The sequence below is a fragment of the Psammomys obesus genome, unplaced genomic scaffold (assembly GCF_907164565.1).
Source record: "Psammomys obesus unplaced genomic scaffold, mPsaObe1.curated_primary_1811, whole genome shotgun sequence".
NCBI classification, from domain to species: Eukaryota; Metazoa; Chordata; class Mammalia; order Rodentia; family Muridae; genus Psammomys; species Psammomys obesus.
The window spans coordinates 505,879-566,826 of NW_026592368.1; the positions used below are offsets into that span (position 1 = coordinate 505,879).

General features: G+C 41.1%; 3 protein-coding genes across 4 annotated transcripts in view; 2 read left to right on the forward strand and 1 right to left on the reverse strand.

Annotated features, from left to right (window-relative positions):
• LOC129681256 (zinc finger protein 444-like) overlaps positions 1-10,818 on the forward strand; it is an 11,796-nt gene extending 978 nt beyond the window's left edge. Inside the window, 5 exon segments of the mRNA XM_055613166.1 lie at positions 134-260; positions 546-955; positions 3,170-3,358; positions 5,462-5,509; positions 8,533-10,818. Of these exon segments, the coding sequence (XP_055469141.1) occupies positions 134-260; positions 546-955; positions 3,170-3,358; positions 5,462-5,509; positions 8,533-8,561 (803 nt within the window). The 3' untranslated portion in view covers positions 8,562-10,818.
• A 12,301-nt stretch (positions 10,819-23,119) lies between these two features.
• Positions 23,120-39,604, reverse strand: LOC129681264 (zinc finger protein 431-like). The gene is given in 5 exon segments (XM_055613175.1): positions 23,120-28,275; positions 29,957-30,030; positions 30,223-30,349; positions 38,232-38,395; positions 39,454-39,604. Coding segments are annotated over 4 exon segments (1,932 nt in total). The 5' UTR covers positions 38,301-38,395; positions 39,454-39,604; the 3' UTR covers positions 23,120-26,613.
• Positions 39,605-39,990: 386 nt separating this feature from the next.
• LOC129681259 (zinc finger protein 394-like) lies at positions 39,991-53,152 on the forward strand. Of its 2 annotated transcripts, XR_008720823.1 has the most exons (4): positions 39,991-40,504; positions 40,919-41,043; positions 41,327-42,505; positions 45,018-53,152. XR_008720823.1 is itself a non-coding variant. In XM_055613170.1 (3 exons), exons 1-3 carry the CDS (start codon positions 40,172-40,174, stop codon positions 41,355-41,357), a joined length of 489 nt encoding a protein of 162 aa, XP_055469145.1. In that variant the 5' UTR covers positions 39,991-40,171; the 3' UTR covers positions 41,358-44,984. The 2 variants fall into 2 exon arrangements, 1 of the variants encoding a protein (XP_055469145.1); XM_055613170.1 differs by lacking the exon at positions 45,018-53,152 and having other exon boundaries at positions 41,327-44,984.
• The last annotated feature ends 7,796 nt before the right edge of the window (positions 53,153-60,948 follow it).

Below are 60,948 nucleotides of genomic sequence, written 5' to 3' on the forward strand. Positions count from 1 at the left end.
GAAGCCGCGTTTCAGGGGACCCTGAGTCCAGTCGAGGTGACATGGAATGCTTTGTTATCCTGTTAGTCGGCTTACTAGCTCCTTGCTCTCAGCAGGGACAGTGAGCACTAACTGAGGTCTTGCGCCCCTCCAGGGCACCCTGACTTTCAAGGCCGAGGCTGGATCTCCAACCCGGGGAGAATGGCAGCAGCTGGCCCTGTCCCTTCAGAACGGCTCGTGCTGAGAGAGCGAGGAGAACAACGGGAGCATGGCCGTGCCAGGTGAGTGATGCGCCTCTCTGATGCCTTGTGGTCCACGTGGCCAGGGTCTCCTCCCGGGTGCTGTGGGAAAGCATCCTTCCCAGAATACCCCAGTTCCTGTCCTCCTGCCTCTTGAATCCCTCTTCTTCCCTGAATGCCCCAGTTCCCATCCCCCCCCCACCTCCCTCTCCCCGGGAACAATTTATAAATCGACCCCTCCATCCCATCGAGACCTCAGGTCCTGACACTGACATTGGAGTCTGGGTTTGGGCCTGTTCTCTCTCTGCTCATGTTCTCCTGTTTCAGGCCTGGAGACCCGAGCTGCCTGAAACCCCGACATTATCCCAAAGCAGGAGGAGGACTGCAAGGAGGAGGCCGAGCCTGCACAGGCCTGGTGCAAGACAGGCCCCTGGGTACAGACCCTGAAAGGAAAGAGAAATCAACTAAAGATGCTGTCCTGCCACCACCACAGCCCCAGGGTTCTCCAGGAGAGCACGGCCACCTCACACGTCCCTTGGGCGCCCAACAAGGAAGGACTTTGGAGAAGTGGAGAGCTGGGGCACACGGCCACCTTGCACACCCTCTGCGGGACCAAGGAGGAAGAGATTTGGAGAAGTGGAGAGCCAGGGCACACGGCCACCTCACACATCCTCTGCTGGGCCAACGTGGAAGGGCTTTGGAGAAGTGGAGAGCTAGGGTGCACAACCACCCTGCAGGTCCCCTGCAGGGCCAAGGAGGAGGGGGTTTGGAGAAGTGACGACTTTGGGGAGGTTGCCACTGCCCCTGCCCTTGCTGGGGACAGCAGAACCTGGTGATGGCTTTGGGGAGGTTGCCACCGCCCCTGCCCTCGCTCAGGATCAACTGTGCCGCTTTTGTTCTCCCACTGGAGAACAAGTTTGCTCTGGGGAGTAGAGCCCGGCTCCTCTTCATCTGCTACTTTTGAGTCTGAAAACGACTGGTGAGCCATGCTAATCTACTTTCCCTTCCTTCCTTCTTCATCTCTTCCTCTCCATCATTCCCTTTCCAGTCCCCGATTCTTCTTAATTCATGTAGGAAGCATTTCCTCCTGACTGCTTTGGAGCAGTTGACTGTGTGTGTTCGCTGAAAGGTCATAGGTGGACTGGACCTTACTGTGGTTGCAGATGTAGTCCCTGAACGTGAGCCATCTTTTCGGTTCAGTTCTCTAGGTTTTGATGTGACGAGTTGGAAGCATGAAGTCCAGGTTGGTCTGGAGCTCACCATCCTCCCTCAGCTTCTTGTCCTGGAATTGCAAGTCTGCACCTTCATGCCCAGCAGCCTCTTTCTTGGACTGTTTCAGGTCCTCATTTTGTGTCCCAGGGCAAAGAATGCAGAGAACAGTGAACCTGACTTTAGCCACCTGTCCCTGAAGGTGTACAGACAGAACATTCCCACTGTCTTTAGCCCGAGGCTGGAGGAGACTCCCCACCCTGCTAGAGCTTTAAGAATCATGCCACGGGTTGCTTTTTAAAACCTGTCCTTCAACAGGGCCCTTTCCCCTTTAGCAAAAGGAAAAGCAAAGAATTTATCACTGTTTTGTGTTGACTCTTTGGGGCAGAGTCAACCTACCTTCAGTACCTACGTCAGGGTTTCCCAGCCTGAGGAGTGTGACCCATCCGTGGGTAAAATGACCCTTTTACAAGGGCCACCCAAGACCATCAGAACACACTTAGGTTACACTTTACATCAGCAGCAAACTTGCAGTTACAAAGCAACAATGGCAATATTTTCTGGGGCAGGGCACCACAGCTCGAGGAAGGTTGGGACCTCCCGGCCCATGTGAAAATTTTTCAGACAACCAGCCCTGTCATTTATATTCAGGCCTAATAAGAAAAAACAAAAAAAAGCACAATGGGCAGTGTTGCTCAGTTGCTCAGTGGTGGAGCATCTGCCGAGTCTGTAGCAAAGTGCCAGGTTCAGTGCTCAGCTCCGTGAACAAAAAACTAAAAAGAAAAATCTGGGTGGTGAGGGTGGAGCTTAGATAGTGTCAGGCTCTGTGCTCAGCAGTTTGTGGTCCATTAGTTATCCAGGATCCCCCGTCTCTCCCAGCAAATAAGAGAGGATGGGACTGTCTGGACACGTCCATAATTGCCTGTGACCCCCAGGCAGGAGAAGCCGACGCCTCTAACCCTGCAGACCCTTAGCTGCTGCTGTCATTTGGAAGTTGGGCTTAGGGAGCTAGAAGTTTGCTTTGGTTTGGTTTTGAAAACAGGGTTTATCTGAGTCACTCTGTAGCACACGATGGCCTCGAACTCACAGAGATCCCCCTGCCTCTGCCTCCCCGAGTGCTGGGATTAAAGGCGTGCAGCCCATTGTTGTTTGAAGAGTGTTGAGGTTCAGGCTCCCCTCCCTCTTCCTTTCTCCTTCTCTTCCTCCTCGACTCCTCCTCCTTTTCCTCCCCTTTTTCCTCCTCCTACTTCTCAAATCTTCCTTGCCTCCTCCTCACCGTCTTCTCCTCAACTCTTCCTCCTCCTCCTCCTCTTCTTTCTCCTCCTTGACTCCTCGACTCCTGGTCTTGCTGCCTTGGCTTCCAGGAGCCACACCCACGTTTAGATGCTTCCCAGAGAGTCAGAAGAGGCCAGAGGAGGCAGAGCCCTTCCCCATCCCTCAACCTCCTAAGGCCTCAGGGGTGACAGTGGAGCCAAGGTGGGGGGGGCAGGCCGCCCTCTCTCAGCCCTTTGTTGGGTATCTTCACCTCTAGCTTTATTTGCGTGTGTGTGTGCGCCCAGGACATCCACCTGGCTACATGCCTGGGTTCCAGGAACAGGCTGCCATCTCTGGCTCCCTGTGGGTGATGTGGATCCGAACTTGGGTCCCTGTGCAGGTCCAGCAAGCACATCCCTGGCTGTCCTTTCCTGCATCCACCCATCCTAACCCGCCTCCTGCCTCCTCCCCCACTCTTTCCACAACAGGGTGTTCTCGGCCTACATCAATGAGGTGGATGAGAACCGGCCAACACCCCGTGGGGCAGCAAGATGCCCTTCGGCCAGCTGATGGCAGAGTTTGGCAGCAGCAATGGCTGGGTATATGGCAGCAGCTTCTCGGCCAGCACGAGTCGGCTGGCCTGGGTCAGCCACGACATCGGCCTCCAAGAGCGTGCAGTGAGTCCTCGCCTGGCTGGTGGGGGGCATAGGGGAATACAGTTAGCGATCTGTACATGCTGGCTCTCCATGGCAGATAGAGGGAGTGTATACAGCTAGGGGGAGTATATACAGCTGGCCATCTGGACACGCTGGCTCTCCTTGGCAGCTAGGGGAAGTGTATACAGCTGGCCACACACACTCTGGACACTAGTCTAGAGCACTGCAGCTAGGAGGAGTGTATACAGCTGGCCGAGAGGCCCAGGATAGAGCAGCCGGGTCCCACTGAGGGTCAGTAATCCACCCCCACCCGTCAGGCAGCACCTGTAGCACCCTGATGAAGATGATGGCTGGGAGGTGGCACTGCTGATGTCTGTGTTCTCATGTCTGTGGTCCCCACCAGCCCCCAGAGAGATGTGACGGAGCGTGGTGGCCCAGGAGCCGGAAGCAGGAGGCTCAAGAATTCAAGGTCAGCCAGGTCTCTGTCCCAGAAAACCAGAGCTGAAGCTGCTGCCCCCATCCAGCACACACACACACACGAACACGCACATGCAACAAGTGTGATAATACAAAAGGTAGTATAGGGCCTGGAGTGATGGCTCAGCAGTTAAGAGCTCTCACCTAGGCCTCAGGATTTGGTTCCCGACACCCCTTTGGCAGCTCACGACCAGGTCCATGGAATCTGATGCTCTTCCACCTTCCACAGACACCAGGCACACATGTGGTGTGTGCAAAACTACATACATACATACATGTGTACGTGCATACATAAATTAGCTGGGTGGTGTAGCATGCCCATGACCCCAGTACTCAGGGAGGTGGAGGAAGGGGCATCTCTGTGAGTTCAAGGCCAGCCTGGTCTACAGAGCAAGTCCAGAACAGCCACGGCTGCGTAGAGACCCTGTCTCAAAAAAACAAAACAACAAAATGACATAAATCCTGAGATAAAGGTCTAGATTTAGGGACACATGTCTTTAATTCCAGGAGTCAGATGAGGATTGGTCTCTGTGGAGTTGGGGGCAGCCTGGTATACAGAGTTCCAGGGCAGCCAGGACCAGGCAGTGAGGGGAAGAAGAAGTGGGAGGGAGGGAGGGAAGGAAGGAAGGAAAGAGTAAGGAATGGAAGGAGGGAGGGAGGGGAGATGGAAGGAAGGAAGAAGGCTGTGCAGACTGAGGTGATTTGAGCTCTTGGGGAAGGAGATTCCATGCCCTGAGGCCAGGGAGTACAGCAGTGTGGCAGAGAACCAAGGTCTCCAGGGATGACAGCTCTACTTATCTCCAGACACTGGAGTCATCCATCTAGGGCCTCCACAGCATGTGAGGAGGAGCCACCCACACTAGGAACAGGGCTCCTTAAACAAAGTAACATGTCTTGGACATAGTAATAAAATATATACTTAATAAAATATATACTTTAAATATTCAAACTGTATGAGCAGAGACAGCAGAGAAACCAGAAAAATAGCAGCTGTTTCATTATTACAGTGAGTAATTTTGTTATGGATGAGAGAGGAAAAATGTTCAGAGGCACCTGGAAGAGTTCAGATCAGAGAGAAAAAGAAGCAGACTTGATATGACCAAGACTGTCTTGAAGAAAATAGAGAATATTAGGAGATAAGTAGAGGTAGCTTAGACAGAGACAAAGTATGCTTTCATCAGTGCACAGACTGGACCTAGGTCCCCCTTCACTTACATAGCGGATGTGCAGCTTAGTCAACATGTGGGTCCCCTAACAATTGGACTGAGAGCTTTCACTGACTCTGTTGCTTGCCCTTAGTTCCCTTTCCCCTAGCCAGGCTACCTTGCCTGTCCTTATTGAGAGAAAATGCTCTTAGTCCTGCCTCATGTGATATGTCAGGGTGGGTTGTTACACATAGTGAGCCTCTCGGAAAAGAAAGAGGGAATGGGGGAGGGGAGAATGAAGGTGGGACTGGGAGGAGAGAAGGGATAGGGCCTGGGATGAAGATATGAAATCTATAAATAATTAGTGTAAAAAAAGTCAGGGTATTTCTAGACTATTCAGGAAATTAGGATAGTGCAGAAAGAGATGAGGCTGTTTGGGAAGGCACAGGAATCTAGATGGGTGTTTTGAGGTGTATAACAAGTACGTTTACTCCCCCTTCAGGCAACCTGGAAACCACCATGAGTGTTAATATCCTGATAGGAGCCACAGGTCAGTAGAGAGCAGTATGTTCCTTTTGTCAGACAAGAAAAATGGTTTTTTTGCTGGACAAGGACTATTTCACTAATTTTGGATGAATGCTGTTTTTGGTATGTGTGTTTATTTGTTTGTTTGTTGTTTGTTTCTAATCACCAGAATTCCTTTGATACTTCGTGTTGAGCAGGTCCAGGACTGACATTTTTGGATAATTGAACTTCCTGGGACCTAACAAGTTTAAACTATTAGGAAAGCCTGATTACACTAGTCACACCTATTATGTCCTTTTAAAAAGTAATGGGTTGAGTTATCACATGCCACTGTAGAGATTTCCTTCTGATGTGTTTTTATTTCCCATACTCAAATGTGTCATATTATTAAAATCGTAATTATTCAGAATATCTTACTACTCTTGTAGAGTTTTGCTATCTTAATTAGAACTGTGTAATTACACTTATTAATGAAATTACACACTGTGCACAAGGCAAAAATTATTACTATCACCAAAATACAATCATTTTAAAGACAGGCATTCTAATTTTGAATGATTTGTCCATAACTATTATATGTCCAATGTATACTACATTTCTTTATTATGAAAATATTATGTTTCAAATCAGGGATAAGACAAGGCTGCCCACTCTCTCCCTACCTCTTCAACATAGTACTTGAAGTCCTAGCCAGAGCAGTAAGACAACTAAAGGAGATCAAGGGGATACAGATCGGAAAGGAAGAGTTCAAAGTGTCACTATTCGCAGATGATATGATAGTATATATGAGCGACCCCAAGAATTCAACCAGAGAACTCCTCCAGTTGATAAACACCTTCAGCAAAGTGGCAGGATACAAAATCAACTCAAAAAAATCAGAAGCCCTCCTGTATACCAAAGACAAAATGGCCGAGAAAGAAATTAGGGAAACAACACCCTTCACAATAGCCACTAACCACATAAAGTACCTTGGGGTGACACTAACCAAGCAAGTGAAAGACCTGTTTGAGAAAAACTTCAAGTCTCTGAAGAAAGAAATTGAAGAAGATCTCAGAAGATGGAAAGATCTCCCGTGCTCATGGATTGGTAGGATTAACATTGTGAAAATGGCCATCCTGCCAAAAGCAATCTACAGATTCAATGCAATTCCCATCAAAATACCAACTCAATTCTTTACAGACCTTGAAAAAAAGATTCTCAGCTTCATATGGAGAAACAAAAAATCCAGAATCTCCAAAACAATCCTGTACAACAACAGATCATCTGGAGGTATCTCCATCCCTGATCTCAAGTTGTACTACAGAGCAATAGTAATAAAAACTGCATGGTATTGGCATAAAAACAGAAAGGAGGATCAATGGAACCGAATCGAAGACCCAGAAATAAATCCACACACCTATGAATACTCGATTTTTGACAAAGAAGCCAAAACCATTCAATGGAAAAAAGACAGCATCTTCAACAAATGGTGCTGGTCCAACTGGATGTCCACATGCAGAAAAATGAAAATAGATCTATATTTATCACCCTGCACAAAACTAAAGTCCAAGTGGATCAAAGACCTCAACATAAAACCAGATACTCTAAATCTGTTAGAAGAAAAAGTGGGGAACAGCCTAGAACTCATTGGCACAGGAGACAACTTCCTGAACAGAACACCAACAGCACAGGATCAAAGAGCAACAATCAATAAATGGGACCTCATGAAACTGAACAGCTTCTGTAAAGCAAAGGACACTGTCATCAAAACAAAACGCCTGCCTACAGATTGGGAAAGAATCTTCACTAACCCTTTATCTGACAGAGGACTAATATCGAGTATATACAAAGAACTAAAGAAGCTGAAAAGCAGCAAACCAAGTAATCCAATTAAAAAATGGGGAACAGAGCTAAACAGAGAATTCTCGAAAGAGGAACATCGAATGGCAGAAAAACACTTAAAGAAATGCTCATCCTCATTAGCCATCAGGGAAATGCACATCAAAATGACCCTGAGATATCACCTTACACCCATCAGAATGGCCAAAATGAAAAAACTCAAGGGACAACACATGCTGGAGAGGTTGTGGAGAAAGGGGAACCCTCCTCCACTGCTGGTGGGAATGTAAACTGCTTCAACCACTCTGGAAATCTATCTGGCGCTTTCTCAGACAAATAGGAATAGTGCTTCCTCAAGACCCAGCTATACCACTGCTAGGTATATACCCAAAGTTTGCTCAAGTACACAAAAGAGATATTTGCTCAACCAGGTTTATAGCATCTTTATTTGTAATAGCCAGAACCTGGAAACAACCCAGATGTCCATCAACGGAGGAATGGGTACAGAAATTGTGGTATTTTTACACAATGGAATACTACTCAGCAATCAAAAAGGAGGAAATCATGAAATTTGCAGGCAAATGGTGGGACCTAGAAAAGATCATCCTGAGTGAAATATCCCAGAAGGAGAAAGACAAACACGGTATATACTCACTTATATAGACCTATAAGATATGATAAACATAATGAAATCTATACACCTAAAAAAGATAATCAGGAGAGCGGACATGGGGTAAGATTATCAATCCTCGTTTTGAAAGACAGATGGGATGCACATTAAACATTGACAGGAGTCTACTGAGCGCATTTGAAAAACTCTTAACTAGCAGTGTTTTCAAAGCAAAGACTCATGACCAAACCTTTGGCAGAGTACAGGGAATCATAAGAAAGAAGGGAAGTTAGTCTGATGAGGAAAGGATAGGAGCTCCACAAGGACCAAATATATCTGGGCACAGGGTCTTTTCTGAGACTGACATGCAATCAAGAACCATGTATGAATGTAACCTAGAACCTCTACTCAGGACTGACATTTTTGGATAATTACACTTCTGGGAACAATATTAAGACGGGAAAGTGGAGATAGCTCAGACAAGTAAAAAAACTGCTTTTATAAAGAGATAGTTTGCTAGAATATTTTGGGAGTTAGCAGAGTGTAGGCTTGTTTGGGAAGTGACAGGAAACAGGTGTGGGTTCTGAGATGTATAACATGTACTTTTACTTCCCCTTCAGTTGACCTGGAGGCCAGCATTGGTGGCTGATATCCTGATATCACAGGTCGATGGAGTGCCATATGTCCCTTTTGCCAGAGACAAGGAAAATGATTTCTCTTGCTGTGTAAAAAATGTATCACAAATTCTTGATGAATGTTGTTTTGTTTTTTTGGTGTGTCTGTTTTGTTTGTTTGTTTGTAACCCCATTAATCCTCCTATACTCCATCTTGAGATGGACAAAGGAGGCCACTTTTGGACATATGTGCTCCCCACTGAGTAGTTTAAACCATTATAAAAATCTGATTATTCTCTTCACATCTATTTATGTCCACTTAAAAAGTAATGGACTTCTTTAGTTATGGTGTTGCAATGCCAATGCATAGATGTATATCAGTATTTTTTACTGGATTCCAATGTTTCAGCCATTTAAAGAAGAAGTATTGAGTAGAAAATCTTTATTAAGTACTTTACAATTTGCTAGAGTTTTGCTATCTCATTTAATACTGTAAAATTATACATATTAAACTACACAGTTTACAGAAGGTACATTTTACTAGCAACAAAATTCAATCATTTAAAGAAATAGGCATTCCAATTTTACATGATCTGTTCGTGATTATCATGTGTCTAAGGTATACTACATATTTAATCATGAGATTTACTGAGTATCTTCCACGTTGTTTCAGTTACAATTCTAAATGTCTTTAGCCTTTACTATATACTAATAAGCAAGTATCCTCCTCTGTAGACATCAATGCTGTCTCACTTTTTTGTGCATGAAGCTTTCTGACTATCTCAGTAAAGCACATTCTCTTTGAAAACCTATGATTTTTACCTCTGTTAGGCTCTAAGGTTCACAGGGTTAATGACAGGGTAATGCCTTTTTCAGGTGGAACTTTGATAGGTTAAAACATTAGGAATTAATAAATGGGGATAAATATACATTTCACCATGTTTGGCACCAAGTATTTCACCTCCTATTGCATACATATTACATCATGGTGAACAGTGGCATCCATGTTGCTACTTCAGTGGCCAATTTTTAGGGGTTGCCTATTTGGCCTTCATTTAATGTTTGGCATCAATCTGTCTTTTTTGTGAATCACTCTAGTATTTGAGTATTTCTTTTTCTTTTCCAATATGATGCTTTGCAATGTGCTTCCTGCTTTTATTTTTAAATCATGAATAATATTGGCAAACCTCATTAATAATGGATAGTCTTTATTACTCAAAATAAAAAAAATGATTTTAGTTGAAATTCAATCACTTCATTCACCCCCTTCCTCACTCTGGGTAAGTGGTTCTCAACTTGTTGGTCCTGAACCTGTTAGAGATGTCATATTTGATATCCTCCTAACAGAGTCTTACAATAGAATTCATAACAGTAACAAAATTACAGTTATAAAGTATCAATGAAATAATTTTATAATAATAAACTGTAATAACCATAAAATATTATGGTTGTATCCTATGACATGAGTAACTGTATTAAAGTTTTAACCATTGATCCTACCAGCTACACTTTTTCCAATCTGAGTCTTCTCATTGCTCTCAAGTTGATCACTTCTGAGGAAAATAAAGCCTATTTCTCCAATCTAGTCCTCCATGTTCTCTCTGCACGAGCCGTTCTGGGTGACCGCAGCCAGCTGCTGCCATTCTCCCTGGGTCAGAGATCCAGCCTCGGCCTTGAAAGTCAGGGTGCCCTGGAGGGACGCAAGACCTCAGTTAGTGCTTGCTGTCCTTGCTGAGACCAAGGAGCTGGTGAGCCAAATGACGGGGTAAAAAAACGTTCCATGTCACCTCGACTGGACTCAGGGACCCCTGAAACGCAGCTTTGGGGCTGACCTGAGCTAGCCAGCATCTCCCAGCAGCTTTGAATGGGCTGAATGGGCAGAAGGGAGACAAGGGCAGCGCTAGCTTGACCTCTTCCTTTCTATTACATTTTAAGTACGTTTATAGCTCAACAGAATCCTGCTTTGGGAATTGAGGCTGTGTTTTAAAACTATGCACCTTTTGAAATTTAGTATGGATATCAGTCTTGTCCCAGTCTCCTGTCCCAGGAGAATCCATATTTACCCACATGGAAGCCTGTGAGGAGTTCAGCACTGATGGAATATACCAAACCTTGCTATTCCAAGGCCCCATAAAACGCAGAAGAGATAGAACAAGAAAAAACATCTCTCCTTGTTCAGTGATGTTTTGGATGGGTATAATATCCTGTGAGTATGTCCCTCATGCCTGCCATACTATTACAGGGTACACTTTGATTACACTTTACTGTATAAAAATAAAAGTTTTTGATTTATGTTTTGCTTTATAATTATGTCATTATTTCCCATTTTATTTATTACACATCCTGCCATGTTCCCTTACTTGGTCTCTTTTAAAATCATAGCTTCTTTTTTAATTAATTTTTGTTACACAAATATATATATATTAAGGTACATATATGTGTGGATATATATATATGCTCTTCCTATGGGAGGGGTATTTCTCTTACTCTCAAAATTTCACATTGGCACAGACTTTTTGAAGTAGGGTTGAAGCTTAGTGGGCTTTCTTCTGTACACATTTTCACTGTTATCAAAGTGAATTATTTAAAGTGGGATTCTGCTATTTGAATTGAGGAAAGAATATCAACAGTCATGAAAAGGAGAAAGGTGTGGTAGCAGATGTCAGCAACTATAGTTATTTTGAAGCTGACTTATGAGTATTGGAAGTTTGTGGACTTTGTGGACTACACTGTAAAATTTTTCTCAAAAACGATTTAAAATATGAAAGGTAAAATCACATTATATTAGTGGCTCAAAGTGGACTATATATGTAAGCCTTTGAACTCATAACTTCCAAATTAGTATGAAGAGATGAGAAGCAGACACTATCCCTACACTCATCAGGGGAACTGCTGGTACCAAGTAGTTTCTGCTTGGTGATCCTGCAGATACTAAGGACTGCTGTGATTGAAGCCATATATGTATGTATGTATGTATGTATGTATTTCATTGTTACATGTGAGCACGAGGTATTTTCTGGTTCACATATAATCTCCAGAGGCCATGATCATAGCCTTCATATTATTTTGAAAGGTATAAAATTGGTCCTGACCGCATCAAGTACATATTTTAAGGGGTATTCTCATAAGTATGTAAATGGATTTTAGGACAAACATCAATGAATGTCTACTCAGTTTTGGGGGGTAAATTTTCTGGACTTCATTTCTGAAGATCTATTTAATAAATTGTGAGAAAAATGAAAGGTGCAGTAGAGAGTTCTATACATTATGGGGACAACCAAACTTAGTGTCTGACCAATGCAGGCCTAAAATAAGTGAATGGCCCAGCTGTCTGTCCAATCTGTCCATCTTTCTTGTCATTTCTATTCAGTTCCCCTTTACTCCACAGTTTGAAATCCTCATTTTATTTTAAAAGATAGTAATCAACTCATTTGAAATTAAAAAAATATATACTGATCATTTTTCACCAATTTGTGAAACAAGTAAATTTCACTTTGACTTTTGAGGATAATGGAAACTAAAATGGGTGGTTTTCTAAAAGAAAATCTATTTGTCCCCCTTTGGTTGAATTGCAAAAGCAATTAAAACTTCTGAAATTATCATATTGTGAAAAGAGAATTTTCAAGGTTATAAGGGATGATTGTCATTTTGTCCATTTTCAATGCAGATTATTTCTAATCATAATTATTACAATTGGAAGTTACAGGTTTTATTAAGTATTACTTCGGGGGGGGATCCAAGATGGCAGCAACCAGCATGCAACATATCTGAGGGGCACAGGATCTGAAACAATGAAATTGGTGAGTGGAGGTGCTGCTGAACCCAGAACAACGACATTGAGGCTTCCAGGGAGAAAGGATAAATTGTGAACTGGGATAATTTAGATTCAGGTCACCCACGAACTTCTTGTGGGACTTCACCAGAAACTTCTCTGTGGACTTCTGGCAACTCAATCCCTAGGCGCTTCCCCTTATCCACCTCCCTACTCTCTCCTTGGCAGAGGCAGAGGAGGTAGCCTACAGTGCCCACCACAGAGCACAGTGTCAGGCCCACAGTGCTGGCTGCTCCTAGCAAAGAAACCTGGCTCAGGATGTGGGATAGAGAATACTCATTCACCACCACCACCACCAGGCACTCCCCTAGGACCGGCTGCCATTATCCTTCCCTCGCAGAGGTGGAGATATAGAGGCAGCTTCCAGCATTTGCCACGGAGCAAAGTGGCAAGCCCCTAGTGCCCGTGGCTCCTAGCACAGCACACAGTGCTGGCAGGCACCAAGTTCTGTGGCTACAGCACCACTCAGCTGACTGTTAGCCTACACCCAAATTGGCCCCAGCAGGATCAAATCTGAGAGTAGAGAATAAGGGGAACTGCTGTGCTTTCAGATTGGTCCTGCTAGACAATGAGTGTGACTTCAAGTGAGTGCTTGCAGAGCCCCAAATCCAGGGACCCTCTACACAAGCAGCCAGACATCAGATCCCTACCACCCACACCCCTGTTGTGGGCAACACAGGATTCTTGGGCAGCGTTCTCAACATTGAAGCCTCTGCTCTGTGAGTCTACCAGTGAATTCCAGGCACACAATTCCTGGAGCCCGATACAACTGTATACTAGTAGCCTGTAGGCAACTGAGGTAGTCAGGGAATCTGTGCCTACACACCTCACCCACTAATAGCACCTGTGAATAGCGCCAGCCAGCATTACATTCCTCCCTTAGGTACAGCAGAAATACCAATGCACACTCTCAAACCAGTGGACCTCTCTCCTTTTCCTTAAAAATACTCCAGACACCAGAAAAATATTGACCCAGTCTGAAGTACAGACTCTAGGAATAAACAGTGAGGGTTACAAATAAACAGATGGTCAGAGGCTGGCGTAAGAACACACACAACAAAATAACAACATGGCTTCAATAGCAACCCCCAAAATCAGTGGACATTTCAGTTTATCAGAAACACAAGAAAATGACTTTATTTTTTTAACTATGTTTATCCAGTTAATAGAGGAACATAAAGAAATAAATCTCTCAGAGAAATAAACACACAAATAGAGGCACATAGGAAGAAAACAGACAAAGCTCTCAAACAGCCAAAAGAGTAGAGGCACAATTAGTAACAGACAAAGAGGAAACAAACAAACAAAAAATAGAAACCGTTATAGAAAGGTGGGAATCCACATTCAAACTGATGAAGGAAATGGTATAAGACATGAAAATAGAATTAGAGTCAATAAAGAAAACACAAAGGAAATCCTGGAGCTAGAGAACTTAGTAAAAAGATCAGGAACCACAAAGGTAAGCATCACCAATAGAATACAAGAGATGGGAGAGAGAATCTCAGGTGTTAAAGATACACTTACAGAAATTGATGTCTCTCAAAGAAAAAGAAAATCAGAAAAGTTCCAAACACAAAAAATCGAAGAAATCAAGGACACCATGGAAAGACAAAATCTAAGAATAATAGGAATAGGTGAAAAAGGTCCAAGGCTCCAAGGTCCAGAAAATATTTTCAAGAAAATCATAGAAGAAAAATTTCCCAACTTAAAGAAAGAGATGTCCATAAATATACAAGAGGGCTACAGAAAACCAAATAGATTAGAGAAGAAAAGAAACTCCTTGTGTCACATCATAGTCAAAACACTAAACCTACAGAACAAAGAAAAATAATAAAAGCAACAAGGGAAAAGAGCCAAGTAACATATAAAGGTAGACCTATCAGAACCACACCATATTTCTCAACAGAAACTATGAAAGCCAGAAGGGCCTGGGCAGATGTCATGCAGACTTTAAGGGACCACAGATGCCAACCCAGTCTACTATACCCAGCAAAGCTTTCAATCAACATAGATGGGGAAAATAAAATATTCCATGACAAAACAAAACAAACAATATCTACACCACAAACCAGACTTACAAAAGATACTAGAAGGAAAACTCCAAACAGAAACATCTACGTCCAACAAAACATAGGATATAGATAAGTACACAACAAAAAATCAAAAGATAGAAGAAATGAAAAACAGTAACACCACCAACCCCACAACAAAAGAAATTAACATTCATTGGTCACTATTAACTATCAACATCAATGTACTCAACTCTCCAATAAAAAGACACAGACTAACAGAATGGTTGCAGAAACAGGATGGAACATTCTGCTGCACCCGAGAAACATACCTCTGCAACAAACACAAACACTATGTCAGAGTAAAAGGGCTGGAAAAAATGTTTTTCCAAACAAATGAACGCAGAAACAAGCTTGAGTAGCTATCCTAATATCAGATAAAATAGCCTCTCAACAAAAATTAATCAAAAAAGATAAGGAGGGGCAGTACATTCTCATCAAAGAAAAAATCCACCAAGACTACATCATAATTCTGAACATCTATGCCCCAAATACAAGAGAACCTACATTTGTAAATGAAATATTATTAAAGCTTAAATCACACATTGATCTCAACACCTTAATAGTCAGAGACTTAAACATTCCATTGTTACCAAGGGACAGATCATCTAGCGAGAAGGCAAATAGGGAAATAAAGGCACTTACAGAGGTCCTAAATCAAATGGACCTAATAGATGTCTACAGAACTTTTCACCCAAATTCAAAAGAGTATACCTTCTTTTCAGCACCTCATAGAACCTTCTCCAAAATAGACCGTATAGTTGGTCACAAAGCAATCCTCAACAGATACAAGAAGATTGAAATAATTCCTTGTATTCTATCTGACCACTATGGACTAAAGCTGGACCTCAACGACAATGAAAATAGCAAAAAGCCTACACACTCATGGAAACTGAACAATTCGATGACAGCTGTGTTAAGAAAAAAAAAAGAAATAAATTAAAGACTTCCTAGAATTCAATAAAAATGAAAGTACAACATACCCAAACTTATGGGGCACAATGAAAGCAGTGCTAAGAGGAAAATTCATAGCACTAAGTGCCTTCAAGAAGAAATTTTAAACATCTTGTACAAGCAACTTAATGGCCAAACTGAAAGCCCTAGAAAAAAAGAAGCAGATATACCCGAAAGGAGCAGATGGCTGGAAATAATCAAACTCAGGGCCGAAATCAATAAAATAGAATCAAATAAAACTTCAAAGAATCAATGAAACCAAGAGCTGGTTCGTTGAGAAAAATCAACAAGATAGACAAACCATTAGCCAAACTCACTAAAAGGTAGAGAGAAACAAGCTAAATCAGCCAAATCAGAAATGAAAAGGGGGACATAACTACAGAGAGTGTGGAAATTCAAACAATCATTAGATCTTACTATGAAAGCCTATATCACACAAAATTTGAAAATCTAAAAGGAAATGGGCATTTGTTTTTTTCATAGATTCCATTTACCAAAATTAATTCAAGATCTGGTATAAAGATTGAATACTCTTATATCCCACGAGGGAATTGAAGCAGTCATCAACAGTCTCCTTTCCAAAAATGGCCCTGGGCCAGATGATTTCAGCGTAGAATTCTACCAGACCTTCAAAGAAGTGCTAATTCCAATTCTCGTCAAACTATTCCATGAAACAGAAACTGCTACACTAACTCCAGAAAGTCTGTATAGCATAAACATGTGTTATGCAAGCATAAAATTATGCAAACAGACAAGAGACACATTTCCTAAGGGAATCAGCTTCCTGGAAGTCCCTAGCAAGAACCCTAACATGGCCATCTAAGCTAAAAGACGAATTTTAAGTCCTAAGCTTACTTGGTTGCAAGACTGGAATTGATGAGTTCCTTTTTTGCTGTTTCTCTATGATTCTTGAAACAGTACAATTAACTATTCAAGGAAACATTTCTAATAGATCACTAAAAGCTTTAGCAAATAAGAGTAGAAGGAAAATAAAATTTTAGAAGAGGTAATAAATCAGATTCAGCATCAGGAATTGCTTGTGGAAAAACCAAACATTATAGGTAGTAAAAGGACAAGAATTTTAGGGCTTTCTAAAAAAAATGTTTAATCAGGATCTGTTAGGATAAATGCTCTGGATATTCCCACCGCAGTAAAGCTACTACAAAACCATTACTTAACACAGGTATTTATGATGAGGCAGAAAGAAGATGGGCAAACATAGGAGGTAAAAAAGTTTTGTATTATACTATAAGTTTTATGGACAGGCTAGTTCAAGCATCTTATCTAAGGAAAGGTTGTAAATCTTTAGCCAACCTAGTTTGGAGGATTATTAACAACCCCTAATTAACTAACAATAAACTATGTAAACAGACCAGAAGTTTAACAAGCCCCTAGCCCTCTACTCGCTAAATTGGCAAACCAGTCACTAGCTCTATGTTTGCTCTCCTTAAGAGGCTGTTAGGCCAAGATTTTTTTGTAGACACTGCTTCTGCCAGGTTGCTCTTTCAGTTAAAATATAAACTTTGTAAATATTCCGGGGAATATGTCAACTTTAAGGTGCTTTGTAAGATTACTATAAAAGTGTTGGCTTGACTTCAGTAAAGCGCAGAAGATCCAAAACAATACCACCTGGTGTGGGTCTGTCATTTCGCCTATCTGTGCCTTCCTGATATCCGAATTTCCTTATTCTCCCATGGATGCAGAACACCCGAAGGGGCCGGTCCTCAGCAAGAAACAGAAGGAAGATGACCAAACTCATTCTGTGAAGCCACAGTCAACTCCACAGTCAACTTGATGCCTAAACCAAAGACCCAACAAAAAAGAGAACTTCAGACCTATCTCTCTTATGAACATTAATGCAAAAATACTCAATAAAATACTTGCAAACAGCATCCAAGAACACATAAATGATAAACATAAATCAACCAACATGAACAAGTAGGCTTCAACCCAGGAATGCAGGGATGGCTCAATATACAGAAATACATCAATGTAATCTGTCATGTAAAGAAAATGAAAGAAAAAAACCCACATGGTCATCTCCTTAAATGCCAAAAAAGCATTTGACAAAATCCAATACCCATTCATGTTTAAAGTCTTGGAGAGATCAGGGAATGCAAGGCACATACCTAAACATACTAAAGACAATACACAGCAAGCCTTTAGCCAACATCAAACTAAACAGAGAGAAACTTAAATGAATCCCACTGAAATCAGGGACAAGGCAAGACTGTCCACTTTCTCCATATCTTTTCAACATAGTACTTGAAGTTCTACCTAGAGCGCTAAGACAACTAAAGGAGATCAAGGGGATACAAATCGGAAAGGAAGAATTCAAAGTATCACTAGTTGCAGATGATCAGATAGTATACATGAGCGACCCCAAAAATTCAACCAGAGAACTCCTTCAGCTGATAAACACCTTCAGCAAAGTGGCTGGATACAAAATTAACTCAAAAAAAAAATCAGAAACCCTCCTGTATACCAAAGACAAAAGGGTGAGAAAGAAATTAGGAAAACAACACCCTTCACAACAGCCACTAATAACATAAAGTACCTTGGAGTGACTCTAACCAAGCAAGTGAAAGACCTGTATGAGAAAAATTTCAACTCTCTGAAGAAATTGAAGAAGTTATCAGAAGATGGAAATATCTCCCATGCTCATGGATCAGCGGGATTAGCATAGTGAAAATGGCTATTCTGTCAAAAGAAATCTTCAGATTCAATGAAATTCCCATCCACATACTGATACAATTCTTCATAGACCTTGAGAGAAAAATTATCAACTTCATATGGAGAAACAAAAACACCCAGAATTTCCAAAATGATCCTGTACAACAACAGATTGTCTGGAGGCATCTCCATTCCTGATCTCAAGCTGTACTACAGAGCAATAGTAATAAAAACTGCATGGTATTAGCATAAAAACAGAATAGTGGATCATTGGACCCAAATAGAAGACCCAAAAATAAACCCACACACCTATGGGTACTTGATTTTGGACAAAGAAGCCAAAACCATAGAGTGAAAAAAAAGACAGTATCTTCAACAAGTGGTGCTAGTCCAACTGGATGTCTACATGCAGAAAAATTAAAATAGATCCATACATATCACCCTGCAAAAAAACTAAAGGCCAAGTGGATCAAAGATCTCAATATAAAACCAGATACACTAAATTGGTTAGAAGAAAAAGTGGGTAAGACTTTGGAACTCATTGGCACAGGAGACAACTTCCTGATCAGAACACCAACAGCACAGGCTCTAAGATCAACAATCAATAAATGGGACCTCATGAAACTGAAAAGCTTCTGTAAAGCAAAGGACATAGTCATCAAAACAAAATGACAGCCTACAGTCTGGAAAAAGATCTTCACTAACCCTATATCTGACAGAGGGCTGATATACAGAATATACAAAGAACTAAAGAAGTTAAAAAGCAATAAATCAAGCAATATGATTAAAAAATGGGATACAGAGCTAAACAGAGAATTCTCAGTAGGGGAATACAGAATGGCAGAGAAACACTTAAAGAAATGGTCAAATTCATTAGCTATCAGAGAGATGCAAATTAAAACGACCCTGAGATTTCACCTGTCACCCATAAGAATGACCAAGATCAAAAACTCAAGTGACAGCACATGCTGGAAAGGTTATGGAGAAAGGGGAACTCTCCTCCACTGCTGGTGAGAATGTAAACTTGTACAACCACTTTGGAAATCAATCTGGCACTTTCTCAGACAATTAGTAATAGTGCTTCCTCAAGACCCAGGTATACCACTCCTAGGCATATACCCAAGAGATGCGCAAGTACACAACAAGGACATTTGGTCAACCATGTTTATAGCAGCTTTATTTGTAATAGCCAGAACCTGGAAACAACCCAGGTGTCCCTCAGTTGAGGAATGGATACAGAAATTGTGGTACTTTTGCACAATGGAATACTACTCAGCAATTAAAAACAAGGAAATCATGAAATTTGCAGGCAAATGGTGGGACCTAGAATCGATCATCCTGATTGAGGTATCCCAAAAGCAGAAAGACACACATGGTGTATCCTCACTTATATAGAATTATAAGATAGGATAAACATACTGAAATCTATACACCTAAAAAGATAAATAAGAAAGAGGACCCAGGGTACGATGATCAATCCTCACTTAGAGCGGCAAATGGGATGGACATTGGATGTAGGAGCAAACAATAGGACAGGAGCATACCACAGACGGCCTCTGAAAGACTCTACCTAGTAATGTATCAAAGCAAATATTAAGACTCATAACCAAACCTTCGGCAGAGTGAAAGGAATATAAAAAAAAGGGGGGGAGTTAATACGAGCTGGAGAGGACAGGAGTTCCACAAGGACCAACTATATCTGGGCACAGGGGTCTTTTATGAGACTGTTTCTCCAAACAAGGACCATGTATGGATGTAACCTAGAACCTCTGCTCAGATGTAGCCCATTGGAGCTCAGTATTCAAGTGGGTACCCTAATAAGGGGAACAGGGACTATTTCTGACATGAACAAAGTGGTGGGTACTTTTACCTCCTCCCCCCACCCCAGAGAGAGAAGCAGCCCTGCTAGGCCACATAAGAGGAATTTTCAGCCAGTCCTGAAGATACCTAATAAACTAGTATCAGATGAAAGGGGAGGAGGTTCTCCCCTATCAGTGGACTTGGAAAGGGGCAGGGAGGAGATGAGGGAGGGAGGATGGGATTGGGAGGGAAAGAGGGAGCAGGATACAGAAGGGACACAAAGTTAACAAACTGTAACTATTACTAAAAAAATAAAAAATAATAAAAAACAAAACAAAAATACATTACATCAATTTCCGGTTTCCATGTCCTTTCTTCATCCCTTCCCAAATTCTTCCATTCCAATTGTTTCTTATAAGTATGTGAGCAATTACGTGCAAATTTACGAATTAAACCTGAATCCCTTTCTGTTGGTTCTGTGTATATGGTTTCAGTGCTGAAGACTTTCCATTGGATATGTAATGAGGGAACTCATCCCTGCCTGAGGCTGATTTCCCCACTTGCAGGAGAGTTCCATTCATTAATGACTAACAGGAGTCTGACCCTGAAGTGACCTAAGCTGCCTTGAAAATGAAACATTAGAAAAGAGAAAGCAGTAAATACCTCAGCAAACATTTGCTAGTGCCATGGCTCTGAATTTTGCACCTGCAGGGAAGACTACAGACTTTGGCCTGGGCTACTAACTGTCTCTCTTTGTTCTGAAGGTCTCCCACTATAACACTGATCATTCATTCCTTGGGTGACCTTGAAATTCCTGCCTCTTTTTAAGCACCTTGATTACAGACCTGTGTCACCATACCTGGCTGAGGTGGCTTCAACATCATTTAGTGATGTAATAGAATGATGTGATGAGTAAGATGAGCAGTTACACTTACCTATATTATGAAACCACTTATCTCTGTGAGTCTTGGTTTCACTCTGCCCTAGTCTTAGAAGAGTTATACACTTGATGAAAAAGTAAAGCAATGTTGCTCATAGATGGTAGACAGTGCACTTTAACCAGGAGGGCTACATTAGATGGAAGCCTTCTTCTGTTACTGGAGTTAGGGCCACAGCCCTTGTACTAACTACCATAACCATTCAGGCTCAGCCATTCATCCTCAATAAGCCAATTTAAAAAAACTGAATTACCAAGCCGTGACATGTCTCCTATAATGCCAGCACTCTAGAGGGAAGGTGGATATATCTAGGATATATACTGAGTTCCAAGACAACCAGAGATACATACTGGGATTATTTTTAAAATAAAAAAGAGAGAAAACAATGACAAACAAAAATTATTAATGAAAACTGAAAACATATTAACATATTTATTCAGTTGTTTTGATCAGTGATGAAGTTATAAGGTAACTAATACATCCTGGAGGTCTTAATGAGAGACCAAAAGATTAAAAATCAGGGACTATTATTAAAGCTTAAGGCCTAATCTAAGGCTAGCTGGCTGGAGACTTGTCCAGTAATGCCCTGAAGGGAAGAACTCATCTTACTGCATTATTTCCCTACCCTCTAATTATACAGTTGCTAGGCTAGGCACTTGGTCTCACTGTGGGAGGTGGAAATGAGGTTTTCACCATGTGTTAAAGTTAGCTTTTTTAAATGAAGCTTTCACTTCATTAATACCTCTCACCATCAATGATATCAAGTCCCTAAAGAAAAGGCACAGGTTAACAGAATGGACAGGAAAAAAGGATCCATATTTCTGCTGCATACAAGAAACACGCCATAGCACTAAAGATATGTTCCTAGGGCAGAATAGATGGCTCAGCACCTAAGAGTGCTGGCTGCACAACCACATTGCTTATGCAAGAGATACTTCACAACTGTCTGTAACTAAAATCATGGGGGAACAGACATTCTCTTTGGCCTCCACTGATACTAAGCATGAATATGGTATACACACTGGCATAACTTATGCACCTAAATTAAATCACTTTTAATTTTTAAACAAAAAAATAAGATATATGTGAAGAAAATGTTTTACACCAGAGAATCACATGTTCATGTGTCTTTTTCTCCATTTTAATTTTTCTTGTCTTCTGGGAGGACAGAAGACTACATTTGATATCCTCTACTTAGAAACACAGGTAGTTATGAGCCATTTGATGTGAGTGCTAGAAATTAAACTGGGTTTACAAAGGAGCAGTAACACTAACCCTCTAGTTCCCAGTGGTGCCATTAAAATACAGAGGATGAAGATGCTGCATTACTCCACTTGTTTCCTAGCATTTGAAGGTGATGATGTCCCTGATAAATGTCTGGAGAAGGAATCAATCGGTTTTTACTGCTGTATGACTGGACTTTCCACATTGGTTCTTATTTTCAGTTCTTTTGATGTGAGTAACTGTAACAAATGGATTTGTGGAAACCCGTCAATTATATTGGAAAAGACCTATCATTTGAGATCTAGTCTACCTTTTGGAATCATTTAGAGACAGGATATGTCCATATAGCCATGGCTATTTTTAGAGCTCAATTTGTGGGGCAGGGCATGGTGGCACACACATGTAATGCCAGCACTCAGGGATCAAGAGGCAGGCAGAACTCTGTAAATTTAAGACCAGCCTGGTCTACAAAGTGAGTCCAGGACAGCCAAGGATACACAAGCAAATTCTCGCTCAAAAACAAATAAAATAAAGCAAACAAGCAAAAGAACTCACTCTGTGGACCATGCTGACCTCAACCTCAGAGACAGGGACGTGCCACTGACTCCCAGGTCTAGGATGACAGGGATCACCTTTGAGCCTCAGCTGAAATATGTTTTTAAAATGACCTATCCTTGAATCAAGGAATGAAATGATAATATAAGATGTATAAAGGAACCATTATTCTTTTAATAAAGAAAATAATTCTTAAAATTCTAGTTATTTGAGTTTTCAACATGGAACCCAAAGAGTGTTTTGGTCAGTGACCACAATGGCCCTTTTTTAGGTTGAAAAATTATGTATGTGCTAGTTTGTGTTTGCATATACAGCAACCCAAGTATAGCAATATTACAAAAATCTGTAGGTGTGATATAGGTTACCCAGAGATTGAGCTCAAATCATCAGGGTTAGCAACAACCAACTTTACCCACAGAGACAATTCTCTGACATTCACTTGTAGTTCTGAGAAAGTGTTATGAACAAGTCTTTACTCTTAAGAATAAACTAACACATTCCAAAACACGAAAGCAGTAAATCATTTTCATTTGCAAATAACATTTATTATCCAAATCATATCATTTTCTTCCATCCTCAGACGACAATTTGTTTATAACATGAATAGAAGACAGTATTGTACTGATGGACTGTTTCAACTAAGTTTATTTGAGTATCAAATGAGCTCAGTGGGGGAATGTTTGTGGTATATAAAACTGGTAACATAACCTTGAACATCATATAACAATGATGAAAATAAACCTCAAAAAGCATCACACAATCTTCATATATCTGTCATCACCCAAGATCCATTACACACACACACACACACACACACACACACACACACACACACACAATGTTTTTTAACATAAATCTCATTGCTGTTACATTATCTAACACCTCTAGATAATTCTCTTAGAAGGCAGTTATTCAAGATGATGTGACATAAGATGATGTGGGAACATGAAGAAGCATGGAACTTTAAACAATACATTCATACATATACGCATACTATTGAGCATTTTAACATTAACTAGTTACTGACATTCAAGCAAGGCTGAAAACAATCTTAACTGAATTTGTGAAAACATTTTTAAAAAGCACCACGCTTTCTCAGAGACCCTTCCTTGAAAACTATGATCACACACTGCCTGATATAAATAAGCAATGGATCACATAGATGATGGGGATACCATTCTATACATTGCAGCAGAAAAATACCTATCACCAAGTAGAAATGTATTAGAAGATGAACAGCCATCACAGAAAGAATATCAGAACAATCTAATAAACTTCTGTGAATGAATTTGCTACACATACAGCAAACTTCAATACGTACTCCCATGTTTTGAAATACTGACCACAACCACAGTTGGAGATCTCCTCCATTACATTAAAGTGAATATGGTAAATCATTTACTTCCTACAAGGCTATTGTAAAAACAGATTCGAAAGTTTATTTTCTTGAAATTGAATACATTTATTATGTCCAAAGTCATCAAATCTTATATACAAATATGGTTGATCTCTTCTATGAATTCTGTTCTACTTCTTGACTTCAAGATGATATATAAAGATTTAAGATATTTACAGAACTAGAGATTTGGCTTTGCATTTAAGTCAAGTTCATTTGCAGGACCTAGGTCAGGTTTTTGAAAACTTTCTATAATTCCTCATTCGAGAAGATCAAAGGGTCTGTTCTTCATGGAAACCAGAATGGACAGGAACATAAAGACACACTGAAATCACATAATGGAAATTAAAACAAATTCTTAAACTAATATATGTTTACTCGTGAATGTTTTACTTGTTTCATCATTCATTCCTGTAGCTCAGGTGTTGAGGCATCTACAGGCTTATCTACAGAGTTTTTCTTCATCATGAATTCCTTCATGTAATACTAGAAATCAAACATTTAACTTTGAGGCCAGAGAAATGAATCCTTCTCAGTTGGTGGTATCATTTGTCAATGTTTAGGAAATGCAGCATTCTTGGAGGAAGTATATTACTTGGGGTGGGCTTGATAGTTTTCAACTGCATAGCATCTGTAATTCCCACTCTCTGCTTCATGCTGCAGGTTGGATGTGAGCTCCAAGCTTCCTACTTTAGCCACCATGTATGACACTTGTGATCCCCATTTCATAGAGATCCCATATCCCACTGGAACCATAAGGCAAAACCAACACATTTGGAAGTTGACAGACATTGTGTTTTGTTACAGAAATAGCACTAATACACACACATAAATTTTATAACTGGATGATTTAGTTCATGTAATTGAAGAGAATTGAGAAATCTAAGAAGGTTATCTTACAGTTTAAATTTCTAGGCCTTTGTTCCATATCGACTTTTGGAAACAAAAGAAGGATGGAATGTCATAATGCATGAATACATGTTGACACTTGTTACAATTTTCATCCAAAATAATGTCCTGTAATTGAATGCAAGTTAGTTGGTAAAAGACCTTAACAAATCTTTTATCCTAACAGATTTTCTTGAGAATGAGTTCTTTCAGCTTCTCAAAGACTACTGTGATATGCAAGGGCTTTAAGAAATTGCTCACACACCAAAGCTTTTACTGTTCCATAATGGTACCATGAAGTGCAAAAGTTTACCATACTGACTACATTTATAGGGTTTCTCTGGAGCATGAGTTTTTCTTCTGATTTCAAAGACAACTCCATGAAAATGATTTACCACATTGCTTATCCATAGGGTCTTACTGAAGTATGTGTTCTTCTATGTATGTGGAGATAACTGCATTAAGAAAAGGCTTTATCACACTGATTACATGTGTAAAGTTTCTCTCTGCTATCTGTTCTTTAATAAACTTTGACATGCAAAACATGCAAGATTAATTTGCATGTCGGAACATGATAAAAAAATTAATTCCTATGTATTGCTTTTTAGATACCAGCCTCCACTAAATTTTAGGATAAACCTAAATTTAAGTTCATAGTCCCTAGAAAAGCTGCACACTTCCCAATAGCTGAAAACCTTTCATTTTTGATTCCCAAAATATTACTGTTCCATAACATATCTTTTATTCCCCTAACATAGTGATTGTCCCAAAGTGAAGAGATTCTATTTGGGAAAACATAAAATCTTTTCCTAACCACAAAAGAACAAACAGATATGATTATTTGGACTGTAAAACCTACATTTTATATCCCTCAAGGACATAAACAAATCCTATATCCCTAAATCCTGACTGATGAAAAAAATAGTTGTAAAACAGCACATATGTTATGATTTTCAAGCTCAGAATCTCTGTAACTTTCTGGTTCAGAAAGTTGGGTGTGTATAAGAGTTCAGTTCCCAAGAGTGTTATGTGGCACTAATCACTCAGTAGTGACTAGTGACAATAATTTTTTTTTGTTATTTGCATTAACCTAGTGTTTGAGTTATTTTAGATTAAGCAGACCGAAGAATACAAAGGCCTTATCATATTTCTTATATTCTCAGAATTTCTCTCCAGTATTAACTTTTATGATGATGAAGAATATAGATATGGGCAAAGGCCTCCCATTTTAACACATTTATAACGTTTCTCTTCAGTAGGAATTCTTTCATGATGATGAAGACAACACAAATGTGGAATAGCTTCACCATATTAAATACACTCATAGTCTTTCTGTCCAATATGAATTCTTTCATGAATTTGAAAATGATTGTGAAGAGTAAGTTTTACCACATCAATTACATTCATAAGGCTTCTTTCAGTAGGTGTTCTTTATGTCATAGGAGATTACTATTACGTCGAAAGGCTTTATCGCATTGGTTACATTCAGAAAGTTTCTCTCCAATGTGTACTCTGCTATGTACATGGAGATTATTATGGCATGCAAAGGCTTTGAGACGTTGGTTACATTCACAGGGTTTCACTCCAGTAGGCGTTCTTGTTCAAGATGACTCTTACATGAAAAGCCTTTATGACATTGGTTATATTCATAAGGATTTCCTGCAACATACATTTTTATACTTAGGAGATGGCTGTGTTGTACAAAGGTGATGCCACACTGATTACATTCACAAAGATTTTTTTTTTCTCCAGGGTAAGTCACGTTTTTAGAAATGCATACACTTTATGACATTGGGTACATTCATAAGATTTCTCTCCTGTGTGTGTTCTTTTATGTACTACCAGCAGACTGTTTAGTGCAAAGGCTTTACCATGTTGGGTGCCTTCAAAAGGTTTCTCTCCAGTGTAAATTCTTTTCTGTATTAGGAGAACGTTGTTATATGAAAAGGCTTTACGACATTGGTTGCATTCATAAGGTTTCTCTCCACTGTGTGTTCTTTTATGTAGTAGGAGATGACTGTTACGTGCAAAGGCTTTACTACATTCATTACATTCCTAAGGTTTCTCTCCAGTGTGAGTTCTTTTATGTCTTAGGAGAGCACTATTATATGCAAAGGCTTTACAACATTGATTACATTCATAAGGTTTCTCTCCAGTGTGAGTTCTTACATGTACTAGGAGATTACTATTATCTGCAAAGGCTTTACCACACTGGTTACATTCATAGGGTTTTTCTCCAGTGTGTGTTCTGTTATGTACGAGGAGAGTACACCTTTGTGCAAAGGCTTTACCACATTGGTTACATTCATAAGGTTTTTCTCCAGTATGAGTTCCTTTATGTCTTAGGAAATCACTGTTATCTGCAAAGGCTTTACCACATTGGTTACATTTATAAGGTTTTTCTCCAGTGTGAATTCTTTTATGTCTTAAGAGATTACTGTTACATGCAAAGGCTTTACCACATTGATTACATTCATAACGTTTCTCTCCCGTGTGAGTTCTTTTATGCATTAGGAGATCACTGTTAGATGCAAAGGCTTTACCACATTGGTTACATTCATAAGGTTTTTCTCCAGTGTGAGTTCTTTTATGTCTTAGGAGATGACTGTTCTGTGCAAAGGCTTTACCACATTGCTTACATTCATAACGTTTCTCTCCCGTGTGAGCTCTTTTATGTATTAGGAAAACATGGTTGTATGCAAAGGCTTTACCACACTGGTTACATTTATAGGGTTTCTCTCCAGTGTGAGTTCTTTTATGTAGTAGGAGATTATGGTTATATGAAAAAGCTTTACCACACTGGTTACATTCATAGGGTTTTTCTCCAGTATGAGTTCTGCTATGTACTAGGAGAGTACACCTCTGTGCAAAGGCTTTACCACACTGGCTACATTCATAGGGTTTCTCTCCAGTGTGAGTTCTGTTATGTAATAGGAGAGTACACCTCTGTGCAAAGGCTTTACCACATTGGTAACATTCATAAGGTTTTTCTCCAGTGTGAATTCTTTTATGTATTAGAAGAACATTGTTGTATGCAAAGGCTTTACCACACTGGTTACATTCATAGGGTTTTTCCCCAGTGTGAGTTCTTTTATGTCTTAGGAAATCACGGTTACATGCAAAGGCTTTACCACACTGGTTACAGTCATAAGGTTTTTCTCCATTGTGAGTTCTTCTATGTCTTAGGAGATGACTATTACTTACAAAGGCTTTGCCACATTGGTTACTTTCATAACGTTTCTCTCCAGTGTGAGTTTTTTTATGTATTATAAGAGTACTGTTACACGCAAAGGCTTTACCACATTGGTTACATTCATGAGGTTTCTCTCCTAAATGTGTCCTTTTATGTCTTAGGAGATGACTGTTATGTGCAAAAGCGTTACCATATTGGTTTGATTCATAGCGGTCCTCACAAGTATGCTTACTTTCGTATGTGTGGGGACTCCTGTGATGTGTAAAGACTTCATCATATTGAGTATCTTCAGGGGGTTTGTCTCCACTATGAATGTTTTCATACCTGCAAAGATAATTGGCACATATGAAAGCTTAGCACATTCATTACACTGATGAATCTATTTGTCCATGTCACTTAATCTTACAATTTGGTATAAAGATAGATAGGAATTACATCTTAGGTTTTCATCATTATTTTTACATTCATGGTATTCTTCTCTAGGGGGTGTTTTCCATATTTGAAAATACCTGTGATGGTAAAAATATTTGTCACCTGGCTCACATTTATACTATACTTTCTTACTTTCTTCTATAAGATGTTTTACCACATATTTGTAGAAAATTGCAAGACCTCAGAGTTTTAACCCACTGACTGGGTTAATAAATTTCCCTGTACTGTGCACCATGGTAAATTGGCAAAGATAACTGTGACAAACAGAAGAATTTATATACTCCTAAAACTACATTTTCTGAAGTGTGATTTTGTGAGAATTCCTAATGAACCTGAATAACCAGTTAATTGATGTTGGTGTGTATTGTGTGAATGTGTGTCAGTGTATGTGAATGCTGATTGCTGAGCCAGCAGGGAGCTAAGTGCTAACCAGATTGCAGAATTGCTCTTTTTATGGTTCATCAAATGCCCTGTACTTTGTAAATACTTGTCCTTCCTTACATATCTATTGGAAATAATAAAGAGCTCACAACTGATAGCAGGGAGCAAAATGGAGAGCAGAACTTCTGAGTGAGAGAGGGTTGCTGGGAAGAATAAATGACAGGCAATTCACCAGCAGGACAGAGGGGTTAACAGACAGACATGAACATGAACAAAGAGGTAGTGCTGTCCACGCAGCAGGACACTGTGCTAGGTTTATTTATGTTAGGGAAAAAGAGGGTTCAGAGTCCACCCAGTTAAATTGCCTAAGCTTTAAAATATAAAAATCTCTGTGTCATTATTTGTAATTCTTGCATCTCTGAATAGCCCATATAAAGCATAATAGGTATCACCATTTAAACAACTACTCATAATGGGGACTACTATTTATCTAGTTATTTTGAGTGGTACATTGTTTCTTTCAATATACCTGTGACTTGTATTCATTGTGATATAGGATATCCCTATTAAAAGAAGAATAATAAATGACGTTTTCACGTTGCATTCACACATTTGATTTTTGTTCATCATATGTATGTGCTATAGAGGTTATGGTTTTTCCTCAACAACATTCTTGACTCTAAAAAAACTGTCCTTCTCACAAAGCTTAGCAACATTATTACAAGTGTATGAGTAAACCCAGCTTTACTATGGACTACTTTAGTATGTTTTCTACATACTTTCAACAACTATTTACTGTGAATACCTTTAGCAATATCTGAGTTGTAAGAGACTAAAGAAATTGCAGTTCCACCTCATAGCACTAATGAGGCTACGATTTAAATGTTGATCTTGCATAAGGTATGGTTTCCTTGCATTCTTACAGGAGTGCCTTGCAAAGACACATCAAATACCTAACATGGAGGTAAATGGTTTAGTAACAAGTTAGTAATCATCAATAAATATAGTCAAAGCATTCCATTTACACTGTTCCTTTTCTTTCATATTTCCAAGATATATTAACATTTTCTTAGAATCATATTCATATCAGCTTACACATGAAAGTTACCTTACATGTCTTCTAGAACTCTGACAATGTTTTTCAATATTATGATCTTCCCAATTGTAGCCTAAAATACAATACCAGAAAACGTATGTTTTATTATTGGAAATAAGGCAAAATTTAGGTCATGATCTATGATCAATCAAAGAACCACTCATTTTAGTCTTCCTCATGCTCAAGTAAAATTGTAGAAGTACATCAATAATGAATAAAGAGTTCTTCCCTTATTTTAAAAAGTAAAGATAATTCACTCTCATACCGATAGCAGTGAGATTCCTGTAGGTCTCCAGCATCACATCTTGGTAGAGACTCCTCTGGGAAGGATCCAGCAAAGCCCACTCTTCTCGAGTGAAGTTCACAAGCACATCATTGTAGGTCAATGCATTCTAAAATATTCACACATGTGTACAACAGAAAGCATGAAACAGACAAAGTATACTGGAAATGTATACTTCGTTTACAGTATTTTCATAGAATTCTAGTGTTTCTTCTACTTATTTTCTGACACACAGGTTCTAATGTAATCACGAACTCTTTTTAGGAGGTAACTGAATAGTGAGGTTCACCTCTCTAATTTTTGCATCCTTTCAGGAGGATAGAGCCTTGTAAGAGAAATGCCAATTCAAAGACATAAAGAGAGAGAGTAAACACTAACAGTACTGAGCCCATATCAGATAAACAGTATGAACTAACTATAATAACAATGGGCAAGCTGGGTGTATTTTCTCAAGTCTTTTTTTCCAAAACACTCAGGAGACAGGCCCAGGAGTATTTCATAGAGCTGGATGTCAGCTTGGTCTATGCAATAAGTTCCAGGACAGTCGGGTATGTAATAAAAACCTGAATATTCTGTAAAAATTAACCAACCAAATAAAAAAGATAGAGACACCTCTGTGAACACTACACCAACAGCTCAGAAAATAAGATCAACAATTAACAAAGGGACACATGAAAATGAAAAGCACCTGGAAGGTAAACAACTCTATCAATAGAACAAATGATAGCACATGGACTGGGATAGGACCTTCACCAACCCTATCTCTGACTGAAGAATAATATCTAAAATAAAGAATTGAAGAAATTAGACACTAACAAACCAAATAACCCAATTAAATCATGGCATAAAGAACTAAACAGACAACTCTCAACAGAGGAAGTGCTAATGGCTGAGAACTACTTAAAGATATGTTCGGTGTCCTTAGTCATCAAGGAAATGCAAATCAAAAGGACTCTGCATTTCAAGCTTACATTTGTCAGAATGACTCAGATCATGAACTCAAGGGATAACACACTGTGGTGAGGATGTGGAGTAAGGAAAACACACCTTCAGTGCTGGTGAGAATGAAAACTTGAACAACCACTTTGGAAATCCATCTAGACATTTCTCAAAAACTTTACAACAGTCCAACATCAATACCTATATACCTGAAGAGCTATACTACTCCGGGAAATATACCCAAAAGATGTTCTACCATAACACACGGACACTCGCTCAACTATGTTCATAGCAGATTTATTTGTAATAAACAGAAACTAGAAACAACCTAGACATCTTCTGTTGAAGAATGAATAAATAAAATATGATACAGTTATAGAACAGAATACCAATTAGCTATTAATAACAAAGACTTCATGCAATCAGCCAGAGAATGGATGGAATTAGGAAAGATTTTTCTGAGTGAGATAACCCAGACCCTGAAAGACCCACATGGTACCTACTCACTCATAAGTGGAAATTAACCATAAAGTACAGGATAACCATGGAACAATCCACAGACCCAGAGTGTCAAGGAGAGCAAAGGGAGGATGTAGGAAACTCACTCAGAAGAGAACATAAGATAGGTATCTGAATTAAATGAAGGGAAGGAATAGGGTGGGAGAGGGAGTGAGGAGGATAATGGGGAGGGACATCAGATATGGGGAAAGTAGAGGCAAGGAAGGAATGAAGAGAGAGAATAGAAATTAGGGTAGGTGAATTTGGAGGTCATAGGAGACCCCTGGCAAAATACAGGTGTGGCCCTAGATGAGAAACCATAGCAGCATGGGTTAAGAACCAGGAAGTTACCAAATGAGAAATATAATATGCTCTGTTAAATCTCAAAATTCAACATGTGGATGAAGATCAATTGAAGAACAGATTTGATATGTACAAATACCTACATTTCAGGTTATCAGTCAATAATATAAAAACAAAACAAAATTACAAATATAGCACTCTACATTAAGATTCAGATGAATCTCTACATCTGAGGCTTGCCTGATTTACATACCTACTTACAGGACACACAAGACAACAGAGAGAAATTTTTTCTTCAAACACAAAACCAACAAGATCAGTAATATAAAACAATAGATCAATAGTCCCTTAGAAAATGGAAGCAGTAATTAAAAGTCTGCCAAACACATACACACACACACACACACACACACACACACACACACACACACACACGCACACGCCCTGGGCTAGATGGTTTTAGCATTGAATCCATACCCGATTTTCGAACAAGAGTTCATACCAATACTCATCAAAGGATTCCACAAAATACAAACAGAAGGAACATTGCCAAACTCATTGTGATGGCAGTCACCCTCATACACAAACAGAAGTCTCAACAAAGAAAGAAAATTTCAGATCAATCTCACTCATGAACATAGAAACAAATATACTCAATAAAATACTCAAAAACCAAATCCAAAAATACATCAAAGATATACACGATGAACAAATAGGCCTCATCTCAGGGATACTAGGATGGTTCAAAATCCATCAGTGTAATCCACCATATAAACAAACTGAAAGAACAAAATCATATGATCATCTCATTAGATGAGAATAAGCCTTTCACAAAATCCAACACCCCTTCATGTTAACAGACTTGGAGAAATCAGACATACAAGGAATTGGGCACATATTTAACATAATAAAAGCAGTAAAAGGCAAGCTGAGAGCCAGCATGAAATTATTTGGAGAGATACTTAAATTCCACTCATATGAGGTACAGGACAAGGATGCCTACCCTCTCCATATCTCTTCAATATACAGCTTAAGTCCTAGCCAGAGTAATACCACAACTGAAGGTGATCAAGGAGATACAAATTGGAAAGGAAGAAGTCAAAGTATCACTATTCGCAGATGATATACTAGTGTACATATGTGACCCAAGATATTCTACCAGAGAATTCCTACAATTGATATATACTGGCTGGGAACACAATTAACTAAAAAGTTCATTGGCCCTTCTGTATACAAATGAAAAATGGGCTGAGAATAAAATTTGGGAAACAACACCCTAAACAGTAGCCACAAACAATATGAAATATTTTGTAGTAACTTCAACCAACCAAATGAAAGACCTCTATGACTAGAATTTCAAGTCTTTAAAGAGAGAAACTGAGGAAGATATCAGAAGATGGAATGATCTCCCAAAATCATGGATATGTAGGATTAACATAGTAAAATGGCATTCTTAAGAAATGCAATCTACAGATTCAATCCATTTCCCACCAACATTCCAAAATAATTCTTTACAGACCTTGAAAGAGCAAACTTCATATGGAAAAATAAAACACCCTTCAGAGCAGACCAATCCTGTACAATTGGAATAAGGACACAGAAATAAACCCACACTCCTACTGGAACTTTATTTTCAACAAAAACAAAACCATACAATGGAAAAATGACAACATCTTCAACAAATAGTTGTGGTCTAACTACATGTCTGCCTGTAGAAAAATGCAAAGAGATCCCTTTGTATCACCCTGCAGAAACTCAAGTCCAAGGGGATCAAAGACCTTGACAGAAAACCAGAGTCTCTAAATCATTTAGAAGACAAGGTAGAGAAAAGTCTGGAACTCATTAACATAGGAGACAATAGAACAAATCAGCACAGGTTCTGAGATTGATTAATAAATGGGATCTCAGAAAACTGAAAATCTTCTGTAAGTCAAAAGGACATTATCAAAAGAACAAAATGGCAGCCAACAGATTGGGAAAATACCAACACCAACCATACTTCAGACAGAGCAGTAAAATCTAAAATATACAAAGAACTTAAGAAATTAAACACCAACAAAACAACTAATCCAATTAAAAAATGGGGTTCAGAGCTAAACTGGGAATTCACCACAGAGGAATCTCGAATGGCTGAGAAGCACTAAAGGAAATCATCAAAAGTTCTTAGCCATCAGACAAACAGAAACCAAAATGACTCTAAGATTCCATCTTACACCACTCAAATGGCTAAGATCAAAAACTCAAGTGACAACACATGCTGGTGAGGATGTGGAGAAAAGGGAACATTGCTTCACTGCTGATGGGAGTGCAAACTTGTACAACTTCCCTGAAAATCAATGTGGTGCATTCTCAGAAAATTGGGAATAGTTCTACCTCCAGAACTACACCACTCCAGGGAATATATCCAAAAGATGTTCCACTATAGAACAAGAACATTTGTTCTACTGTGTTCATAGCTATTTTATTCATAACAGCTAGAAACTGGAAACAACCCAGATGTCCCTCAAATCTAGAAGAATGGATAAAGTACTTCTGGTACATTTACACAATGGAATACTAATCAGTTATTAAAAATAAGAAATCATGGAAACTGCAGACAAAGGGATCGAACTAGAAAAAAATCATCCTGAATGAGGTAACATAGACACAGATAGAAAGACATAGTATGTACTCATTTATGAGCTGATATTAGACCTATAGTACAGGATAAACATACTACAATCCACACATGCAAAGGTGCCAAATAACAAGAAGGGTTCACAGGAGGGTGCCAGAATGTCACTCAGAATAGAAAATAGAATAGACAGAAGTGGATGAAGAGAGGGAACTAGGCAGAAGTTGTTTTTGTTTTTTTTCTATCTGTGAAGAATGAGATTATGCTTTTTATTGAATTTGTATTTAATTTGTGAATAGCTTTTAGTTGAATGGTCATTTTCAAAATTTTATTTTATCAATCCAGGAACGTGGGATGTCTCCTCATTTTCCAGTCTTTCTTGATTTTTTTCAGGTGTTTGAAGTTCTCATTGTAGGTGTGTTATTTTTTTCTTTCATCTGTTTATTACTAGATATTTTACTTTCCTTCAGACATTTCTGAATGGGAGTGTGTTCAAGGTCTCCTTTGAATGTTTGATGTTAGTATATACAAAAGTAAATTGATTTGTTCAAGTTGGTTCTGTATACTGTCACATAGCTATCCTTGTTAATCATTTCATAAATTTTTGTGATAGAATTTTGGGAAATTGTAATGCATATTATTACATCATCTGCAAAGAGCGATAGTGTTGGTATAATGTTCATTTGAAATGTATACACCTTACCCTTGTTCATTCAAATGCTGATTTCTCCCCCCCTGGTTTCAATCCAGATTTTGCATTGTGATACTTACTGTAAGCATCCTGTCTCAACTGTGTGTAAACAGGCCAAAATAAAACAACTAGGCACAATGTTGTACAATGGATGGAGCCAGAGGACAGAAAATGCGTGGGAGGATTGGTGTGAGAGAGCTAGGAGAAAGAAGCAGGAAAGAGAGATCTTGGAACTATATGCCATAAAATTTGAAAATCTAAATGAAATGAACAATTTTCTTGATAGATTCCATCTACCAAAATTAAATCAAGATCAGGTAAATAGATTGAATAGTCCTATATCTCGCAAGGAAATAGAATCAGTCATCAAAAGTCTCCCTTCCAAAAAAAGAAAGCCTAGGGCCATATGGTTTCAGCTCAGAATTCTACCAGACATTCAAAGAAGAGCTAACTCCAATTCTCTTTAACCTATTCCACAAAATAGATACAGAAGGAACATTACTAAACTCATTCTAGGAAGCCAGTCACCTTGATACCTAAACCCCACAAAGACCCAACAAAAAAATAGAACTTCAGACCTATCTCTCTTATGAACATTGATAAAAATATACCCAATAAATTTGCAAAGCAAATCTCAGAACACATTAAAGATACCATCCACCATGTCCAGGCTAGAGCAGTAAGACAACTAAAGGAGATCAAGGGATACAAATCAGGAAGGAAGAAGTCAAAGTATCACTATTCACAGATGATATCATAATATATATGAGTGGACCCACAAATTCTACCAGAGAACTCGTACAGCTGATGAACACCTTTAGCAAAATTGCTGGCTATAAAATTAACTAAAAAAAAATCTGAAGTCTTCCTGTATACAAGACAAGTGAGGTGAGAAGGAAATCGGGGCAACAACAACCTTCCAATAGTCACAAATAACAAAGTATGTCAGTTTAACACTTACCAAGCAAGGGAAAGATATGTATGAAAAAAACTTCAAGTCTCTGAAGAAAGAAATTGAAGAAAATATCAGAAGATGGAAAGATTTTCCATGCTTATGGATCAGTAAGAATAACAGCAAAAATGGTCATCCTACCAAAAGAAATCTAGAGATTAATGCAATTCTCATCAAAATACCAACACTATTCCTTACAGACCTTGAAAGAACAATTCTCATCATCATATTAAAAAAAGTTAAAACAACCCAGTATGATAAAGAACTTCTGAAGTTATCTTCCATCCCTGATCTAAAGCTATACTATAGAGCAAGAGTAATAATAACGGCATAGTACTGGCAGAGAAACAGACTTGTGGGTCAATGGAATTGAATCAAATACCCAGAAATAAAACCACACATCTACAGACAGGCAGGACTAAGGCCAGAAATTTAAACACTGAACCCCCACGGTGTGTCATTCTCCCCATCAAGCTACTTAAAACCTCCAGCCCCCAGTACTACAGCACCAGAATCTCCACTTCCCCTCTCAAAAGACTACCATATCAGTGTTCTGTCTGAGAGAAAAAATCCTGCTTTTGGAAAGGCCTGTCTCCTCTCTTTTAAGTCCATGTCAACTACATCAATCCTGATCTAACAGGCATTACAATATGCACTGAGGAAAGCAGAGAATCATAGGTTCATATTTTAAAAGTCTTCATTTAACTAAGCATTTAAATGCAAAAGAATAAATGGGTAGACTTTTAGATGTATAAAATCTAACAACATTAAATCAAGATGAAGTAAATTATTAAAACAGACACATAACAACCAAGATAGAAATGGTAATTTAAAAATCTCTCAATTAAAAGAAAAAAAAAAGAAAAGAAAAGCCTAGGTCTAGAGATTCAGCATGAATTCTACAAGAGTCTCAAATAATTCACTGCGATACTCCTCAAAGTATTCCACATAAGGGAAAAGGAAGAAACACTTCTATATTTTTGTTAAGACACCAGCAGTATTATCTTTATTACAAAAAATCAACTTCTGAAAATTAATAACACAACCTAATATTCTGTTAACTAATAATTAAGTCATATTATAAAGAACTTCTATACAGGTACTCAGTTATCCGTACAAGAAATATACTCACTTACCTAATACAATATGACTGGAAGCCATGATTACAGACTATGTTAATATTAATGTCAAATATTACTGATTCCCAAAATACTAAAGTATGTAGTATACAAACATTCACATTTTATCTTTTATTTACCTATCGACTGAATGAAAAGTTCAATTGACTTGCTCAATAATCATCTTGATATCCTACTTGAAGTTGATCTCCAAGGCTTGTAAGTGTAAGTGAGTCCCAGTTTATATCTTGTTGGTTTAAAACCCACACATTACACTCATCACTAACACGCTGAGTTACGGCCCAGGCTCATGAGTACTGTCTATGTTCTAAAATTTATTAATGGGACCACAATTTTGGTTTCACATTCATCTTACCTTATTAATACTAAATCATCTGTGAAAGCAATTACTTTTCTGTTACTGCTGACTCGAGGACAGGCTATTTATTGTCCACAAAAGGATCTTTTTATGGTCTTTTGTCATAAATAAAGACTGTATTTTAGATGAAATAGTTGCTTTGGATATGAGGTCCTAGTCTATATCTTATGGCATTGGACATATTCCATGAAATCATAAAAAAGTTTGGTTCTTGAACTTGCTATATTTTTACACTATGTACAATTGTATCTTACAGAATTTCATCGCACACTAGGAAAACATTTATTGAAAGACATTCAAATTTAATATCTTCAAATGAGTGCTTTCAGCCCCCAAATCATGTAATATATATACACATACACCTTGACAGAACCTTTTTACATTTTAATTTGTACTTTCAACTATAGGATGAAAATGTTTTATTGGTTTGAGGATAGTGAATTACTTACCAATAATATAAGATCCTCACGCTTCCCTTGCTTATGAGTGAGGCTTACCTGGCATGGAAGAAGCCAGTCCATGTTTCTGTCTTCTTTAGATCGCATTTCAATTTTGTTCAACAGCATTTTGTGGAGGGCATGGGACACTGCATACACTGCATTCCATATGGAATAGCTGGGCTCAGAAATGGTCACCACATCATTTTCTTCTGGTTTAATCTCTATAGAAATTGGGTATGGGTCATGATTTTCACATAGCAAAGCAGGAAGTGAGCAATCAAACATGTCAATACAGAATTTATGTAAGTAAGAATTTCCTGGGTACTGGGAAAGTGTAGGTGACTAGAGAAAGTTCATTAAGCCAAGGATAGCTCTTGCCTTTGAATATGAGACACTTCCTCTGAAAAAGATTACCAAGTCATTCGTAGTTGATACAGACGGACTCTAACAAAAATGTTTGCCATGTTCTACACCTTCCTTCTGGTTGAAAACAATATATTTACCATGTGGAAAACGTCAATTACTTATATCACTACAGAATATCTGCACATTTACCTGTGTACTTTGGTTCAAATTCAGCAAATCAACACCAAATAGTACCCAAGTTTCAATTAGCTGGCTGTTTTTCTGTAAAAACCACACAGATCTTTCTTTCTTTCTGGCTGTTTTTCTGTAAAAACCACACAGATCTATCTATCTTTCTTTCTTTCTTTCTTCCTTCCTTCCTTCCTTCTTTCTTTTTCTTCCATCCTTCTTTCTTTTTCTTCCTTCTTTCTTTCTTTCCCTCCCTCCCTCCTTCCTTCTTCCCTCCCTCCCTTCCTTCCTGCCTGCCTGCAGAGGTGGCCAGATCCTTCTGTACTGAGTCCCCAGCACCCTAACAACTAAGCCCAGTGCACCTTACTTACCCAACCCCCATCCCCCTAAACATTATTTATAGGATCCTCCCTGCTCGTGCACCCGCAGGCCAGCAGAGGGCGCCAGAACAACCAATACTAGGTCGTGCACAGCCTAATCCCTGGGCGGCGTGCACCCATCTCCCCCAGGAAGCACGCAGGCCTGGTGGGAGCAGAGGACTGTGACTCTTCTCTTCCCGCCATCCCCCTGCCTGCAGTTCCGCACGAGCAGCTCGGGGACTCCAGGCGGATGGATGGAAGGCGAGGAGTGGACAGGGGAGGGAGGCGGGGAACCCCAAAATCCCTCCCACTCCCCTTCCTCCACCCACCGCGCGTGTGAGCAGGACTATGAATTCATAACAGTTTGGGATAAGAAGATTGTTGACCTGAGAAAACCGTTCCGGGTAGCAGCGCGCCTCTAGCGGAAGTCCCGCTCCTTCGGGCTTCGCTTCCGTATCCGCCCCGCAGAGATCCGAGACTTCCGGTCTCGGAGGCACCGAGGCCGCCCGGCCATTTCCCTGACCCCCGTCACGGGGATGTAAACACAAACCCTCTACTCACAGATGACCTTCATCCCTTCGTTTCTCAGTTCGGAGAACTCTCTGGTCAAGGTACGCCCAACCGTCCCAAGATGCTTCGCGCCAGAGACCCACCGTCCTGAGAACTACAAACATGGCTTTGGAGAAAGGACTTCTGGTATTGTATCCGAGAACTACAAAAATGGCTTCCCCGTGGTGCGATGCATCCTGGGATTGCTCGTAGTCACGAGCCTACGTCCCTCCCTGTGGGCTGCCTGGTTCGTGGCCCCTGAGTCACCTACAAATCCCGGAATCCCCTGCGCGCTGTTTCCAGCGTCATAAACGCTGGGAGGCGGAGAGGCCACTTAGTCCTCCAGGGCGCATGGAGATACCTAGGACGGGCGCCGCCTCTCTATCTCTCTCTTCGGAGTCGGTGTGGGTTGACCACACACTTCCGGCCTTATTTTTCTCCCTCTAGCGGGCTGGCCTGGGCTGTGAGCTGTCGCAGTGGCGTTTTGGGGGAGACGGTGGCCGCGCGCCCTGCTTTCCGGGAATCTCATCGGGGTCTCGGAGGTCCGAGTCTGTTATGGCGGTGGGCTGCGAGGTGGAGGTGAAGGCGGAAGAGGAGAAGCAAGTCCCCGGAGACTGGCGGGACCCCGAAACCTCCCGGAGACGCTTCCGGCGGCTGAGTTACGCGGACGTGTCAGGCACGGAGAAGGCGCTGAGCGGCCTGCGGGAGCTGTGCCGCCGCTGGCCGTCCCGAGCGGCGCTCCAAGGAACAGATGCTGGAGCTGCTGGTCCTCGAGCAGTTCCTCAGTCTCCTCCCGCACCGGCTGCGGGACCCCGTGCGCCACCGGCGCCCGAGAGCGGGGAGAAGACGGCGGCCTGGGCGCGCGCCCTGCACCTAGCCTCCCCGCAGGTGAGGACCCCCCAATTTCTGAGACCACATTGGAATGAATTTTCCCGCCGCCGTGTCAAGGGCTCCGAGAAGGAAGGCCGAATTTTGGGGTGTCAGGGTTGAACAAGAGCCACAGTCCAGGGCCAGGAAGGTGCGACAGGGGTGTGGTTGGTCCCCTTGTTTCCCAGTTAGCAGTGAGGAGGAGGTGGACGCTGCCGCTCCCCTTGTCTCCATTTCGCCCATTTAGCGCAATCAAATCTGCTGGGAGATGCTGGGAGTTGCTGGCTAGCTCAGGCTAGCCCCGAAGCCACATTTCAGGGTACCCTAAGTCCAGTCGAGATGACACGGGACGCTTTGTTATCCTGTCACTCGGCTCTCCAGCTCCTTGCTCTCAGCAGGGACAGCGAGCACTAACTGAGGCCTGCGTCCCTCCAGGGCACCCGTCTTTCAAGCCCGAAGCTGGATCTCCGACCCGGGGAGAATGGCAGCAGCTGGCCGCGGCCCCCCAGAACGCTTGTACGGAGAGAGCACGGAGGACTACGGGAGAACGGCCATGCCAGGTGAGTGATGCTCCTCTCCGACGCCCTATGGTCTGGTGAGCCTGGATGCTGTCATGAAGCATCCTTCCCAGAATGCCCCAGTTCCTGGCCTCCTGCCTCTGGAAACCCTCTTCTTCCCAGAATTCCCCAGTTCCCACCCTGCCTCCCTCGCCCCAATCGCCCAGAGGAAGAGTTCTTATAGATCCCCACCCCGATCCCAGTGAGACCTCGGGTCCTGACACTGACATTGGAGTCCCGGGCTGAGCCCATTCTCACTCTCTCTGCTAACATTCTCCCATTTCAGGTCTGGAGAACCAAGCTGCCTGGAACCCTGACCTGATCCCAAAGCAGGAAGAGGACTGCAAGGAATAGGCCAAGCCTGTGCAGGCCTGGGTACAAGGTGCGCTCCTGGGGACAGACCCCGACAGGGAAGAGAAACCACCTAAAGATGCTGTCCCACCACTATCCCAGCCCCAGGATTCTCCAGGAGAGCCAGGGCGCACGGCCACCGTAGAGGTCCTCTGCGTGGCCAAGGAGGAAAAGTTTTGGAGAAGTGGAGAGCCAGGGTGCAAGGCCATCTTGCAGGTCCTCTGCCGGGCCAAGGAGGAGCGGCTTTGAGGAGGTTGCCACCGCCCCTGCCCTTGCTCAGGATCAACGGTGCCCCTTTTGTGAATTAGTCCCCCCTGGAGAACAAGTTTGCTGTGAGGAGTTGAGCCCGGCTCAGCTCCTTCGTCTGCTACTTTGAGTCTGAAAACAACTGGTGAGCCGTTCTAATTTCCCTTCCCTTCTTTCCTCCCTCCAGTTCTTCCTTCATCCCATCATCTCCTTTCCAGCCCCCAAATCTTCTTAACTCACATAGGAAGCGTTTCCTCCTGACTACCTTGGAGTAGTTGACTGTATGTGTTCGCTGAGAGGCAGTAGGCGGACTGGACCTTACTGTGGTCCCAGATGTAGTCCCTGAACGTGAGCTGTACATCAGCCCCTCAGGCCAATTACAGGCACAGGCCTGTAATTCTAGCTTGCCTTTGAGAGCATTGTGGGGTTCACAGCAAGTCGGAGGCCAGCCTGAACTCTGTGTAGGGAGCTCTTCCCTGACAGGGGGCAAGCCAGCCCTCAGCAGGAGCAGCTGTGCACTGTAGGAAGCCCATGAAAATACTCACGCCTAAGTCAAAGGACAGCCTTACAACATTAAAAGTGATGGTTTGTACACGGGTTATCTCAGTAAATGTAGCTAACGTTGCCTGTAGATTTCAGAATTGAAATGGTTTTTGTAAACAAATAGATCACTTTTATTTGGAGGGGGTTTATGGGGTGGCTTGGAAAATGCTGCTGTTTTTGTCTGTGAGGACAGTATAAACTAGGTTTTTTCCTTTCTCAGGTGGGTGAGCAAGCACATTAAGCCGATTCACTCCACAGTCTTCTGCTTGGGCTGGCACCCCAACAACATTTTGCTTGCTGCAGGGTCACGTGACTTCAAATGCAGGTGAGGATAAATGGGCATTGCCTGTTGCTCAGCACTGACAGGTACCCCTTGGGCTCCTTTATTTGCAAAGTACAGTACCCTGTAAGCAGCTCGGTGATAAAGGGAACTTCCTGGTTTAGAAAAGGAGCTGGGGCTGGGATATGGTTCAGCAGGTAGAGAATTTGCTGAGCTGGTTACCATCCCCCAGCACTGTGGAGGCCTGCCAGGTGCTGCACTCCTGTAAACCCAGCATTGCATGTGGAGCTAAGATTAGAGGCTCAGTTACAGACCAAGATTGAGGGCAGCCAGGCTGTATGAGATCCTGTCCCAAGAAAGAGAAAAAGAACAAGTGAACTGAAGCACAGTGATGAACAGAGCAAGTGGCAGAAGATATGATGGACTCAGCCATAGGGTTAGCAGGTCGTTGGGCACAGCAGCCTGGCCAGTACAGTGAGGGGTCTTAGGCAGAGTGGGTAGTCTTGAGTGCAGGTGAGCTCATGCTATGTCTGTCTCTCTCTCAGCCTGTCCTCAGTTTTTAAGTCAATTGATTTTATTTATCTTTGTGCATGTGAGTATGCATGCCTGGCAAAAGCCAGAAGGGGTAAGAGATGCCCAAGAGCTAGAGGTGGTTGTGAGCCACCTGATACAGGTGCTGGGAGCCCAAGCCAGTCCTCTCGAAGAACAGCAAGTGTGTCACCACTGAGCCATCTTTTCTGATCAGTTCACTGGGTTTTGATATGACAAGGAGTTGGAAGCATGAAACCCAGGTTGTCTGGAGCTCACCATCTTCCCTCAGCTTCTTGTCCTAGAATTACAAGTCTATGCCTTCATGCCCACCAGCCTCTTTCTTGGACTGTTTCAGGTCTTCATTTTGTTTCCCAGGCCACAGACTGCAGAGAACAGTGAACCTGACTTTATCCACGTGTCCCTGAGGGTGTACAGACAGAATGTTCCCACTGTCTTTAGCCTGAGGCTAGAGGAGACTCCCCACCCTGCTAGAGCTTTAAGAATCATGCCACGGTTGCTTTTTAAAACCTGTCCTTCAACAGGGCCCTTTCCCCTTGAGCAAGAGGAAAAGCAAAGAATTCATCGCTGTTTTATGTTGACTCTTCACTGTTTTGTCTTGACTCTTTGGGGCAGAGTCGACCCACGTTCAGTGCCTTTGTCAGGGTTTCCCAGCCTGAGGAGTATGACCCCTCCGTGGATAAAACGACCCTTTCACGAGGGCCACCCAAGACCACCAGAACACATTTATGTCACACTTTACATCAGCAGCAAATTTGCAGTTACAAAGCAACAATGACAATAATTTTCTGGGGCAGGGCACCACAGCTCGAAGGTTAGCACCTCCCGGTCCATGTGAAAATTTTCCAGAAAATCAGCCCTGTCATTGATGCTCAGGCTTAATTACAAAATGAATAAGCAAAAAACAAACAAACAAACAAGAAAAAAAAAGCGGGCAGGGTTGCTCAGTGGTGGAGAATTTGCCAAGTCTGTAGCAAAGCGCTGTGTTCATTATTCAGCACCGTGAACAAACAAGAAAAATCTGGGTGGTGATGGTGGAGCTAAGGTAGTATCGGGGCTCTGTGCTCAGGAGTTTGTGGTCCATTAGTTATCCAGGGTCCCCTGGCTCTTCCATCAACTAAGACAGGACTGGACTGTCTGGACATCTCCGTTCACAGTTGCCCGTGACCCCTGGGCAGGAGAAGCCGACGCCCCTAACTTTGCAGACCCTCAACTGCAGCTGTCATTTGGAAGTTGGACTTAGGGAACTAGAGGTTTGCTTTGGTTTGGTTTTGAAAACAGGGTTTATCTGAGTCACTGTAGTGCAGGCTGGTCTCGAACTCACAGAGATCCCCCTGCCTCCACCTCCCCCAGTGCTTGGATTAAAGCCGTGCGGCCCAGAATTGTTTTACAGAGTCTTGAGGTTCAGGCTCTCCTTCCTATTCCTTTCTCCTTCTCTTCCTCCTCCTCCTCCTTTTCCTCTCCTTTTTCCTCCTCCTTGTTCTCCTCAACTCCTCTTCACCATCTCCTCAGCTCTTCTTCGTCCTCGACTCCTCCTTCTTCTCGTCCTCTTCTTCCTCCTCCTTGACTCCTCTTGACTCCTGGTCTTCCTGCCTTGGCCTCCAGGGGCCACAGCCACGTTCAGATGCTTCCCAGGGAGTCAGAAGAGGCAAGAGACAGATTCTGGCCCTTCCCTGTCCCTCAACCTCCTAAGGCCTCAGAGGTGACAGTGGAGCCAAGGTGGGGCCATCCCTTTGTTGTCAGGGCAGGCCTCCCTCTCTCAGCCCTTTGTTGGGTATCTTCATCTCTATCTTTATTTATCTGTGTGTGTGTGCGCCCAGGACCTGTGTCCATCCGGCTCCATGCCTGGGTTCCAGGTGCAGGCTGCCATCTCTGGCTCCCTGTGGGTGATGCAGATCCGAACTTGGGTCCCCGTGCTGGTCCAGCAAGCACATCCCTGGCTGTCCTTTCCTGCATCTGCCCCCCCCCCACCCGCCTCCCGCCACCTCCCCCACTCTTTCCATAACAGAGTGTTCTCGGCCTACATCAAGGAGGTGGACAAAAACCAGCCAGCACCCTATGGGACAGCAAGATGCCCTTCGGCCAGCTGATGGCAGAGTTTGGCGGTGGCAGCTTCTCGGCCAGCGGGAGTCACCTGGCCTGGGTCAGTGATGACAGCACAGTGTCGGTGGCCGATGCCTCTAAGAGCATGCAGTGAGTCCTCACCTGGCTGCGGGGGGCGGGGGGGCAGAGGGGAATATAGTTAGCAATCTGTACATGCTTGGCTCTCCTAGACCATGTCGGCTAGGGGTTGTTTATACAGCCAGCGATCTGTACATGCTGGCTCTCCATGGCACCTATGGGAAGTAATGTATACAGCTGGCCACCTGAACACGCTGGCTCTCCTAGACCATGGCAGTTGCGGATGGGGGGGTATATACAACTAGGGATCTGTACATGCTGGCTCTCCATGTCAGATAAAGGGAGTATATACAGCCAGGGGGAGTATACAGCTGGCCATCTCGACACGCTGGCTCTCCTTGGCAGCTAGGGGAAGTGAATACAGCTGGCCACACACACTCTGGACACAGTAGCCTAGAGCACTGCAGCTAGGAGGAGTGTATACAGCTGGCCAAGAGGCCCAGGATAGAGCAGCTGGGTCCCACTGGGGGTCAGTAACCCGCCCCCACCTGTCAGGTAGCGCCTGTAGCCAGCAGGCCCGGTCTCTGCCACCCTGATGAAGATCATGGCTGGGAGCTGGGAGGATGGCACCGCAGTCACCTGAGTGTCTCCTCACATCTGTGGACCCCACCAGCCCCCAGGGAGATGGGACAGAGTGTGGTGGCGAAAGCAGAAGGCTCAAAAGTTCAAGGTCAGCCCAGTCTCTGTCCCAGATAACCAGAGCTGAAGCTGCTGCCCCGCTCAGCACACACACACATCCCTCAGCTCTTTCCCCTGACACCACCCCCAAACAGGAGAGGTGCCATCTTCCTCCTGCCTTTGTGCCCCAGGTCTACGGGGAGAACCCAAATGGTGCTTTGTCACCAGACTGTGGTGAAAGGTAGCTCTGTGGCAAGGGAAGAAGCCTGGAGCTCGCTTTTGGGCGCCTTGGCACTTACCCTCCCATGGGCAGCCTGTAACGTTCCCAGGGGATGGCCTCCTCCTGGCCTCCCCGTGAGGACGCAGTGGCGTGTGGACAGCTCGGATCTGGTCCTCCCTGTGCTGACTCTACTAGTTTTCTTGTGAAAGGGTCACCATTACAGAACTGTGCTCTGGGACAGCTTTGCTGGTGTCAAGGTTTTATTTATTTTTTTTGGTTGTTTGTGTTTTACTTTGTTTTTAAATTAAATTTTTAGTTTTTGTATTAATTATAGTTCATTTATTTTGTAGCCCAGCTGTAGCCCCCCTCCCTTCCTCCTGTCTTCCCTCTCCCCCATCATCTCTTCCTCCCCACCATCTCTCTCCCTCCCCATCATCCCTCTCTCCCCATCAACCCTCACTCCCCATCATCCCTCCCTCTCTATTATCCTTCCCTCCCCACCATCCCTCTCTCCCTCCTCATCATCCTTCTCTCCCCACCATCCTCCCTCCCTCCAATATTATCCCTCCCTCCCCATCATCCCTTCCTTCCTCATTTCCTCCTTGCTCCTTCTGATAGGAGAGGTCCTTCTCCCCTTCCATCTGACCCTAGTATCAGGTCTCATCAGGAGTGGCTGCATTGTCCTCTGTGGCCTGGCAAGACTGCTTCTGCCTCAGGGGGTGGGGGGAGATTAAAGAACAGGCCACTGAGGTCATTTCAGAGACCTTGGTGTCAAGCTTTCACTCCTCCGCATGAATACACGTTTACAAGCCAGACACGGTGGCACAGGCTCACGATCCCAGCATCCGGGGAGGTGAGGCAGGGTGCGCTTCACACACACTACGCTGCACACAGTCTCTTGCAGTGTGCCCCTTCTCAGGGTGCCACCTGCCTGTGCCAGTCCCAGGATGTGCCCTGTGCACACTCCCCCCCCCCACAGTTCCCCGGATTGTGCTCCCACTCGGGGTGCCACCTTCCTGTGGCAAACAAGGCGCATGTGCTGCCCAGAGCCCACACAGAGAAGGGAGAACAGATTCTCACAGTCGTCCACTAACCTGTGTACCAAATACACAGCATAATGAACTAATAACAACCTCAAATGATAAGTGTGTAAAGGCCCTTTTCAAGGGCTGCACTGTGGCTTCAACCCTCGAGCCGGCCAGGCTGGCATCTGAGGAGGAGGAGGTGGTCTCTGAAAGCTCTGCAGACAGGTTGGCTCACCCTTCTTTGCCAGTTCTGCAAGCACCTGGGGGTGGGTGAGGGCATTAAATGGAGTCTCCCTGTTTCCTTCGGAGTTGTGGATTTGGGATGGAACCGGGACTCTTGAAGCCGGATTTCAAAAGCCAGGAAGGCTCTGGCTGCCCAAGCAGTCTGCTCTCAGAGGCCTTGTTGGGGACTGGTTGGCTTCAGCCATGCTCCAGTCATGCCTGAGCTTGGAAGGAGAAAGCAGTTCTTTGTGTCAGTATCTGCTGAGCCCTGTTCTGTCTCTACCAGCCCCATGCTGAGGCTGTGGCCTTTCCTCCTCCCTCCCTCCCTCCCTCCCTGTCTTCCTCCTGCTGCTTCTCTTCCCTCTCCTTCCCCCTCCCTCACTCTCCTTTTCCTTCCTGTATTCCTCTCCCTCCCCTTTCCCTTACTTCTCCATTCCCCCTCTCTCCCTTCCCCCTCTTTCTCTCATCCCCTCCTTCCCCTTTTCTCCCCTTCCCTCTCCTTCTCCCACCTCTCTCCTTTCTCCCACTCTCCCTTCCTCTCTCAGCCTCTTTCCTTCTTTCTCCCTTTCTCTCTCCCCCTCTCCTCTTTTCTCCCTCTCTCCCACTCTCTTTCCCTTTCTTTCTCCCTCTCTCTACCTTCCTCTCACTCCCTCTCTCCCTTTTTCCCACTCTTTCCCTTTCTCTCTTCCTCTCTCTCTACCTTCCTCTTTCTCTTTCTCTCCCTCCCTTCCTCTCTTCCTCCCTTTCTCACCTTCTCTCTCTACATCCCTCTCCCTTCTTCCCTCTCTCTCTCCCTCCCTCCTTTTCCCTCTCCCTCTCCTCTGACACCAGATAGCTGTGAGCCACCCTGTGAGTGCTGGGACTTGAACTCAGGACCTCTGCAAGAGGAGCCAGCACTGTCAACCTCTGAGCCCTTCCCTGCAGCCCCAGTGACCTTGAACTTGTAACCTTCTGCCTCTACCTTCAGATGGTTAGGGCTCCATGCAAGCACCAGCGCCCAGTATATGTGGCATTGGGGACCCGGCCAGGGCCTGGTGTAGTCTCAGGCCTGCCCACTGGGCCACATCCTGGGTGAGTGACCCCTCCTGCTCTGGGACAGGGTCTCACATGTGGCCCTGAGGGATCTGGAGCCCAGTGTACCCCTAGCCGTGAGTCAGTGCGGGGCTTGGGGGGCTGGCCTTACTCTCCTCCACAGACCTCACGGTCCCGCTCTTCTTTCAGCCAGGTGTCCATTTACAAGGTGGACAAGCAGGACTGTCACAAATTCTGCACCACTAGCATGGATGGGGCCATGATGATATGGGATTTCAGGGTATGTGTCCCCAATTGTGGTTGTCAGCACTGGGGTACAGCCTGGGCCATGGGTATCCACTAAGCCACACTGCCTGGCAGAAGAGCTGGCCTCAGAGTCCTCACCCCAAGGGGAGCACAGTGCCTGGCGGGTGGGTGGGTGGAGGCTCAGAGCTGCCCTCATCTTCAGGAAAGCTTGGTGCCGTGTGGAAGCCAGCAGCCCACACAGCTGTGCACAGACACAGCTTCACAGTTTACACAGTTGGCCATGGGCTCAGTCCTGCAATTCCCAAGCTTGGGAGACTGAGGTAGAGGGATTGCTTTGAGCTTGGTCCCAGCCTGAGCTAAATGGTAAAACCTTATCCCCCAACGCCACCAAAAAAATAATGCAATGAGCCGAGAAGATAGAACATGCATGCATACACATGCACGTATGCAACAAGTGTGATAATACAAAGAGCAGTATAGGGCTGGAGCGATGGCTTAGCAGTTAAGAGCACTCTGCTAGGACTAAGGATGTGGTTCCCGACACCTTCTTGGCAGCTCACAATCAAATGTCACTCCAGGTCCACGGAATCTGATGTTCTATCATCCACAGACATCAGACACACGTGGTGCATTCAAACGTACGTACGTATGTACATACGTACATACATGCCTACATACATACATACGTAATTAGCCAGGTGTGGTTAGCACGCTTGTGATCCCAGTGTTCGCGGAGGCGGGGGCATCTGAGTTCACGGCCAGCCTGGTCTACAGAGTGAGGCCAGGACAGCCAGGACTACATAGAGAGACCCAGTTTCCGAAAAACAAAACGACAGAATGACATAAATCTTGAAATAAAGGTCCAGACTTAGGGACGCATGTCTTTAATCCCAGGAGTCAGAAGAGGGTTGGTCTCCATGAGTTGGAGGTAGCCTGGTATATACAGAGTTCCAGTCCGGCCAGGGCCAGGCAGTGAGGGGAAGAAAAAGTGGGAGGGAGGGAAGGAGAGAAGGAAGAAAAGAGAGGAAAGGAAGGGAGGGAAGAAAGGAGCCTGTGCAGCCAGAGGTGATGTGAGCTCTTGGGAAAGGAGACTGCAGGCACTGAAGCCAGGGAGTGCAGCAGTGTGGCAGGGAGCCAAGGTCTCCAGGGCTGACAGAGCTCTGCTTTCTCCACACCCTGAAGTCATCCATCCAGAGTCTCCGCATCATATGAGGAGGAGCTGTTCAGCTTAGGATCGGGGCTCCTTGAATGAAGTAACATGTCTTAGGCATAGTTATATTCACTTAATAAAATATATATTTTAAATATTGAAAGTGTTTGAGCAGGGACAGCAGAGAACCCAGCAAAATAGTAGCTGGTCCATTATTACAGTGAGTAATTTTATTATGGATCAGAGAGGAAAAATGTTCAGAGGCACCTGGAAGAGTTCAGAGCACAGAAAAAAAGCAGACTTGATATGACCAAGACTGTCTAGAAGAAATGGAGAAAAGTAGGAGATAACTCAGACAGAGACAAACTTTGCTTTCATAAGTGCACAGGCTGGACCTACGTCCCCCTACACTTATGTAGCAGATATGCAGCTTAGTCAACATGTGGGTCCCCTAAAAGTTGAATTGAGAACTTTCACTGACTGTCCCTTTCCCCTAGCTGGGCTGTCTTGCCTGTCCTCAGGATCCTCTTAGTTCTGCCTGATGTGTGTGATATGTCAGGGTGGGTTGGTACACATAATGAGTCTCTCTGAAGAGAATGAGGTAATGGGGGAGGGGAGAATGGTGGTGGGACTGTGAGGAGAGAAGGGATGGGGGCCTGGATGAAGATATGAAATTAATAAATTAATTGGTGGAAGGAAAGACAGGGTAATTTTTAGACTATTTAGGAAATTAGGATAGTGCAGAAATAGATGAGGCTGGTGGGAAGGCACAACAATCTAGATGGGTGTTTTGAGGTGTATAACAAGTACATTTACTCCCCCTTCAGGAGACCAGGAGGCCACCATGGGTGTTGAGATCCTGATAGGAGTCACAGGTCAATAGAGAGCCATATGTCCCTTTTGTCGGAGTATAAAAAATGGTCATTTCTCTCGACAAGAACTATTTCACTAATTCTGGATGAATGCTGTTTTTGGTTTGTGTGGTTTTTTTTGTTTGGTTTTTTCTAATCACCAGAATTCCTTTGATACTGTGTGTTGAGCAGGTCCAGGACTGTCATTTTTGGATATTTGCACTACCTGGGACCTAAATAGTTTATGCTATTAGGAAAGCCTGGTTACTTTCTTCACACGTATTTATTACTACTATTTAAAAAATAATGGGTTTAGTTACCGCATGCCACTATATAGATTTCCTTCTGATGTGTTTTTATTTCTCATACTCAAATGTGTCATATTTTTAAAATCATAATTATTCAGCAGAATATATTTATGAAGAACCTAACAGTCTGGTAGAATTTTGCTATCTTAATGAGAATGGTATAATTACACGTATTAATGAAATTACACATTTTGCAGAAGTCAAAAATTATCAGCAAATGCAATCACCGTAAAGACAGACAATTCTAATTTTGAATGATTTGCCCATGATTATTATATGTCCAAGGTATAGTACATATTATGAAATTTACAGAGTATCTCCCATGTTTCAGTTACAATTCTTTGTGTCTCTAGGATTAATATATAAAATTTATGGTATACTAATAAGCATGTTCACTCCACTCTTCAAAGCTTTCTGACTTCCGTGTGCATGAAACTTTCTAACTGTATCTCAGGAAAGCACATTAATCATTAAATTATTTTATGATTTTTCATGTGTTAAACTCCAAGGTTCATAGTTTTAATGACTTTGCATGTTGCCTATTTTCACATGGGCCTTTAACAGGTTAAAAGAATTAGGAATTGATAATCCTTAGAGATGAATATAAATTTCATGATTTTTTTTTACATTACTGTCTTTTTAATAATATCATTTATTACAATTTATTCAAATTACAGTGCAGCTGTGGCCCCCTCCCTTATCACCTCCCAATCCCATCCTCCTTCCCTCTTCTCCCCTTACACCCCTCCCCTAGTCCACTGTTAGGGAAGGTCATCCTCCCCTTCTATTTAACCCTATACAAGACTTTCTCCTATTGTTTCACTGATATCATTACAGTTATCTATCCTTCTATTTAACATCTATCTTCAGTCTATCATCTGTATCATATAGCTCTTACACACATACACACACAGTTTTGAATGTTATTTGTTTGAAACACGTGGTTCAAAATTATTTCAAAATCAATGTCTTAAAGTAAAAATTCTGAAGCATTTGAAATGCATGTGTCACTTTGTCAGTTATGGCCTGTGCCTTGGAATGTTGATATCACAGTGGTTTCTCCCCGACTACTACAGAATGTTTACACTTCAGTGGTTTGTCTACAAACTGCTGAGCCATTTTTGGTTAGTGCCAGGAAAGAAAAGGAAAATTTTGTGCCCAGTGAAAGTTTCTCTATCCCAGTCTCCACTGTAAAGGTATTTTAAAATGATCATTATGATTTTCATGCTAGACCAATGATTTCAGGAAACGTTCTGTCTTCATTTCTCTAGAACATCTGATCTAGTTAACAGTTATTTTATGAAAAGCTATTCCTGTTAGAAATAGTCAATACCATTGCCCCAAAGAAGCAAAGTTATCATGACAGAGAGGTATGCTGAGTTATTATACAAGAGAATGATATCCATGTATCTTCAAAACTATATGCCCAAGTTATAAGAGATTATTTTCTGTTACATCTAGTTGTTTATCCACTATGCCAACAAAGCTTTGTTGGAAACTGCTCAGATTTCAGCCCCAAATTCAACAACCTTCTGGTTTCAACAATATATTTCTCAATATATGAACATTGATTCTGCTAGATAGGAATAACTTTCTAGACATACTCATTTAATTTCAATTTTATCATGAAACTGCATTGGCAATATTTTATAAAATACCTTTACATTTTTGCCAGATGCGTTTGATGACAACCATTAGCAGATGTCTCTCTTTGACTGTTCAGTTCAGAGGGATCTTTAATCCTTCTCAAGTAAAAACTATAGTTTGTCAGTACATATTCCTTGAATGAAGTAAAATGACTTAGGCATAGTAATATTCAATTAATAAAATATATACTTTAAATATTCAAACTGTATGAGCAGGAACAGTAGACAAGCCAGTAAAATAGTAGCCACTCTGTTATTACAGGGAATGATTTTATTATGGATCAGAGAGGAAAAATGTTCAGAGGCACCTGGAAGAGTTCAGAGCACAGAAGAAAAAAAAAACGTAGCAGACTTGATATGACCAAGACTGTCTTGAAGAGAGTAAAGAATATTAAGAGAAAAGTAGAGATAGCTTAGACAGAGACAAACTGTGCTTTCATAAGTGCACAGGCTGAACCTAGGTCCACCTACACATATGTAGCAGATGTGCGGCTTAGTCAACATATGGGTCCCCTAACAATTGGACTGAGAACTGTCTCTGACTCTGTTGCTTGCCCTTAGTTCCCTTTCCCCTAGCTGGGCTGTCTTGCCTTTCCTTAGTGAGAGAGGATGCTCTTAGTCCTGCCTGATGTGATGTTAGGGTGGGTTGGTACATATAATGAGTCTCTCTGAAAAGAATGAAGTAATAGGGGAGGGGAGAATGGTGGTGGGACTGTGAGGAGAGAAGGGGTGGGGCCTGGGATGAAGGTATGAAATTTATAAATAATTAGTGTAAAAAAATTCAGGGTATTTCTAGGTTATTTAGGAAATTAGGATAGTGCAGAAAGAGATTAGGTTGTTTGGGAAAGCATAGGGATCTAGATGGATGTTTTGAGATGTATAACAAGTCCATTTACATCCCCTTCAAGGAACCTGGAGGTCACCATAGGTGTTGATATCATGATAGGAGTCATAAGTCAATAGAGAGCCATATGTCCGTTTTGTCGGAGCAAGGAAAATGACTTATTTGCTGGACTATTTCAGAAATTCTTGATGAATGCTATTTTTTTCCCTTTTTTTTTTTTTTTTTGTATGTTTGGTTTTTGCATGTTTCTTTCAGAATTCCTTTTATAATGCATGTTGAGCAGGTCCAGGACTGTCATTTTTGGATATTTGTACTCCCTGGGACCTAACTAGTTTATACTATTAGGAAAGCCTGGTTACTTTCTTCACACGTGTTTATTACTACTATTTTAAAAATAATGGGTTTAGTTACCTCATGCCACTATATAAATTTTCTTCTGATGTGTTTTTATTTCCCATACTCATATGTATCATATTTTAAAAATCATATTTATTCAGCAGAATATCTTTATGAAGAACTTTATAGTTTGGTAGAGTTTTCCTGTCTTATTTAGAAATGTATAATTACACATATTAATGAAATTACACACTTTGAGAAAGCGAAAATTATTACTATCACCAAATACAATCATGTTAAAGACAGGCATTCTAATTTTGAATGATTTGTCCGTGATTATTTTATGTCCAAGGTATACTACATTTCTTTATTAGGAAACTTAACAGAGTATCTCTCATGTTTCAGTCACAATTCTTTGTTTCTCTAGGATTAATATATAAAATTTATATACTAATAAGCATGTGCACCCCTCTCCAATCTTTAAAATGTTCTGACTTCTCTGTGCATGAAGATTTCTGACTGTATCTCAGTAAAGCACATTCATCTTTAAAGTCTGCTATTATTTTTGCATGTGTTAGACTCCAAGGTTCACATTCTTAATGGTTTTGCCTGAAGCTTTTTTTCACATGTGCCTTTAACAGGTTAAAAGAATTAGGAATTAGCCTTTCGAGATGAATATAAATTTCATGATTTTTTTTACATTACTGTCTTTTTGATATTTGTTATTATCGTTTATTACAATTTATTCAAATTACATTGCGGTTGTAGTCCCCTCCCTCATCTCCTCCCAATCCCACCCTCCTCTCCTCTCCCCCATGCCCTTCCCCTAGTGCACTGATAGGGAAGGTCCTCCTCCCCCTCTATTTGACCCTAGTCTATCATGATGTTTTATACAAGTATTCCTCCTATTTTTGCACATATCTTATAGGTATCTATCCTATCTAACATCAATCACCTATCTATCATCTATATCATATATCTTTTATACAAACATACACACATATATGATTGTGAAAATGTTATTCCAAACACATGTTGTTCAAGAATTGTTCAGAATCACTGTTTTAAAGTCAACAGTTTGAAAGAAGTGAAATGCATGTGTCACTTTGTCAGTTATGGCATGAACCTTGGAATGTTGACATCACAGTGGTTTCCCCCTCTACTACAGAATGTGTGCTCTTCAGTAGTTTGTCTACAAACTGCTGTAGCAATTTTTGTTTACTGCTAGGAGAGAAAAGCTTAATTTGTGCCCAGTAAAAGATTCTCCATTCCAGACTCCACTGTAAAGGTATTTTTAAATGACTGTTATGATTCTCATGATACACTAATGGTTTCAGGCAGCATTATGTCTCGATTCATTCAGATTATGTAAACCCATATTCATGAAAAACTACTCACACTACAATTTAGAAAGAAAAAAATTACCTGAAGTCTGCTCTGAGCTATAAAGGAGAAAGGTGTTTGCATATCTGACCAAGTTATGAGTGAGGACTATTCTCTATACCATCTAATTTTGGTACTCATCCTGACTACAAGGATTTGTTTTAAATTTGTGTCAGCTTTCAACCTTAAAATCTCAAAAACTCTCTGGTTTTCAACAGACTTTTATTGTTTTTGACATATTTTGTTTTCTTTGGAACCTAAATTTCAATATTTTGGTATAGATTCAGATTAGACAACTGTTTTCCAAACATGCTTATTTACTTTCAATTCTGTTATCATAAAACTGAATTGGTACTACTTTTAACATACCTTTACATTACATACCTTTTATTTATGTGTATATTGAAAACCATTGGCTGCTTTCTTTGACACTTTCATTCATTTCATATCTCTGTATGCATTCCTTATTTTTAGCAGACTAATAATCACTTAAGTACAGATATATTTTAAATATTCAATTATATGATCTGGAAAACAGGAAAAAACACCAAATCTTAGATGATTACAGGAAAGAATGTTATTATGGATAAAAGATGAAAAATGTTCAGAGGATTCTAGAAAAGTTCAGATCAGAGGGGAGAAAAACATACTTCATGTGACCAAGCTGTCTGGGAGAAAAGAAAGAATATTAAGATAGAAAAGTGGAGATAGATCAGACAAGTAAAGTAACTGACTTCATAAAGAGATAGAGAGTAATCCTAGAATATTTTGGGAGTTAGCAGAGTGCAGGAGGAGATAGGCTTGTTTGGGAAGTGACAGGAATACATGTGTGGGTTCTGAGATGTATAATGTACTTTTACTTCCCTTCACTTGACCTGGATTCCAGCATTGTTGCTGATATCCTGATATCACAGTCAATGAAGTGCCATATGTCCCTTTTGCCAGAGGCAAGGAAAATGACTTCTCTTTCTGTGTAAGAACTGTCTCACAAATTCTTGATGAATATTTTTTTGATGTGTCTGTTTTTGTTTGTTTGTTTGTAACCCCATAAATCCTATACTCCATCTTGAGATGGACAAAGATGGCCATTTTTGGATATATGTCCTCCGTACTGACTAGTTTAAACCATTAGAAAAACCTGATTATTTTCTTCACGTCTACTTACATTCACTTACAAAGTAATGGACTTCTTTAGTTATGGTGTTTCAATGCCAATACATAGATGTATATCAGTATTTTTGACTGGATTCCAATGATTCAGTCATTTGAAAGAAGTATTAAGTAGAAAATCTTTATAAAGTACTTTATACAATTTGGTAGAGTTTTTCTATCTCATTTAATACTGTAAAACTATAAATATTAAACTACACAGTTTACAGAAGGTACAGTTTACTATCAACAAAATTCAATCATTTAAAGAAATAGGCATTCTGATTTTACATGATCTGTTCATGATTATCATGTGTCCAAGATAATACTACATATTTGATCATGAGATTTACCAAGTATCTTCCAGCTTGTTTCAATCACCATTCTATGTGTCTTTAGCCTTTTCTATATACTAATAAGCAAGTGTCCTCCTTTGTTAGACATCAATGCTGTCTGACTTTCTTGTGCATGAAGCTTTCTGACTATCTTAGCAAAGCACATTCCCTTTGAAAACCTACGATTTTTACATCTCTTAGGCTCTAAGGTTCACAGGGTTAATGGCATCTCCATGTTGCCTTTTTCAAGTGGAACTTTGATAGGTTAAAAGCATTAGGAATTAATAAATGGGGATAAATATACATTTCACCATGTTTTCACCAAGTATTTCACCTCTTATTGCACACATATTACATTAGGGTGAACAATGACATCCATGTTTCTGCTCCAATGATCATTTAATGTTTGGCATCAATCTGTCTTTTTTGTGAATCACTCTAGTATTTGAGTATTTCTTTTTCTCTCCAATATGATGCTTTGCAATGTGCTTCCTGCTTTTATTTTTAAATCATGAATAATATTGGTAAACTTCATTAGTAATAGATAGCCTTTATTACTCAAATTTAAAAAAAATGATTTTACTTGAAATACAGTCACTTCACACATCCCCTTCCTCACTCTGGACAAGCGATTCACAACTTGTTGGTCCTGAACCGTTTGGAGATGGCATATTAGATATCTTCCTATCAGAAACTTACATTAGAATTCATAACAGTAACAAAATTACAGTATAAAGTAGCAATGAAATAATTTTATAATAATAAACCATAATCATAAAATAATTTTATGGTTGTATCCTATGACATGAGTAACTGTATTAAAGTGTTAACCACTGTTCTATATCCTGCCAGCTGCACTTCTTCAAACTTGAGTCTTCTCATGACTCTCAAGTTGATCACTTCTGGAAAAAAAGCCCATTTCTCCAATCTATTCCCAGTACTTCCCTTCTATTACATTTTATATATGTTTATAGCTCAACAGAATTCTGCTTTTGGAATTGAGCCTGTGTTTTAAAACTGTGCACCCTTTGAAAGTTAGTATGGATATCAGTGTTGTAATTATCCAGTGAATACCTGTTCTGTTAGGTTGAGACCTGTCCCAGGAGAATCCATATTTACCCAAATGAAAGCCTGTGAGGAGTTCACCACCGGTGGAATATACCAAACCTTGCTATGCCAAGGTCCCACAAAATTCAGAAGACACAGAACAAGAAAAATACATCTCTCCTTGTTTAATGATGTTTGGTTGTGTCTAATAACCTGTGAGTTGTCCCTCATACCTGCCATAGTATTAGAGGCTACACTTTGATTAGGCTTTACTGTACAAAAATAAAATAGTTTTTGATTTATGTTTTGCTTTATAATTACTTCATTATTTCCCCATTTTATTTCTTATTACACATCCTCTCATGTTCTCTTACTTGGTCTCTTTTAAAATCATAGCTTTTTTTTAAATTAATTATTGTTACAGAAGTATATGTATATTAAGGTACATATATGCGTGTGGATATATATTCCTAACTACATAATCAGCCCAGTCAGTATAATATTAATTGTATATATGTTTTCAGGATTGTCCATTTGATATTAGATAGCCAGTTGGTCTGCTCTTCCTATGGTAATGGTATTTTTCTTACTCTCAGAATTTCACAGCGGCACATACTTTTTGAAGTAGGGTTGAAGCTTAATGGACTTTCTTCTGTACATATTTTCACTTTGTTATCACAAATGATTTAGTCATTTTTAAAAATGAATTATTTAAAGTATGATTCTGCTATTTGAATTGAAGGAATAGCAACAATTGTGAAATGGAGAGAGGTGTGATAGCAGATGTCAGCAATTGTAGTTATTTTGAAGCTGACTTATGAGTATTGGAAGTTTGTGGACCACACTGTAGATTTTTTCTCAAAAACTATTTAAAATATGAAAGGTAAAATCACTAATTATATTGGTTGTTCAAAGGGGTCCATATATGTAAGCCTGTGAACTCATAACTTCCAAATTAGTATGAAGAGATGAGAAACAGACACTATCCCTACACTCATCAGGGGAACTGCTGGTACCACGTTGTTCCTGCTTGGTGATCCTGCAGATGCTAAGTACTGCTGTGGTATATATATATATATATACATATATATATATATATAAATATATATTTATATATATGTATATATATTTAGAAATATATATTTCATATATATATGTATATATTAGGTACTATTTAAACTTGGTTTTGTCATGAAATACTTTGTTTTCTCCATCTATGGTGACTGAAAGTTTTGGTGGGTATAGTAGTCTGGGGTGATGTCTGTGCTCCCTCAGTGTGTGCATGATATCTGTCTAGGCCCTTATGGCTTTCCCAGACTGTTGAGAAGTCAGGTGTAATTCTGATTGTTTTGCCTTTATATGTGACTTGGTCTTTTAACTTGTGGCTTTTAATATTCTTTCTTTGTATATTTAGTGTTTTGAATAATATGTGACAGGAGAATTTTCTGGTCTAGTCTATTCAGTGTTGTGTAGGCTTCTTGTATGTTTATAGGTATTTCTTGTTTTAGGTTGGGGATATTTTTCCAGATTTCTTGGATGTTTTGTGTCAGGAACGTTTTAGGTTTAACATTTTCTATGACTGATGTATCCATTTATTCAACCTTATCTTCTACATCTGAGATTCTCTCTTACATCCCCTGTAATCTGTTATTAATGCTTGTGTCTGTAGTTACTGTTCTCTTCCCTTGGTTTTCCATTTCCAGGATTGTATTAGCTTGTGATTTTTCTGTTGCCTCTATTTCCATTTTTAGGTCCAGGACAGTTTTATTCATTTCTTTCTCTCATTTGATTGTGTGTCTCTCTGTGTGTTTATTTCTTTAAGGGATTTGTTCAGTTCCTTCTCCATTTTTATTGTATTTTCCTGTGTTTAAGGGGGTTATTCAACTTCTTCACCTGTTTAGTTGTATGTTTCTGATGTTCTTTAAAATATTTATTTTCTCCTTTTAAGGCCTCTATCATTTTTCATAACCTCAAATTTCGTTGTTTTTTTTTTTTGTGCCTCTGGTGTGATAGGATCCCTAGGGCTGGAGGTGGTAGGAAAGTGGTGTCATATGGCCCTGGGTTTTGTTGCTGGTGTTCTTGCACTGGCCCTTAGCCATCTGGTTGACTCACTTATTAGCAGGTCTACTGGTCTCTGATGGTAATAGATAATGTAGGGTTGTGGGTACAGCTCATGGTCCTAGGTGGCTGCAGTTCTTTGGTTTTTTATTGCTGCTCCCTGATCCTTGTTGATCTCCAGTGCCTCAGATCAGTATAGGTTCTACTGTTCCCAAACTCTTCCTGGACTTGGAGGCTGCAGATTTGGATGGGTTCCAGGAAAAGGTGTAGTCCCAGGAACTGCTGCTCCCTGGTGTGTGCTGGCCTTGGTGTCCAGATCAGGGTGGGTACCGCAGATAGCATATGCCAGGGAACTGAGGCTCCCTGGTCTATACTGGTTCCAGGGACCACATATCATGGTGGGCACAGATGAAGTAAATGGCACAGGATGGAAAGTGGGATGTGGAGCATCCAGAGGAAGTAAAGAAAATATATTGAGAAAATTTTTATTAGAGTTCCACGATCACTAAAAAAGAAAAACAATATATAAAAATGGAGATTTGATTTTCTTGACAATAAACTTATATTACATATATATATATTAGTTAGATACTATTGTCACATGTGAGAACAGAGGTGTTTTCTGGTTCACATATAATCTCCAGAGGCCATGATCATAGCTTTCATATTATTTTCAAAGGTATAAAATTGGTCTAACGGTACAAAATTCTCGTAAGCATGTAAATGGATTTTTAGGACAAACATCAATAAAAGTTACTCAGTTTTGGGGGTAAATTTTCTGGACTTTATTGAGTAATATTTCTAAAGATCTATTTAATAAATTGTGAGAAAAATGAAAGGTACAGGAGAGTTCTTCTATACATTATGGGAACAACCAAATGCATCCATTTTTCTCTCAACACTGAGAGAAAACTCAACCCTCAACGTTTTTCTCTCAAGGTGAGTTCCCACCCTAGGAAAATGGTGACTTAGTGTCTGACCAATGCAGGCCTAAAATAAGTGAATGGCCCAGCTGTCTGTCCAATCTGTCCATCTTTCTTGTCATTTCTACTCAGTTCCCCTTTACTCCACAGTTTGAAATCCTCATTTTATTTTAAAAGATAGTAATCAACTCATTTGAAATAAAAAAATACTGATAATTTTCCATTGATTTGTGAAACAAGTAAATTTCACTTTGACTTTTGAGGATAATGGAAACTAAAATGGGTGGTTTTCTTAAAAGAAAATCTATTTGTTCCCTTTGCTTGAATTGCAAAAGCACAGGATCTTAAACTCCAAAATTGGTGAG

What these genes read in the sequence shown, in the direction of transcription:
- LOC129681259 (XM_055613170.1), top strand. Translation starts at nt 40,172, where the DNA reads ATGGCGGTGGGCTGCGAGGTGGAGGTGAAGGCGGAAGAGGAGAAGCAA. An exon ending in TGCACCTAGCCTCCCCGCAG is followed by an intron (nt 40,505 to 40,918) that starts GTGAGGACCCCC and finishes GCGTCCCTCCAG; the next exon opens with GGCACCCGTCTTTCAAGCCC. An exon ending in CGGGAGAACGGCCATGCCAG is followed by an intron (nt 41,044 to 41,326) that starts GTGAGTGATGCT and finishes CTCCCATTTCAG; the next exon opens with GTCTGGAGAACCAAGCTGCC.